A 58,081-nucleotide genomic window follows, 5' to 3' on the forward strand; every position below is an offset into this window, starting at 1 on the left:
GTGATGATTTCTTGTTAGTGTCAACGAACGATAACTCCAAGCTCACGTCCGAGTGGATCCTAGATTCGGGATGTTCTTTCCACATGTGTCCCAATAGAGAATGGTTCTCTACATACAGTTCGGTTGAAGGTGGAGTTGTGCCCAAGGGAAACGATTCATCTAGTAAGGTAATTGGTATTGGTACTGTTAAAATTAGGATACACGATGGGACGATTAGAACACTCTCAGATGTCAGGTATATACCTGATTTACGAAAGAATCTCATCTCCTTGAGTATTTTAGACTTGAAAGGATGTAGAATCAACATCGAGTCAAGCGGCATTAAAATATCTCGTAGAGCTCTCGTTTTGTTAAAAGGTAAAAGAACTGGCGGTCTTTATATTCTGGAAGGTTCTACAGTGACCGGTGAAATCGGACGTCCCTCGTCCGTTACAGAGTCGAAGTCAACTCGTTTGGAGCGAAGGCAACTTGGTTATAGAAGGAAAAAATGTATGACCGTTTCGTTGAAGAGAGGTTCTCTTTTGGATGCAGGTTTTGAAAAGTTAAGACACTATGTTCGTGAAAATCAGACCCGGGTTAGTTTTGATTTGGCAGTGTACAAGTCGAAGGCTAGAAGTCTTCCAGTTTCTAAGCACAGATTCGACTCAGTTAATTCCCTGCATAGTTCAAGATAAGCTCGTGGCGGGCTTTGGCAAAGATGGCGTTGTAGAAATATGAGTCAAGGTGAAGATTTGTTAAGTATGACTCCTATTTTTAGTCAAATTTGAAAAAATAATCTTTTAGTTAAACTTTATTTATTTATTTCAGTCAAACACTGATTAGTTTAGATTATTTTATTATTATTTGATATATAAATTTAACCTGTAAATAGGCTCTTTTACAACCTTAGAAAAAACACCCATTAGATATTAGAACTCATAACACATTTAGAGAATTCTGTGTTTACGTTTTGAGGGTTCTTTGTTTTCGAGTTTTTGGGGTTTAGTTTTATCTCCATCTTTTGTACTCTTCGTTCTTTTGCCATTATAGTACAATTATCTTTGCCCGTGGTTTTTTATCCTCTTTGGAGGAGTTTTTCCACGTTAAATTTGTGTGTTCAATTTCTCAATTTATTCCGCTATTTTTACTTGTTGCTTAATCGGGACGATCCCTAACAACATCTTTTAGGTATGTACTCTTTCCACCAATCGAGGCGCTCTTACTCGGTGAATCTTTGGGGCACTCCGTGGAGTCGAGAAACAAAACTCGAGTCCTGGGGCAATACATACGATTGTTGAGGATCTAATCAACTGCCCAACAGATGATACTTCAAGGACTTCTCCCGAAATAGTCGAGCCCTCTCAACAAATATATTAAATATAATTTTTTTTAAATTAGTAACTCAATCCTTAGGATATACGTAGCTAAGCAAAACATATATATACTTTTAACATAGATTGGTGAAAGATTGACGTGCATTTATATCATAGCCACCTTTAGCCAAATGTTTTATACTCTCGAAAAAGAAGGGGAAGAAAGAATATTTGGTGGTGAACTTTACTTGCAATGGGAGGAAGGATCGGTTGTATGCACCAAAGTGCACGCCACAAAAGGGATAATAGTTAATCGTGTCATCTGTGGAGGTCATTTGCTTTTCCCCAATCTCTAAAATTTCCAACGCTGATTTTTTTTTTTTTTGTATGTGCTTTCCACCTAAAGTTATGCATGTGGCCTTTAAGCCGTCTAAAGAAGTTTGGAAAAACAAGTTACTATGGTTATTTTTTGGTTATTTAATATTAGACTTAACAAAGAAATTATTTATGTACCAAAAGAAAGTTGTTTTAGGGTTTGGGTAGTAGGATAGTGTTAAAATCTTGATAAATTTAAAATTTTAGATTCGAGTTTTGTAAATGTGTGAGATCTTGATGTTTATTCAATTTAATTGTTTAATTTAATATTTATAATAATTAATTCTATTGAAATAGTTATAAGGTAAAGTTACTACTGATTTTATTAAAACTCTTATTCAAGATTAAGTATGGCCTTCTAAACCAAGTGAGGCATTATGGTTACAGTATCAGTATTTTATTTATATGTTTAAGTTTTGTTGGATATTTTAGATTTTTGTTGACCTTTGTTTAATACAATGTATACTTTTATCTGTAATCTCTAATCTTTGAATGGAAGAAAATTGCATTTAAGTTTCTTTTTATTAACTTTTAAATATAGATAAGTGTATATTTTCTAAAATATTTATTGTTTATATTAAAATTACATAATAAAAGTAATATAATTGAAAAAGAGAGGGCAAAATAGCTTAGCTCGTAATTGCTGGATATGTTTTCTCATTTCTATTATTTATTTATTTTTATCAAATTCCTTTCAAATTTGTGATAAACTTTCTGATTTCAATAGGCAGATTAGGTTATGAAGAACCATTTAATTTGAATTTGTTTTTAAAGAATCAGTGAAAACTTGTCAAGAGGATATATTAAAAGGTAATCAATTGGTTTACTTTGTCTATCTTAACATTACTTTATCCTTTAAACTAGAAATTAAATCATAATATTTAAATTAATTACTTTGAATACTGCTAAAAGTAGAAATTTTATTTAATATTTATCATATTTAATTTTGAAAAAATTAAAATGTACATTTATCAAACACTATATCATATCCAAAAACTTAATTTTTTAGTAAATAACAATCAGCTTTTATAATTCTACTTCAATAATTATTGAATTTAATCTTATACCAAAAAAATTTAAATAATGAATTTTTAAATATAACTTTTCGACATATATTTTTAATTAAATATTTTATTTATTAGTGAATAATTTAAAACCTAAAATTTAAAAATCTCTTACTGGAAATGTGACCTTCAAACCCGTTTAAATCCCTAGCCTCTAAGTTGCAACCCACGCACCCAAGGCGAGTCCTGGTGCGCTCTTAGTCGAAAGACCAAAATTGAAATGGGGTCAACCCCTGTTCCACACGTGTCACTCGCACGTGCCGCATAACCTTCCCCACATCACCGTCCTTGATTTCTTCACCACCGTTACTCCCCCAACTCTTCTTTCTTTCCTCGCCGCTACCCATTTTCATTTCTTTTCCCCCAACTCGGCTCTCCCGAGTCGTTCACCATGAACTCAGCTATCTCCGAGCGAGTCGAACTCGCCAAACTCTGCAGCTCTCGTGACTGGTCCAAGGCAATACGAGTCCTGGACTCGCTCCTCTCTCAGTCTTGCGCAATCCAAGACATCTGGTCCTTTAAAACTCTTTCCTGATTTGTATTCCGTTCGATCTTCAAATTTTTTTACCCTTTTTCATTTCGCTGATCGATGTTTTTTCTGATTACAGCAATAGAGCGTTTTGTTATAGTCAATTGGAGCTTCACAAGCACGTGGTTAAAGACTGTGATAAGGCGCTTCAGCTTGACCCTACGGTTCTTCAAGCTTATATCCTTAAAGGCATCTTTTGGTTTTCTTTGATCCTCCTATATCTAAGTGTTTTCTTTCATTTTACTTGTTAATTGCATCATTTTGGAACTTGATTTTATGCATTTTTTAATCAATATAGTTTGTTAATTGAATTTAGATTAATCGAAGAGTATTTTCATGATTCGGTATACCTTTTCGGTCTAAGATTCGAGTTTTAGGGATGTGATTTTATTTTACTGACGTAATCCTTCAAAACTGTTGATTTTTCTCGAAGTTAGAGAATTTGAGTTCTATTAATTTAAGTTTATATTTGCTTCCGACTCACACAATGCACATTTTTATCGAACAGCATAACGAAGTGATGCATGTGACTCTTGAAATTTAGTATGCTATCATAGAGCGGAGTGAATATGATAATATATTCTCTCTGCCATCAGTTAAATGGTATGCTATGTATCCGTAGAATCTTAGCTGTACCTTGATGGTAGTTAAAGTACTAATTAACGGCAATTTACGAGTGCTGAATATAGTCAAGAACATAGATCAAGCTTTAGATGGTATGCTATGTATCGTAGAATCTTAGCTGTAGCTTGATGGTAGTTAAAGTACTAATTAACGGAAGGTGCAATTTACGAGTGATAATATAGTCAAGAACATAGATCAAGCTTTAAATGGTATGCTATGTATCCGTAGAATCTTAGCTGTAGCTTGATGGCAGTTAAAGTACTAATTAACGGAAGGTGCAATTTATGAGTGATAATATAGTCAAGAACATAGATCAAGCTCCCTCCCTCAAATTTTAAATGTCAATTGTGGTTTTCCATCATCAGTTTGGACTTCAAAACTGTTAAGATAATATTGTAATGATAAAATTAACTGATTTAATTTAGAATTTGTAATCAAAGTGATCTTTCACATATCTTCAGTTTTTCTGGACAATTTCATGTGTGCTTTGTGCAACTGGATGATGTGTTGTTATGTATCTCTTTGGTACATCCTTGATGCTTTTTTAAACCATCACTGTTTATTTGACTGTAGACGGCAAAGTCTATTGTCTTGTGTTTGGGGCAGGCTGCTCAAACTCAATGTTTTTATTTTCCTTATGTAGGCCGTGCATTTTCTGCACTGGGAAGGAAAGAGGATGCTATTGCTGTTTGGGAGAGAGGGTATGAACATGCTTTACGACAGTCTGCTGATCTGAAGCAATTGCTGGAACTGGAAGAGCTTTTGACAGTAGCGAAACCAGGCAAACAAGACATAAGTTTCATTAGTGACAACCATGTGGCTGACTCTAAGTTATCTACCCCTGTGTCCTTATCAACACCTTATGTTGATGGGAAATTAAATGAAACTCTCAAGTACCAAAACGAATACAATACCTCTAGATTATTCCAAGAGCGTAGGGATGTATCGAAGTTCTGCAACATGTCTAATGACAAAATTGACCCACGCAATAGAACTAATGATGAAGAGAGGAGTCAGTCATCATTGTCTTCATCTGAGTTAGCATCTGACACCAATGAAAAATCACGTGAAAGTTTCAAAAATCTCACTGTGTTAAGTGATGGATCTAAGTTAAGTGTGGAATCTGCTGATGCTTCTGAGAACAGCAGCATCTGTGGTGATAATTGTAATGGAGGATTAAGTGATCTGACCAGTACAAATCAGATGCCTCATGGCCTTACAAATGGAACTCATAATAATTTTGACACACCAAGTAATTCTTCTGATTCAGGTACTGCTCTAAGTGAGAAATCAGAACCGTGCAGTAAATCCTCTGCCATTTCCAGTAACTCAAGTGATATAACTGAAGGTCACTGCTTGCCAAATAACTCCTCTGGCTCACATAATGAAATCAGTGATGAAGCCAAGAGGAGTAAGAAGTTCTGTGTTGCTAAGATTTCAAAGACCAAGTCAATCAGTGTAGATTTTCGCTTATCAAGGGGGATTGCTCAGGTATGTTCTAATTTTTAACTCATTTTTTGGTTTTGAGCTTGGTGCAATTACCAATTGTACCGTGAAAACCTTGAACCATGATTTTTTGACATGCATTTTTTTCTTCTTTTTGTAGGTTAACGAAGGAAATTATGCTTATGCCATATCTATATTTGACCAGGTATTTTTATTATAGAAAAACCTTTTCTTGTCATAGTAGTTTTCTCTTGTGTCATTCTGGCTTTTGTGGGTTTTCCCCCTGTTTTCTTTATCATATAAAAATTTTAAAAATATGTGCAGATACTGAAAGAGGATCCAACATATCCTGAGGCACTAATAGGAAGAGGAACTGCATATGCATTCCAACGAGAGCTTGAAGCTGCTATTGGTGATTTTACTAAGGTACATAAATCCTCATGATTCATCTGTCTAAACAAAGTGGCAACCATTTTCTATGCTCCATTTGATCAATTTGATTTAGGCTATTCAATCAAAACCATCGGCTGGTGAGGCTTGGAAAAGGAGAGGCCAAGCTCGGGCTGCCTTAGGAGAATCTATTGAGGTTAGTGTCTTTTACAATTTCATTCTCATACTGTCTTTGTTGCCAAACGAGAACTTCTTCCCATTACAATTTCATTCTCATACTGTCTTTGTTGCCAAACGAGAACTTCTTCCCAGTCTCTTTCCATAATTGCATTCGTATGTGATCTTTAGCTTGGGTACATTGCATTGGTTAACCAGGACATTAAGGTTCACTTAAAACCTTTAAATTATAGGCTGGTTTCCATTCCTGTGCGCGTTATTTGTCTTCTCAAAATTAGATTTTGCAAAGAGAAGCGACAGATGAAAAATATCACTTTCTGAGTGTTATTTATGACCTGAATGATGGAAAGTTTTAGGCTTTGCTTGGTAGAGTGGAAAGAAAATTGGAAAGATGGAAAATTGAAAGGGTAGAAAAATAGAAAGATAGAAAATGAAATTTTTTTCCGTGGGTGTGCTTGGTAGGCAAGATGGAAAAATTGAAAGAAATAGTAATTTTCTTTTCATCCATTGCTTGGTAGTGTTGAAAAATGAGAGGAAAGAAAATGAACTTTTTGAAAAATGCATAATTTTGATCCAGCTTTCAATCTTTCATCCCTCTCTCATTTTCTCTCCTCTTATCATTCCAATTTATAAAAATTGCTTTTTATGCATTAAGATGGTCCTCTCTATTATTTTCTTTCCTCTCATTTTCCTTTCATTCCAAGCACGTTCAAAATTTATCTTCTTTCCACTTTTTCACTCCCTCTTTCTATCCTTCCACTTTTCCACTCAACCAAGCACACTCTCAGTGCCTATTGCTACACTATATTTCTGGTATATAATTTGTGAAGCCAATAAGATAGCTTAGTTTTTGTCATAACTGAAATTTGACATCTGCAATTACACCTATATGCCAGGCAATTGAAGACCTGACCAAAGCATTGGAGTTCGATCCGGATTCAGCTGATATATTACATGAAAGAGGTAGCTTGCTTAATCCAGCTCTTTCATAGTTTAGTTTCCTTTCATTCCTGTTGGTAGTTGACTTGCTTAAGTACTGAAAATTCTTGTTTACATTTTCATGTCCACTTTTTTTTTGCTCAATATAAATGTTGAAAGTAGTTATGGAATATTTGTGTCTTAATTATTCAAATATGCTCTTTCCTTCTGTCCAGTAATTTCAGTTATAATTCTTCATATACCCATTGAAACACTGTTCATCATGGGGAATGTTTGTAGGATCGTTCATATACTTCAGTTTTATCACAAAAGACTGTTATTTCTTGAAAATGATAAACACTATGTGGCTAGGAAGTGATATATATGGAGTTTGTACAGGAATAGTGAATTTCAAGTTCAAGGATTTTGATGCTGCTGTTGAAGATCTGTCTGCTTGTGTGAAGCTTGATAAGACTAACAAGTCTGCATATACATATTTGGTTAGTATTAAACATATCTACCTTGCTGATTCTGGAGGAACCTGATATTTTCGGACTTTTGTATTAATAGCTGGTGTTCTCTTGTAGGGAATGGCATTATCTTCAATCGGTGAACATAAAAGGGCAGAGGATGCACATTTGAAATCAATCCAACTTGACCGAAGTTTTGTTGAGGCCTGGGCTCATCTTACCCAGGTAAACTATATCTGATTATTGTGCTTTATTGAGAGAAATTTTATTAGCATATTATTTTGTTCTCAAAGTTAAACTTCCATGATTGTTCATAAAAAGATGTGTCAAAATATCCAAAATGCCATTTTTTTACAAGTCTACCTTGGTTGTGCCTTTGTTAGAAACTATTATTTTGTCCAGTAAAACTAGTATTCTCCACCAGTCTACTTAAAACGTGTTGCTACATGACTAAGTGATATCCTTGGCAGTTTTGAAGTGGATGACAGGGTACGGTAGTGAGTGATAATATGTGTACATCTTGAGAAAAATGTTATTTGCTATAAACTAGTTTCTGTGCTAAGCTGCTTTAAATTTCTTGTGGCATAACTTATGTGATTTCCTGGCAGTTCTATCAAGATCTAGCAAACTCTAAAAAGGCTTTTGATTGCCTTCAACAAGTTATACAAATTGATCCAAGGTAAATTCGTCTTTGTCTTATCTGTCGAATCCCTCCTTAAATAGTATGATTAGTTTCCCGACTTCATAAATTATTTAATTGACCTTCTTTCTAAACTTGATGTTACTAATGTTCTTTATGATAGGTATGCTAAAGCATATCACTTACGTGGGTTACTACTTCATGGGATGGGGGAGCACAGGTGTGTTCTATCAGCTTTGTTTTTCTGAATGGTTACTTTTCTCTGGTTTAGTATCATGTACTTAATCTTTCAAGTGATGATATGAGCCATCTGTAATTAATTTTTATCTGAAGTGCAACCATAACTGAAGCACTTTCTAAATGGTTAGTTGTGGTTGTCAAGGTCAACCATCAATATTAGTTTTTATCCTAATCTTTTATTACTTGATTTGCTTAGTTTAGGTTTTTCATTAGCACTATTATTTCTTGTCTGTGCATAATTGACCCAACTTTAATTTCTTATCTTTTATTACTTGATCTGTTAACTTGATTTTATTCTTTACTAGCACCTATTTTTCTCGTATGGGCTCAAGTAAACCAACTTGGATATTGCAGGAAGGCTATTAAGGATTTATCAGTTGGATTGAGCATTGAAAACTCGAATATTGAGTGCTTATACTTACGAGCTTCATGCTATCATGCTATTGGAGAATATGCAGATGCGGTAACTAAGAATTATAAATTAAGACACTGCATTTGGTTAATTTATGACACTGCATTGATAGCGCTTCTGCATTACTTTACTGTGCTAAAATTTAACTTTCACAGGTCAAGGACTATGATGCTGCCCTAGATGTTGAACTTGACTCGATGGAAAAGTTTGTGCTTCAATGTTTGGCCTTCTATCAGGTTTGCATTTGTGCAGAATAGTGATTTTTGCATGAAAGTCGCATCTTGAGTATTTTTAACTGAAAAAACTCAAGAGGAAAAATATTCTATTATTTCTACTGCTTTAGTTTACAGATTATAAAGAGAGGAATAATCATTTTAAAGGAAACAATTCCTAATTTCCTAAGAATCAGTATCTGATATTAGTTTCTATTTACAAGGGAACTACTAGTAATAAGGGAAGGTTTCTATCCTTAATTATAGGGATTCCAACACTCCCCCTCAAGCTGGAGTCTAGATGTTAATCAAACCCAGCTTGCCAATAAGTTCTTCAAACATGTTTCTGTTCAAACTTTTAGTTAACATGTCTGCAACTTGTTGTCTAGTAGGTGGGTAGGTGATGCATACTTCTTCTGAGTGTATTTTTTCTTTTATAAAGTGATGATCTATTTCCACGTGCTTGGTCCGATCATGATGCACAGGATTATGTGCTATGCTGACAGCAGCCTGGTTGTCACAGTACATCTTCATAGGTCTGGTATAAGGCACTTTTAGTTCTCCCATAAGTCTTTGTATCCAAATCCCTTCGCATATACCATGAGATAGTGCTCGATACTCCGCCTCTGACCGCTGCGTGCTACCACAGACTGTTTTTTGCTCCTCCACGTCATGAGATTACCCCAAACATAACTACAATAGCCGCTTGTAGAGTGTCTATCATTAATGTAACCCGCCTTGATCGCATCGATGTAGACTTCCTCACTTGGTTGATGACCTTCTTGAAGTACAGTGCCTTTACCAGAGTTCCTTTTAGATATCTTAGTATTCTATATGCGACTTCCAAGTGCTTCTCCTTGGGGCATGCATATACTGACTAATAGCACTCACACTGAAGGCTATGTCTGGACGGGTGTGAGATAGGTAGATGAGCCTTCCTACTAGACGTTGATATCTCCACCTGTCGATTTCTTCTCCATCCTCATTAGTTCCCAATTTAAGGTTAAACTCCATAGGAGTTTTGGCTGGTTTGCTGCCCATCAAACCAACTTCCGACAGTAGATCAAGAACATATTTCTTTTGAGAAATGAAGATACCTTTTTTCGACCTTGCTACCTCCATACCAAGAAAATATTTAAGACTCCCCAAGTTTTTAAGTTCAAACTCTGTACCAAGAAATTCTTTCAATTTCAAAATTTTGCTCGAGTCATTTCCTGTTAATATTATATCGTCGACATAAACGATAAGGATGCAACATTTGCCCTTTTCCGAGTGCTTGTAGAACATGGTGTGGTCTGCCTGTCCTTGAATGTAATTTTTGCTAGTCATAGCTTTTGCAAATTGGCTGAACCACGCTCGTGGAGATTGTTTCAGCCCATACAAGGACTTCTTCAACTTACACACTTGGTCCTTGTTTTCTTCAAACCCGGGTGGGAAATCCATGTACACCTCATTTAATTTCCCGTTGAGAAAAGCATTTTTTACATCCAATTGAGTCAAGTGCCAATCAAGGTTGGCAGCAAGAGATAGCAAAACCCGAACGGTGTTTAGCTTGGCTACCGGTGCAAACGTCTCATTGTAGTCAAGACCATAAGTTCAGGTGAATCCGTTAGCCACAAGTTGAACTTTGTACCGGTCAATACAGCCATCGGGTTTAAATTTCGTAGTGAAAATCCATTTTCACCCTACGGTTTTTTTCCTTTTAGGTAGATCCGAGACTTCCCATGTTTCATTGTTTTTGAGGGTCTTCATTTCTTCCATCACGGCTTGTTTCCACTCAGCTGATTCAAGAGCCTTTTTTATATTTTTTGGAGTTTTTACAGAATCAACATTAGTCACAAAAGCTTTGTAAGACTTAGATAAATTTCCATAGGATACAAACCGAGAAATAGGATGTTGAGTGCAGCTCCTTGTACCCTTTTGAACTGTAATTGGAAGATAGATGGATGGTGACGGAGGTGGGACTTCTGTTTCAGAATAGTCCTCAGATGGAGATGTAATTAACCTTCGCCAGTCGGTTTCAGGAGAACGATTCCGTCGGGAGTAAACTCAGATTCTTTGTTTTCCTTGATCAGGTGGCTGTTGTACTTCGGTGGAGGTATTGTTATCGGGAAGGACGGTGTTAAATTCTTGCTGCACAGGGGAAATAACAACTAAATCTGGGATAGGTTTGTGATAGCAGTAGTAGGATCAGGGGGTATAATGATGAGAGTATTTAAGGGTCTCATCTTCATTAAAAATCTCCCCTTAAAGATGAGATGCTGCAAAGTATGGTTCATTTTCAAAGAATGTAATATCCCGAGAGACGAACATTCGGCGCAATGTTGGTGAGTAACACTTATAGCCTTTTTGTGTAGGGGAATATCCAATGAAGATGCACGTGTGGGCTCGAGGATCAAGTTTGGATTGATTTGGTTGATGGTTATAGACAAAAACTTTACAGCCGAATATTTTGGCTGGAAGATTAGGAACATGAAATAGAGGGAAGACCTTTAAAAGAGTATTTAGAGGTGTTTGGAAATTGAGGATCTTTGATGGCATTCGGTTTATGAGATAACAGGCAGTGAGGACAGCTTCTCCCCACAAGTATTTTGGAACATTGATGGTGAACATTATGGCTCGAGCCACATTAAGGAGATGACGATTTTTTCTCTTAGAGATCCCGTTTTGTTCAGGAGTGTCAAGACAAGAGCTTTGGTGTATAATGCCTTGGTCAGAAAGGTATGGACTTAAGACAGAGTTAAAGTATTCTCTCCCATTGTCAGTACGGAGAGTATGTATGGTAGAGTTGAATTGGATTCGAATCATTGAGTGAAAATTTTGGAATACTTTGGGTGTTTCAGATTTTTCTTTGAGTAGATAGACGTAACAGACCCTAGTATGATCATCAATGAAGGTTATAAACCATCTAGCCCCTGTAATATTTTTCACTCGGCTGGCTCCCCATAGGTCATTGTGGATTAACGAAAAAGGTTGGGACTGAATATGTGGTTTTAATGGGTATGACACACGGGTATGTTTAGATAATTGGCAAATTTCACACTTCAAGGAATTAATACTTTTATTTGAAATAACAATGGAAGATGTTTTTCAAATACACGCTTTGATGTCCTAACCTCTGATTGCCATAACATAATAGTGTCCTCTTTTGAAGTGGATAGAGCCAATCCCCTTGTGTACTGCTTTTTATTCCAAATATATAGTCCAACTTTAGCAGTGCCAATCATCCTCCCCGATTTCTGTTCCTGTATCACACAACCAGTTGCAGAAAATTCAGCAAGAACTTTTTCATCCTTAGTAAGTTTACTAATTGAAAGTAAATTACACGACAAGTTTGGGACATGTAGGACTTTATCAAGAGAAAAACTCTTTGCCATTTGTACTTCTCCTATTTCAGCCACAGGTGAGTAAGAACCGTCAGCTATGCGGATTCGGGATTTGTTATGACAAGGAGTGTAGGTGTGAAACGTGGAGTCACCTGTCATGTGATCGGAGGCACCCGAATCGAGTATCCAAGGAGATTGATTATTAGATTCAAAAGTAATGTTGAGGGCAGTACCTTGAGTGGCTAGAGATCCATGAGTAGTGGGAGTACCAAGTATCTTATGGGGAGTCTCAAGCTGTGTTTTGGTTAAGCGAACATCAAGAACATCATCTGCAGTAGTGGAGGATAACATGACAGTCTTATTATCCTTCGGTTTTTTTTCAGGATAGCCATAGAGTTTGAAGCATTTTTCTTTTGTATGACCAACACGATTGCAGTGACTACACCATGGTCTTGTTGATCCAGAATCATTTCCAGCACGTTTTTGTGGCTGTGGACCTTTGGAGATGAGAGCAGAGGATTCAGTAGGACGGTTAGAAATCGGGGTCATAGGTTTGGGTTCCTTTGAATCTCCCATTATGACAAGACGACGCTTTTCTTCTCTTCTAACTTCTACAAATGCTTCACCGATCGTTGGAAGAGGTGATCGCGAAATTCAAACCACGGACCTCATCTAACTCACGGTTCGATCTGCTAAAAACTCATAAAGGCGTTCATTGTTGAGATGGGTCATAAACCTGTTGTGTTCTAAGCCTTCACCCCGATCTGCCTCATAGTACATATCCAGTTCTTGCCACAATTTTCAGATTGTTGTAGTAGTAAGTTACCTCGAGTGTTCCTTGTCGGATATCCTTTAACTTAAGCTTGATCTCAAATACTTGGGAGGCGTTTCCAAAATCTGAGTAGTTTTCTTTGACTGCATCCCACGTCTTTTGCAGTTTTGGAAAAAAAGATAGGTGTGGCTTATATAGCCTTCCATCGAATTGATTAGCCAAGCCATTAAAATTGAATTGTTGAATTCCCAAGTGGCATAAGTAGGATCAACTATGGTTGGTCGTGGAATTTCTCCATTGATGTATCCTAATTTGCCACGACCACGAATCACCATAAGAACCAATTGAGACCATTGCAGGAAGTTCTTCCCATTTAGCCGATGATTGGTGATTATAAGGGAGGAATTAATTTCACCTTGAGTGATTCTCTGATTGATATTCTGAGTTATTTGTGATGTTTCAGTTTCAGAGAAATTTTCACTGATATCACCCATTGGAGGACTAAACCGAAGGAATTTTTAGGAAGGGAAATTAGAGAAAAAAATAGGATCGAATGTATCCTAAAGCTCTGATACCATGAAAAAACTCGGAGGAAAAATATTCTATTATTTCTACTGCTTTAGTTTACAGGTTATAAAGAGAGGAATAATCATTTTAAAGGAAACAATTCCTAATTCCCTAAGAATCAGTAACTGAGATTAGTTTCTATTTACAAGGGAACTACTAGTAATAAGATAAGGTTTCTATCCTTAATTATAGGGATTCCAACATTAACCATATATTTGTTTTCAGTGACGCAATTGTTAACATGTTACTCTCACATCCATTTCTTTCATTTGTTCACTTGTCACTGGTACTATCTTTCAGCTAATATGGTTTCACCTCAAACTTGATCCTAGATCTCTGTTGAACCTAGATGTCTTGTTACTTGAAGATTAAAAAAATGTGGCATTTGCATAGATTTTTTGGGATTGATTTGCTCTATATATTTTGCAGATGGCTTTTATTGTCCCAAGTTCTTTTCCTCTCTAGACTTTTTGGATGTTTTAGTTTTTATGCTTGTGGTGTGTGTCTAGGCCCAAAGATTTTGGTGTAATGCAGAAAAAGATACTGTCTGCCTCTCAATTTGAGGTGGCTAGATTAGGGTGTACGCCTTTTGCTCCCAAGTGCATTCCATGGTTACATGTCCTTCAATTTAAGGCATACGCAGGTTTTCGTTTCATTTTACGAACTGTCATTCCATATGCATGCTACTTTTCACATTTGTTTTGAGTGAAATTATTTCATGATATTACCATTTTGTGTTTGATAATATTCAAAAATGGAATTACATCTCTCTTAAAATGTGCTTTTGGAAATCTTGTTCTTCTTGTGGTTTGGGCTTGTGATACATATTATTTTGAATATGCTCAACAAAGCATAATTCATAGTTTCTTGGGCTGTCTTATTGGTCATCTTGTTAGGCAATAGTCATCTGATAGGGTCTCTGAATTCAAAATTCTTCATTTGCAGAAAGAGATTGCTTTATATACAGCTTCCAAAGTCAACAGTGAGTTTTCTTGGTTTGATATTGATGGAGATATAGATCCACTGTTCAAGGTAATAATTCCTAGTTATAATCATATTAAACTTGAAGCTACCTATTGTGTGTGTGCATTTGTTGTTTGTGTTCTCTTTTGGTTTTATAGGTGTATCTCTTTTGCTGCAAGATCGTGCTTTTTCTTTTTCGTTTTAACATGCAAGTAAAATTTATATTTTTCTCTTCAATGCCTTCAGTTTCCCATCATTTGAGATTTTATGGTAGTTTTGTGAAACAAATTAGTTTTCCATGCTAAAGATATAATAAAGCAAATTGTTTTCTTGGTGCATTTTTTCGTCTTTTGGCCTTTTTGTTTCTTATATTCATTCTTACGTAGGAGTACTGGTGCAAAAGATTGCACCCCAAGAATGTATGTGAGAAGGTTTTCAGACAGCCTCCATTGCGTGATTCTCTGAAGAAGGGAAAGCTTAGAAAGCAAGATATTGCTATTACAAAGCATAAGACTGCTCTTCTACTAGCTGCTGACCTAATTGGCAAGAAAATCCAATATGACTGTCCTGGTTTCTTACCCAATAGGCGCCAGGTGCTTACTCTTGAGAATAATTAGACCATTTTCAATGATTGCCCTTTGTTAAATCCTCGTTTTTCTCCCTGCATCTTTGTTTATCAATCTTCTTTTCATCACGTGTTATGTGCCAGCACCGTATGGCTGGATTAGCGGCCATTGAAATTGCACAGAAGGTGTCAAAAACATGGCGTTCTTTGCAAGTGGATTGGAAGCATTCTAATAGAAGCTCAAAAAGTGGTAAGAGGCACCGAAGAAAGGAAAGAATCAGTTTGGCTAGCCAGAACAGAGGTGGTGCTGGTTGTAGTACAAGCAGTTCCTCAGAAACACCAGCTTCATATGGCAGTGGGGAAGACAGATCTTCTAGTCGCCCTATGATGTCATGGCAAGATGTTTATTCTTTGGCTGTCAAATGGAGACAAATTTCTGAGCCTTGTGATCCAGTTGTGTGGGTTAACAAGTTGAGGTCTGCTATCTTTAACCTTATTAGCTACACTATTACCAAGATGTTTTAAATATTTAATGGTTACCTTATTATTTGTTGACATGTCTTGTATTATCTATCTATATGGATTTGAACCTAACATCTACAAATTTCTCAACTATCTCGTTTAGGTTTCTTTCCTTTTTGGATAAAATCTTAAGGTCTGCTTTATATTGGTGCTTCAAGTGTGTTTTTTTGATTGTTCCATTATTTTATGTTGGTTTTCATCCCAACTGAGTACAATAAGTCTCACTAGGTCATACAATTATTGTAAGTGTAACTGAATTCTTCATTTATTGCTGAATAGGTTGGATTCAATTTGGAGAAATGTCGTAGATCTACTCATAGGATTATAGATTTCAAATTCTCTATATAAACCTTCTAAAGATATCATGTGATGTCGGAGACCCTGGAACATCTAGGATGAATCAGATCAGCATTTTGAATAGTTTCAATTTTCCCGAGGACTTTAACACTAATATATATGATTGTTTACTGAACTTCTGTTCCCTTATTTTTTTGTTCAGTGAAGAGTTCAACTCTGGGTTTGGTTCTCACACTCCAATGGTCCTTGGAGAAGCAAAAGTTGTCCGCTATTTCCCAAATTATGAAAGGTAAATATCTATTTGATTTGTTAACAACAGGACTTCTACAAATTCACATTATTTTTGTGATATTGCAGAACATTAGATATAGCAAAGATGATAATGAGGGATAAACTTTTTGTGCACAATAAGTCTGATGAACCTATTGATCTATCCAAAGAGGGGAAGTTGGAAAATGTAAGTTCTATGAGTGCTTAGACCTTGTATAACATTTTGCCTTCACCTTTTGCAGTACATAACATTTCATGCAATTTCAGTAATGATCTGTTTTACCTGGAACAATCTAAATTTTAATACAAAAGGCAGACAGATTTACAGTTTGTAATGTTCAGTCCTTGACGGTGGATAAAGAAGCAAAAATTAAAGAAATAAAAATGTATACTTGTGATTAATGATATTCTCAGTAGTAATCTTATTCAGGTCTTTTAAATGTCCTGTTCCTCAAAATTTGAGTAAACCAATCGAAGCCTAAGAATTCTTCGAAATTCTTTTGACATTTTTTTTTTCTGATGGAGTCCAATGTTTTGCACGGTATGAGTTTTAGGCTTTGCTTGGTATGGAGGATTGAAAAAGCTTAGGGTGAAAAGGTGTTCTAGTCTCATGATTAAGCTTACAAATAGGGAAGTGGTTATGAAGAGTATCCATTGTTAGATTTGATGTCTTTTTTCCATCCTTGTCTAGTTCTATCCTTAGTCATACCAATCAAAACCTGAAGTCATGTTCTGTCTGATTTTGAAGTGGAAATAGTTTATGAAATATCTGCCTTTGTATGTGAAAACTTCATGTACGTAGAAATATTAACCTGCAATTTTCAGATTGAGCATGCCAAATCTTGTGATGATCTTTACGAACTTGTGGGTGAGGATTTCTGGTTGGCTACCTGGTGCAACAGCACAGCTTTTGAGGGGTACAACTTCCAAGAACTAAGAAGGATGATCTCTTTGTAGCTAATGTTTCTTTTCATGACCTAGTTTTTACATAATGCTGGCTTATTCCTTATTTCAGGAAGCAGCTTGAAGGGACTAGAATTACCTTGGTGAAAATGTAAGTTTGAGTCAAATTCTTTCTTTTTTCTAAAAAGAAAAACAAATATTAATTAGAGCTTCTTTTTCTTTTCCAAGTGACTATTGTGGTTGAAAAACATTCAATTATTCTGACAGGGCACAACAGCCTGGATATGACTTTGCAATCAGAACACCTTGCACACCTTCCAGATGGGAGGAATTTGATGCTGAAATGACAATGGCATGGGAAGTAAGTTGCTCTTATTTCAAACATGAGTCAATTGTCAACAATTATTTGCCAGGCTTAGTCTGTCAATGCTCTTCTTTGCCTAAAATGCCGTTCCTCTTCCATGTTTGCTCTGACTATCTGAGATAATTTCTTTCTGGCTTCCAATTTTAGCATAAATACAAATGCACCTGAATATACTACAACTCGCTGTTGAATTGCATGAAAATGAGTTGCAGTATCTTCTGGGTTCTTATTTGCTGTTTAGATTAATCTTTTTTTCTTAATGCTGTGAAATTTAGATAAAATGCTGGAACCAGCAAATTCTACTTAGCTTCTGACTCCTTTTTTTATCAACAGCCCTTGCCTGTCTTATTATATACTTTTTAACTATTATATTTTCTTTATCTTCTGTTTTCTGATTGATTGTGACATTTGAATTTACTAACTTGTGGATTTGCAGGCCATTTGCAATGCTTATTGCGGAGAAACTTATGGGTCCACTGATTTCAATGCCCTCGAAAGTGTGAGAGAAGCTATTTTAAGACTGACATATTACTGGTATGACGTGGTATCAGACTGCACATGTTTGAACGAATTCAAGATTTTCCGTGCAAATAATACTTGATTGCTTTTCAGGTACAATTTTATGCCACTCACAAGGGGCACTGCAGTGGTTGGCTTTGTTGTTTTGATTGGATTGTTTCTAGCTGCTAATATGGAGTTCACGGGCAACATTCCGAAAGGTGTGCAGGTTGATTGGGAAGCCATTCTCAACTTCGATCCTAACTCCTTCACGGATTCCGTTAAGAGTTGGCTGTATCCATCCCTAAAGATTTCGTCATCGTGGAAAGATTTTCCTGATGTAACCTCAACTTTTGCAACAACGGGATCAGTTGTTGCCGCTCTCAGCTCATATGATGATTGAATTATTCTTCTTAACGTAAACAGGTGGGTCACATCTCTCAAGTAGTTGAAAATGTATAATTTTTGCCCTGTTCTCTTGTCATTTTGGCATCCCCTAAATCTTTATCTTCTTCAATGGCAGATTTAAAAAGCCTTGATTGTTTTATTTAGTGTGGAATCATGAGCTTAGACAAGTGTAGTTCAATAATTTGGAGTGAATATCATTCTATAATTGTGCACTTGAAATTAACTTTGATTTGACAGGTAGGTAACACACCATGGCTACCATTGTCCTGTTATATGTATATAAATTCATCTCATGTTGGTATATATTTTTTTCATTTTTTCCTTATGCTGTATAATTGTACGCATTGTTCTTACCAGCTCTCTTCAATCGTAAACTAACTTTTCCAATATAAACTTTGTTACAGAATTACTGCCAGCGCAAATGTAATATCTGCAGTTGCTATTTTATTGGAGTGGATTTTTTTCCCTGCATGTCGTGGTCGGCTGTGATCAGTTCGAAGGCCAGATTTCTTTGTTTTCTACACTGTCTTGAGCTGTTGTAAACTCAACCATGTGTTGTATATTTGATGTGTTGTACAGCATTATATAATAATGCAATTATCCAGTTCTTTTGATCAAACAAACTTGGCTTTTCTTACATGTTGGATAGGCATATTTATGAAACAAAAATTGGTTCGAAACAATTATTTAATTTTCTAGTTCCTTGCCAACTTTTCCTCAGAAAACAAACAGATTATTTTTATTATTATTTCCCGAGCTTTTACGTCTAAAGTTCCCTATGATTAGGTCTTCTTGTTTGTTTCATCTTCTCTGAATCTATAAATAGATTTAGTACCTAATAAACAATAATTTCAATGCTTTGAAAAGGTAAATAATTATTGGCTGCTGGTCATTCTTTCTAGGTGATTCTCCACGGGATAGTGGTTCTGCTGTTTTGTCAACCCCGATTTTGTTTTAGATCCTTGCTAATGTGGTTTACAAACCATGTTCTACTTTTTGGTAGGTGTCCTTGAATTTCAGCAATATTTTACTTGCAATTAGTTAATTAAATATCATAAATTAGATTAGTGGGTTAGGTAGGATATCTCACTCATCGAATCTAGATTTGTTAATACCAAAGATTTTTCTCAAGTTTTCTTTTAATTAAGATTTGTCAATGCCAAAGAATTTCCTTAGATGTTATTTTAAAATATATTTTGTATTAGTAAGACTTACCCGGCCTTAATCTGCCATGTCAAATCCCTCTTTTGCATATTATTCTTTTACGGTGGGTAATAGCTGGATTAATTGGCAGTCTCTAAAGAGAAATACAATATCAAGTTATGGCTTAGCCAATTTATCATCTAACGCATTCACTTTTCTATCTTTTTCCTTGTCTTTACACATGTATCAATTATTTATAGTTTCTCTTTGAAATTTTATATAAATAGTGTTTTTTCCCCCAAATGATGCGGTTTTGAGATTACTTCTCTAAATATGTTTTCTTCTGGGTATACGATATTTATGGATGTCGAGATCTTTGTATTTTTAATTCTCATACAAAATATATGTCCCTCAAAGTACACTTGGCTGACCTTAACATCCATGAGTATCAATGTCAGACAAAAATATTAATTCAGTATTTGATAATCTATAAGCCTAACCACTTGAATTTAATTAAAAGGAATTTTATACCTAGAATTAACTTTAATAGTTTAAACCTACACATTCTACAAAACCCCCTCCTCTTCTTTTACTTCTACACTAGAACCTAATCTTAATTTCTCTCCTCCCTTAAATATCCTAAACCTCAAACTCTCTACCTTATCACTAAGCACTAGACCCAAAATTCTATCGACAGTAAAATGGCACTATTGAGCCTACAAGATCACTTGACATGTTATATAAACATGATATTTTTTTATTATTAAATTTTAGTATTATATTGTTAAAAAGTAAATATTAGTTCCTTTCACAAATTATTAATAGGATAAATATCAAATTGTTTGGGTTCAACATAATTAGTTTCAAAGCCTCCCATAACACAATCGAATTATAGAATGCGTAAAGACAACTAATTTATATGTTGCATCTCAAATGCCAACTACCACTGCTTATGACCTTAGTTGAAAGAAGGAGGCCAGAGATGGATACTTTTTATTTTCCTTACAACAAAGTGATTATAATGCTAAAAAATGTAGTTATACTTATGGGCCTTCTAGTTGAAGAAAAAGCGGTAACGGAAATCTACATTTGATCTGTGGCCAGTTTTATAACATCGTTGGTAGAATTCTTGATAATGACAAAGATGTTGAAGGGTGTCAAGTGAAGTTGACATGGTTGATAACACTAATCGAGGAGTCACTGGCTACTAATGGAAATGCTGAAGATCTAGGTCAACATGTTAGAGCTTACATACTCTACATGATCAAAGAAATGTTGATGTCTAGCAAGTCTAGCTATTTTATGCATGGGATGTAACTCCATCTACTGACAAACTTTATTTAGTCAGGATATTCAATTAGGTCTATAGTTTTGTTTTTTCTCTATTGGCATTTTATAGGGCCTCACAAATAGAGATAGAAGAAATATATGACTATTGTCTAGTGTTTCAAACTTGGGTGTGGATGTTGTTTTTAGTGTCCATCTCTTCCCAATCATATAGTTTCTCATTGGTGAAAGGGTAAAACTAAAATCATATTTAAGATATTAAAGTATTTAAATTGTAAATATTTATAATGTCCCTTACATTTAATATTTGAATAGATTTGGGGTACCTTGGATCATACCAATTATAACAAGAACCTTACTTGATTCAACAGGAAATCAATTTATGTACATTCGAAAATATAACTTGCTAGTATTTTCTTATTTAATTAATATAATTATTATTGTAAATGAAAATATTTTTCTATTATAATTGTTCGTAGTATGTGTAGACATCGTGTTGAGATAATAATATTACTATTGTAGTACCAACATAAGTTTACGAGGGCACTAATATGAGGAGGGCATGTGTGCCACTAATATGCTTCCACATTATCAAGGGGGTAGCACTTTAATTGATGACATGAAAGTTCGGCTTGGTTCAAGAATTTTCAAAGGAGAGGGAGAACCTCAATTGGCTCCGTATGATTGATTTGAGAGGGTGCCAAGACAAGCTTTGACCCAAGACTCACGAAAAATATGTTCTGCTTTGGATAGGCATGGTGAGCATGTCACTGATAGTGAGTTCATCTAGTATAATAATCTCGAAGCATCATAGATATATGTTGAGTGGTTTAGGTGCAACGATTAATCACCTTTAAATGAGAAAAGATACTATCCTAACATTATGTAACTAGATGTTCCAACGAGCCATTGATGGTTACATTAGTGAGCATGTTCCCAAGCTGTTGAACTTGTTTAGCCTAACCCATCTGTCAGACTTGCTAAATTGATCAAATTTTCCTAACCCGATGAACCTACCTACTAACTCAACATTATATTAATTAGGCAATGGATCTAGTTCATCACACTTAGCTCGTCCTCGATGAGGATGCCAATTATAGAATGTCAAGTGCTAGGCCTAAGTTTACGTAGGTGTTAAAAGTTTCACTATTCGACTCCATGAGTCCTTACCTTATCCATTCAATCTAGTGCAATAATATTCATAGGGTGGTGAGTACTATTATTTTTCCACTAACGTCTAAAAGGAATGAAAATCGAAGTGAGGAGCAAGGTTCGATCTAGGCCCTACTACGAAAGAATCAAGCATGTAATTGACAACCACTAGTTTGTGGAACATATTCACCTTAACAATACTAATAATTGTATAGATTTTTAATTTTTTTATCTATTTGTTTATAAAAACTCTATGCAATTAATTTTAATTAGTTTTTATGTGTTTTTAATTAATTCAATTAACTTTTATTTTATATGATATAGTACTTGATTAGTTCACTCAAATTTAAAAAGAAAAATCACTTATTATATAATTCATTTACATTTAGTTTTATTTGATTTTAAGAATTAAGAAATGTCATTAAAAATTTTGTGAACTTGAAGAATTAAAATATCAGTTCGAACTAACTTAGATGTTTTATATCATTTATATAATATGTTGTATCAAACATTGGAAAAATTGTCCAACACATTAATCAATTACACTAAACTTTAAAATTGTTGTGGTTTAGGTTTCCTTTAGTAGCCACAAGATTAATGGGTGTCGAGATAGGTTTAAGGTTCCTTAGTTTAGGTTTAGGGTTTTTGGTCGGACCTCAACTACCATTGGTGTCGAGGTTCTAGTCAGTTTGGGCTATCAATATGGGCTGAACAGAAACATTAACCCATTTTCTTGAACCATAAATTTTAAATTGAAACTTTTGGTAAGCACGTGTCAGATTATTTTCCTTTAACCTGTTCAAGTTACAATCCCTTATTAAATTAAGGTATCTGACCAAACCTTAACTTTAAACGAAGGAACCTAACTCACATGATTTATATGATTTTTGTAACAATGGTTTGCCTTAAGTGTTGGATTATTATTCAACTATATTGTAAACCTTAAACCCTATTTAAGGTAGTACAAATTTTTTCATATTCAATGAATGTTCTAACACTTAAGGTCATACTCTCGAAAGGTATTCGAGTTAGGAGAATCAAGGTTGCCTTCAGTTGAACTTAAAGTTCAATCAAATCCTTGTCCCAACAAGGGATTGAAGCTTGAAAAGAAAAGAGAAAATAATTTAGTAGGTATTTATCAAATGTTTCAATTTAAGGTTTGGGTCAAGGATTAAAGTTTTGGTGTAAGGGTTTATGGTTAGCCTTTAAGGTTTAGGGAAATGAGTTCAGGTTTGTCTACAAGACAAAATGTTTCTCAATGTTTTGAAAAGGTATCAAGAACTAAGGTTGACAAAAAAACACCAAGATATAAAAAATCGATTCAAGAAGTGATGCTTGAACAACTTTTGAAATACAAGTTAAGAAACTACAGTTATCCGAACCGATTTGAATTTTATTTTATTGAAGTTATAATTAATTTTAATTTTTATGATGTAAAATTAAATATTTAATATGTAAAATAATGAAAATAACTTAAATTTTATATAAAAATTATATTTTAAAAAAGTACTATACTAGTATTATTGTTTTTTTATTTACTTGAAAATCAATTGCTTTGAGAAATATTTATGAAAAAGTCCTTAAAACTTTATCGATAATGTCCAAAAGGCTTAAAACAAAACTAATTTTGTCAAAATAAGTCCAAAATTCAAAACACAAAATTAGTATAAAAAAATAGAAGCAAATTGAAATATTATGGATGGTTTAAGAATCCAAAAACCCAACTTAATTGAACTGAACTCACCCTTAAGTGGAGTAAACAAAACAAAAATCACTTAAGGGTCTAGTGTCACGGGCCACAGATCAAAGCCTGTGACCATTGTGTACAGAATGTCCCATGGAGGTCAACTGATTAAATGAGGCTCATTTGACCTGATTGAATTGGCTTGATTCATGGAACATATGAAGAAGCACATCTACTTAAAGTCTTGGTGGCCTAGTGAAACACTCCAATAAAACTAGAGTTACTAGGGTAATTAGTGTAAATCCTAAGGGATAAATATGTATAGTGTTTAAATCCCTTAAGACTCTCATCTTGTAGATAGGCACAAATCTTGATTGTCAATGTAACTTAATCTGTACCATTGAATTTGGGGGAGCTCAACTAAAAATTAATGCTCTCCCCCTCATTTGTAATTACTCAATTGTAAATCTTCAAAGTAGTAGAATAATTTTGAGAGCATTTACTCAAACACTACACTTGGTGTGTGTTATTTTTCTTATGGATTTTCTATTTTTTGTATCTCTTTTGTTTCAAGTTTGCTTCCACTTTGCTTCGGTGCCTTAGAGAATTTCTGCTAAAATTCATATTCTTCAAGAGTAAGGTTGACTTAGGAAAATTTGAACTCAAGGAATCGTCTAAATTTGCGTCATTTCCAAAACTAAAGTTTTAACCTCATGATAGTTAGTATCAGAGTCAGTGTTCGAAGGCATCGATTGAGATGACGAAAGAAGGAGATAAACAAAATGCCCTTAATGGAGAGTCATGAGAGGTTCAGGAAAAATTACAAATCAAGGGATACCTTTCAACTTTAGAATGTTGGATGACCAATCTCGAAGAATCCATGGGTGGTGTGAAGGAAACAAGCAAGGATGTTGAGAGACGCACTGATGAGTTAAACTCGATAAGAGTGTTGCTGGATATGGTGCCTTTAGTGTAGTATATTCGTTTGTAAACTTGTAATTTTTTAAACAGATTGGTTAATAAAACAAATTCATTAACTACATTAATATACTTTGTATAATTTTCCTCACATGGTTTTTGCATACAAAGCAAATTGGAAGCAAATGTTGCTCATTGGTTGTCTAAATGTTTAACTAATACTAAGCGATATTATGTGGTAGAATCGTAGTAAGGAAAGACAACTTGTATTAATAGATGAACCTAAACATGTCCTTAGTCTAATTAGAAATGAGCAAACCGATTAAAAGACTAATATATCATCTATCTAGTCTAATTGGGAGATGCCTTGTCTTAGGCATTAGAGCGGATGACTCCCAGAAGATAGAGACATAAATGTGACTGAGTGGACTGACAGTACATTAGACATGACTCAACCAGATTAGATATTGAATCCATTTATGGATTTATTCACTTGTGATGTTCATAGTGTGGCATACCTAAATCCTTAGTGGATGGCGGACTATGTATGTGTGACTCGTACACTTTGATGTAAGTAAAAGCCTGAGTTCAAATAGATAAGGAACCGGAAGCTATTATGTTAAGTGTACGACTTATGTGGTATGTAGTGTCATCTAAAACAGTGGAATCCATAGCCCAAAACATGGGTAAATGATATCCTCTCATTGGCATTACAAGGTTGATGAAAAGTAAACATGGTCATGGGTCGTCCGTCTTTGTGATGGATGACTTAATCATTATTTGATAGTGATTGAATTTTCATGAACAAAGATGTAATGTTTACCATGAAATAAAATACAATCATATTGGGAGAACGAATATTATCCCAAAGAGATCAAGGATATCTTATGAGGGTTACACACTTATGACAATGTCATTGGACGAGCATTGAGTGATTGCTTTCGTAATGGTATGTTGTTGGGGAGAGCTCAGTTACATTACTATAGTGGAATGACTTTGTGACTAAATGAGTTTATAATTAATAGGTAAAAATCTAGAACTTAATTATAAATCATTTGAACCTCAACTACATATGTCCAATCGGTCCCTTTGCTAACTCGTTGAAACCAGAAATGAATTGCGTGTTTGAATAGAAATGAATGGAATGAATAGAAAAAAAATGGGAAACATTCAAAAATGATTATGGTTTTCTCCGAAATAGAGAAATGAAATAATTTGGAAATGAATGTAGGTTTCCAAAAATGGAAATAGAAATGAAAATGGAAATGATCCATTTGCAATCCTATATGGATTACATAAAAAATGATCGGAAGAATGAGTTTATGTTTTTAGATTATTTTGAAGCCTAAAAATGAAAATAAATCATTCGGTTATGGTGAACATGTTGAGTTCTGAAATATTGAACATATTTTTTCAAAATTTTTCTAGGGGCAAAATCGTCAAAATTTTACCAAGCGTAAAATTGTCAAAATTTTGTTGGCGCAAAATAAGGATGAGAAAATTATTTTATATATAAATATTAAATTTTATTTTGGGAAATAGAAAAACTTAATTGGGTTGGATCACATTATAGAGTACTAGGTAAAAAAACCGAAAAAGTACTCGTAATTGGACCGATGTGAGAGATGCCCAAAAACCCCTCATGGACATTAATGGGGTGACAACCCTAGTAGAAATATTAGGGTGTGTCGTCCACCCTAGTCCTATTCTAATTAGGATGTTGATTTTTTATTTGAAATAAGTCACTACAACTCAACAAGGGTTCTACCTTCTCTTCCTATAAGTAGATGGTAGCGATACAACTATTAACACAACTTTGAGTGATTGTTATTCTGCCAAAAAAAAGAGAATTTATTCTCAACTATTACATATATTTTTCTAGAATAACAATTCTACTAATTTCTATTAAGAAGAGAGAATTTTCATTTTCACCCCAAAAGAAGAAAACTTTTTCTAGTTTTGTGTTTCAGTTCAATTGGTTCGAGCCCCATACTCGAAGTAGTTTGTGGTATGATAATATCATAGAAGATCATTTGTTGAAAGTCGAGAATAACAATTGTCTGCTAAACTGAAAACACAGATACAAATTTAATTAAGGTTTATTGCTATAAATATCACAATTCGGGTCAGTTTTTAAAATTTTAATTTTTCGCTGTTCAAGAAAATCGTTTTCAAACCAGGATTTTTCCAACAAGTGTAGTTTAGGGACTATGTGGCGGAGGCTCTCAATTCCGACCGGGATGTGATGAGGGAGACCCTTAATATTGCCATGGATGATTAATTCAAGAAGTTGACAAAAAAGAATGATGCTCTCGAAGCCATGATAGCAGTTTTGAAGAAACAATTTGCGGAGCTAAAATGATAGCTCACTATCTATAAAGTTGCTCTGGGTAATGGGATGCTAGCTTTGACTCCTAAAAAACATAATATAGATGTTCCCAAACTGAAAGAGTTTAAGGGGATGAGGTTCATAAGAGATGTGGACAATTTTCTCTAAGGGATGGAATAGTACTTCAATGCGATAGGAATTGAGGATGATGGCACTAAGGACACTACTGCAGTTTATTTTACTGATGTCGCTCTCTTATGGTGACGCCGTAGGTCCACAGATTAAAAATGAGGTGGGACTGCTATTAGACCTTGGGAGGAGTTACAAAAGAAGCTGCAAAAACAATTTTACCCGCAGTGTGCCAAGAAAACGGCTTGGGCTAAGTTGCGTCGGCTTATGCAATAAGGCACTGTTCAAGAGTATATTTTAGACTTTAGTGATTTGATGCTTCAAATATCTGACTTGAGTGAGAAAGAAACTTTCTACTAGTTTGAAGACGAGTTGAAGCCTTGGGCTAAGTAAGAGTTGCGTCGACAAGGTATCACTAAGCTTACTATAGCCATGGTCGAGGAAAAATCCTTTATCAAGCTTGATCCGAGGAAATACAAGTTCAAGTCTTCCAAGCATAAAGAGACGGGCAATGGTGGTAGAGACCATGAGGAAAATAGAATTGACAACGGTGGCAGCAGTAAAAATGACGATAATGGGATACCACATAATGAGAAATAGAAACTCAACAATAAATGAAGGGGCCAGTAAAATGATTCATTTGTGATGATCTGCATATGGTGAGAGACTATCCAAAGAAATCTGTGCTTTCTACCATCGAAGGGGACGATGAGTCAAACAGAGCAACAATGAGGCTTGGTTCGATGTTGCGTTCTATTAAAGCCCAAAGAGTTAAAGTGATTGAGAATAAGCCAGTGAAGTGCTTCTTATGTTGTAGTCCGCATAGGATACAGGACTGTCCAGAACGATATAAGATGTCCACAGTCACTAAAGAAGATGAAGTGGAGCCAGAGAGTGAGGCTTTAAAATTGGGTCAGTGATAATCAATTTTGCGAAAGTAAAGAGGGATCACAACTAGAAAAGGGTTGATGTATGTGGACATCAGCACCGCAGGTCAAAAAATGAGTGCTTTTATTGATATGAGGGCATCAGACTTGTTCATATTGAAAAAACTCATGGGTATACTTGGTCTCTCGAATAAAAAATCAACCAAAAATATTAAGACGGTAAATTCCAATGAGGTCCCAACTATGGGAGTAGCACAATGAGTTGAGTTACAAATCGGTCACTGGAAAGGAAAAGAAGACTTTGAGGTAATTCACTTAGATGATTATGATTTTTTGTTTGGCTTGAATTGCCTTAACAAGATTAATGTTTTGTTGGTTCCTTTTGCTAATTATTTATACATCTTGGATACTTGACAACAACAATGCGTTGTGCGGTGAGTCGAGACTTGAGAGGTGGATCCAAGGTATTGCTGGCAATCCAACTAGCCAATGATGTTTCGTATGGTTGAAATATTAACTTGGTAGATCAGAGTGTTATAATGACCCCCTTGAAAAAGCTAGTGGGGCAGAATACAAGTATGAAGCTTATTGAATTATCAGTGGGGCTACCATCTACGAGAGAGGTATTAGACTTTGAGAGAAAAGTAGCGATACAAACTCGACAGTTAGGGAAGTAAATGCAATGAGCGAGGTATATTTCAAACACTTTTTTTAATGTTTTACATTTTGACTTACAGTTGGCTTGGCAAAGACACAGAGGCCCTTTTAGAGTTTTGAAGTGAGTAAGTCGAGGGGCTTGCAAACCAGAGTTAGCAGCAAGACTCAAGGTTAACCTATTGTTCAATGTGAATGTACCTAAGTCTTTTTGTACGGATTAAGAGGATCTTGATCGAGGCAAGTCACGATGGGGGCAAGTAAGAGCAGTGGTCTCTTATGATCAATATGTACAAAAGAGAGAAATAGTTCAAGTTAGGCATGATGGAGATATAAGCCAAGGTAAATGTTTCGAGAGGCGAAACTACCTGACAAAGAGACTAGTTGGGAATCACCTGAGGCATTGAGATAATTTCGAGATGAGCCAAACCAGTGTCTTCCTGAGGATGCGACAAGGGCGTCACAAGAATGGGTAAGGGTGAGTGTCACGGGACGTGGATCAAAGCCCGTGACCATTACACACAGAACATCCCATGAAGGTCAACTAATTAAATGAGGCTCATTTCACCTGCTTAAATTGGCCCGACTCGTGGAACATATGGAGAAACTCATCTACTTGAAGCCTTGGTGGCCTAATGAAACACTCTAGTAAAATTAAAGTTACTAGGGTAATTAATGTAAATCCTAAGTGATAAAGATGTATAAGCTTTAAATCTTTTAGGACTCTTATCTTGTAGATAGGTACAAATCTTGACCATCAATGTAACTCAATCTGTATAATTGAATTTGGAGGAGCTCAACTATAAATAGAGGTCTTCCCCTCATTTGCAATTATTCAATTGTAAATATTCAAGAGTAATAGAATACTCTTAAGAGCATTTACTTAAACACTTAGTGTATGCTATTTTTCTTGTGTCTTTTGTGTTTTTCGTTGCTCTTTCATTTCGAGTTTGCTTTTGCTTTGCTAAGGTGCCTTAAAAATTTTTTGCGAAAATTCTCATTCTTCGAGAGTAATACTGACTTAAGCAGATTTAAACCTAAGAAATCATCTAAGGTCGCGGTGTTTGCCAAACTAAAGTTTTAGTCCCGTGACACTAGAACTTACTTAATGCGAGATCTAGGGGTTTAGGGTTATGTTCAAGTGTGGGGATTAATAAAAAATTCCTAGTTGTGGTTTTTTGAACAATGTGGGTAAGATTTTTTATGGTTATGTTTGTTGTAGGGAAAAATGAAAGCAACTTAGTTTGAGGTAAGCCAATATACTATTGGCATGGATGATCGTGCTTTATGTTTGCTGCCCAAACCAACAAAAGCCACCTAGGGCATTGTTGTTTCTCTGTAAGCTACTTAAGATTCCAAGTCAAACATTTCATAAAGATTTAGCATGGAAGTATGGAAAGGGAACTTATAAGGTGTATGTAAGCGAATACTTTTGCAATAATCATTAGTCATTAGAGTTTAGAGAAACAAATTAGGGTTTCTTGGCGATAGAGACAGATAACTTGTGAGTGCTTATTTTGGAGGATTTATCGTTTCTTTGTAAGTTATTTGGGTAGATAACCATTTTCATTAAGATTTCAAGGTGCTTAATTAGCTCAATGGCCCATATTGCACCATTGAGATGATTATCTTCCACAATTAGCTTAATTTATTGTTTTTAAAATGTAATGTAATTTAAATGTGTTCGTAATAAAACATTGCAAACTTATTAGTCACTTTTTTCTAATGATATAACATATGTAAGTTAATCAATATTGAAATGTAATATTGATAAGTAAGTTATTTGATATAGATTTTTAATTTTTAGTTACATTTTTCTAACATTTGATTATGCATATCAAATAAAATAGAATTTAATTGAAAAAACAAAAAAAATATAATAAAAAATAATTACATGAAGTTTTTTTTCTAAATAAACAAATAAATATGTAAACATATATATAATCATTGGTGGCATTGGGATGAATGCATTCCATAGCCAGTGGTTGTTAGTTAGGATTGGATTCCATCGTTGTGGCACTTAGACAAATCTTCCTCCTTACCTCTATCTTTACTCCTTTTAGAAGCTAGTGGAAAAATAAAATAAAACTTACTACTACAGAAGCCTATTGATGATAATAATGTAATGGCTAGAAAGGATAAGGTGTGCATAAGCTAGTCATGAGGATAGAGGAACTTCAAATAGTTACGTAACCTCAAGCTCAATATTTTTCTTACCAAGCGGTAATGTCCTCACTGGGGAATGGGCCAAATGTGATAGATTGAATCCATCACTAAACTAATATGAGGAAGCAATCGTATGCAATTTTGACAAGTGTGGAAAATATAATCGATTCAGCATGTTCAACAGGTGGGTCAAGCTCAAGACATTCAGCAGATTGGGCACACAGTTGTTGATGTGCCCATTGATGGCTCATTGGTACGCGTTATTTCCTAGTTTTAACATGGTATTATCCTTTTGTATAAATACAACTATCCTTCAGCCTAAACTACTCCAATATGACTCTAATGACTAGATATTATTATTTTGAATAAACTAACCATCAACAACATGTTAAACATGATTGTCTCAATGGTGAATATGCTCTTGAGGAACATTTATCCAACAATTCTCGTGGTTAATATACCTTTTATGAGTATTGGACCACTCGATGATGTGGAAGCATATACTAATGCATGCACCTTTTATAGTTCATCGTGCTCATATTTGTCTCTCGATACAAGAAGGCTAATCTAGTCATTTCAATACGACTTATACACAGACTAAAAGCACTTAATTCATAATTCAATATGATATAACATGTTAATAATGATTATATTTTTACCTTAGAATAAGAGGAAAAGTGTTGAAAGAGATGGTCACTAACTATGGCAACCGTATACACACCTAAGTTTGTAGCAATAGACAACAATCTTTTGTTTGGTTGATGGAACACTAAATCACCCTATAGAGCACTCTGCAAAGGAATGTCAAAACTACGAACCCCTAACTAAATTTCTTGACCAAATTGAAGTTTGACAATAAATTGAGATATAAGTAATGCACTTTATTGCCATACTTGTTTGGTAGTAGCATTCTTCCAATCATGCATAGTATGTAAGCTCTAGCATGTTGGTTTATCTAAATGATACTTGCATTAGTAGGTGGGCACAAGTCGATTAGTTTTAGAACCATGTGAATTTTAGCTGACACCCATTGAAATCTTTCTCATATTCAGGAATTGCACCCAACAAATTGTAGAGTAATGTAACAACTTGATTGCACATTCTTTCATTATCACTTGTTTGTCGATTGAAAGGCTTATTATCAAAGCTACATATTCTAGCTTTATTGTCACTTTGTTGCTTGAGAAATGGAAAATATGTGTCTTCGTTCTCTATCTTTTAACTAAGGCAGCAAGCAATTCTGGCACTATTTTGAAGCATGTCATCTAAGATATCGTGCACAAACAAGCCCTCTTTAAGTAATCTTTGATTCGATTGTTTGGGCCATTAAAACTTAGATTATTGCAAGCTTGCATAACTAGATCTTCAAGCTATTTATAATTGTGAAAAATTAATATTTACTTTATTACAATCTAAATGAAATTAAAAAATAACAAAATTTCACTGTGTTTAAGCAAGACATTGCTATGTGATCTTTATGTCTCATAAAGTCATTTTATCATTGGTAAAAATCTAAGTTAAGGAGGAGAGTTTAAGATTCAGGGTAGCTAATGGAGGACTTTGACACCCATGATGTCAAGTCCCTTTGAATTAAATTGGGTGATTGAGCTTACGGACAATAATGATCGAATCAAATTGTTTGGCCTAACTATGATATCTATAGGTGGTAAAGCCAGATTGAACACATTGATTTGGGTAGTTGAGGAGCATTATTGATGTCAATAGACCTCAAAATTTATGGGTGTTGAAGTTATTTAAAGTGTACTTCTTCATACATCGAAGAAGCGTGGGATTTATATGGACTAAAAATCTAATTCCTCAAGACCTACAAATTTGGAGGTTGAAATAAAAACAAATTATAAGAAATAATCTAAAAGCAACAATATTTTGATAAAAATAAGAAAAATCACAATATTTATATAAAATTTAATTAATGATTGAGAGGGTAAGAATCAGCGGCCTATATAGTATTTATCCTTCTCATAAAAGGAGGTAGGCAAGGAAAGATAATATAATATAATATATGGATGGATAAAGAAGAACATAATTCAAAATGCATTATCTACTGATGATTTATATCTGGCCCCTATGTTTTACCGTTATTATTGGTTTAGGAAATAATGACAGAGGGATCCTATGGCTCTAAACCTAAAAACGGACAGAATTCAAGTTACTATTGTTGTAGCTTCCTCTCTACCGTTGTAAAAGCTGCCTGTAAACCACATAAATTCAGAAGAATACAAGTTTTACAATTGGCAAAGTTAACCATTTGGGGTTTTTCACATGTACCTGTTTTTTCTATAGGTTGACAAATTTACATCGACTCAAATCTTATTATTCAGAAGCTCTATGTAAAATTAAATCATACACCCTGTAAACAGTTGGTGTAATAGCTAAAATGTTTGGAAAGCTACACATGTCCTACTGATCACATTCCTCTCCCAAATTTCCCCATAGCTAGGCTGCATATCAATTGCAACCTTTCTAACAATCTTACCATCAATGCTTTGCTTAGAGTTCTGAGTGGTCAGTTTATTTTGATCATGTTATATCCCTTCCCTCTCTTACTGTGTGATCGACTGCATTTGATTATCTCTTACTCCAGCCCTGATATTGATATTGATGATGTCTTTTCTTCTCCCGCCTACTTTTTCTATCTTTTCTTCCATCTCTTTTCAACTTTAGCGTCTTCTACTATGGTTGGCATATCTAAATAAAGACAAGTGGAATTCGGGAGGGAAAAAAACATATATATCAAAAATCCATTCTTATTTCTTAGTCAAGCAAAAGGATTTATGGTAAAATCAAATAAATTCCCATTGCCTGTTATTTGATGGTTCATATCATAGGCTTACCTGGGAAACCCATGTTTTTAGCATCCATCATTTCCTGCAGCTGGTATTCTCCTTTGGATTCATATTCATCTACAGTTTTCTCCTTTTTGATGCAAAGTTTTGACTTGGCATTTGCAAATAGCCACGTGGCGTTCATCTGCTTGTTGATCATCCTTGCTGCGTAGTAGGGGATCCTGACACGTCTCGTGTGCTCTGACTTTATGCGGCTGTTGATGAACATTAAGCAGTCCATCAAGCTCTCTTTGGCCAATCCTTTCATGTCATAGGCTTGTGACCTTCTCCACAAGCTTTTACTGTGGGGACTCACTGTACCTGATAAGCACAAAGCTCTAGTTGTGTCACTAATGGCGGCTGCTGGGTTTTTCAGTAGCAGATAACACTGTGCTCTGTTACTGTAAAGAACGATTCTCTCTTTTCTAAAGTTTAATGGACACAATTCCAAGGCCTTGGAATAAATCTTGCAAGCTTTCTCAATTTTACCAGTCCAAAACTTTTGGTTGCCTTGTTTTTTCAACTTCCCTACAAGTACTTGTCTCTCTTTCATGTCTTGTTCAGACATCAGTTTGTCTCTTTTGATGTTCTCAACTCTCAATTCCCATAATTCTTCTAATGCTTTCTCAGCTTCCTGGCTCTTCAGCTTCAAAAACCCAAATTTGATTTTGTAGTAATCTTGCAACAATGTCTGACTTATTGTTTCCCCCACCATTTTGCTTTCTCCAAGGCTTCTAAGTTCAACTAAATCAACAAGAGACGATGCTGCAATGTCAATAACACCATATCTTGTCTCTGGGTCTTTGAGAAGCAACAAAAGACAATCAATGGCCATGTTTTGCCAGTCATCTGAAGATCTTGAAACATTGCAAATGCTCTCCATTACTTGTCTTGAATTTGCTACATTTTCCCTTCCTGTTTTTGAGGAACAAAGAGTTCTAAGTAATCCGATCCCTGCAGGAGATGTGAGGTTGACTAGTCCACCCCACATTCCACACAAATTGTGCAAAAACTCAGTGTTGCAGATCAGGTTGAGACATCTCTCTTTGCTTGCAAAGCAATTCAGCAGATAAAGTGACCAACACTGAAGCTGACTGGCCCATTCCTCAGCTTTCCTTGACTGCAACTCCAACTCTCCAACTCCTCTTGTAAGCAAATCACAATGGTATTTGGGTCTCTTCCTAGCTTTTATTCCAACAAACTCTTTGTATACTACTTCAAGGCAATTGCTAGCTATCTCCATTGCCAGACTTATGACCTCCACTTCATGTACAACAACAGCTTCGAAGGTTTTTTCATGGCTTGCCAAGTGACCCAGTGCTCTAACTGCAACTCTTTGTTCAACCCAACTCATCTTACCTCTCAAAAGCTCCATTAATGGCAAAATCACACCTGATTTAACAGCTTTTTCTGCAAATTGAGGATTGTCCATTGTATATGAACCAATAATATGAGCAGCATAGTAGGGGATGTAAATGTTCTGACCTCTAAGAAGCCAGTTTTGATCAATGATGCCTCTATGGATCAGTTTGGCCATGCATTCAAATATACCAAGTGCAGGAAACTCTGGATCATCAGGTTGTGCCATGGAAATGTTCCACAGCCCACTCAAGACCAACACGTGTTCTTGATCATCTCTGAGAGGCATCTCTTTGAAGCACTGGCTGAGTTTTGCTCTTCTTACAGAAGGTTCTGGCTCATTCATGGTGCAGAAGAAACAATTCAGCATGCTGCATGGTGGCTCTGAGTGCATCTTGGGTGGTGAAGAGATGAGTTTCAGGGTCGAATGGATTGATTGATAGATTGATAAGCCACAAAAAAGCTGCGCCACAATCAGTTTCTTGGAGCTCTCGGGTGGATGAAAAAAAGTAAAACAACTCGGGCAACTAGGCTGCTAATAAGACTACTAATATAAAGGACAGCAAAAAGTAGAGACACAGAGAACCCATAAAGAGAGGTTAAGCAATATTTTATCTGTGGAACAGTACCAATGGTTCGTGATTGTCTGAAATCTTAAGCTTAAAATTGCAAGTTTCATTGATTAAGACATGTATCCTTTTAAATATATATATATATATTCAATCAATGATGTATGTGCTTTGAGTTAGTGTCTAAGTTTTATATCAGAAGAGCAAAGAAATGGTCTTTAAAAAAGAAATCTGTAAGGCAATTAAAAGGGTGATAAGGCTCAGAATTGGATGCTGGCTATAAATTCAATTCATTTCATATTCTTATGGCTAGTGATCTGGTATGAACAAAAGTTGATGCATTCACCTAAAATGGAGGTTGGAAATGATTCAATCAAAGAGTTAAGAAGGCAGCTATCAACAATATAGACAATGGACCACACTCTTCTACCTAGCTTCTGGATAATACAAACACACTCTAACTTTGAAACGAAGCATTCAAATTTCAAACTGTTTTTTTATTTCATTTTTTATTAAAAAAGTTTCAGTTGCAAAAGCATACAAACTGAGTAATCATTTCTACATCTCATTCTCTTTAGAACAAAGTAATCAAATGTACTTCTTTTCATAAAAAACTGTTGAAGCTGGTCTGCATGCAGACAAGAAGCAGAGAAGCTGCCCAAGCCATGCAGTTGTAGCTGAAGTTCATGTTGCTGATTTATTTTGTTACTTCAAGTGTTTGTTTTGCTACTTAGTTGAAAATGAACTAAGTTGATATTGTTTTGATGTAATTAGGTGCTGATAGATTGATAAATCAGCATAGCTATCTGTGCAAGTTATGTTTAACTAGTTTCAAAACTACTTAGTGGTAGTAGGTAGTTGTTTAGGTGACATTTGCTTGTTTTGACCAGTTTATTGACTGGTATATGTATTGGCATTATGCCTCAATTCAAAGTTAATGAAAATTATTCAGAATTCTTCTTCATTTTTCTGGTTTTACGAAAGCAATTTGCTCAAAGGTCTCAGCTGATTTTCTAATTTGCTCAGCAAGACATCGAGCCTTCAAGCTCAAGTTTCTGTCAAACTTCATTCTTTTGTTTTCTTAGTTCCAACAAAAACAAAGGAGCTTTTTGTAGTTTTGTTTTTTCAACTCACAAAATTCTGCAAGCAAGTACAACTGGACTGGTCTCAAGAAAATGCGGCTTCCATATGCAACATGTTACCAATATGAAAACCCATGATTGTTAATTACTTCTTTGGTTTTTTTAATTGTTCATGTTGATGCTATTATATGCAACTTGTGACTACACATTGGAATGCATGGCATGATTAGCTCTAAAGACTTTATAGTTTAATATATTAATGAATGTGACTAAAAGAACTAATATGAATCTTTCCCAGGATGATGTTTAAGGATTATAATTGAGATTTGGGGAGTTTAGTTCATATCTTGACATGTGTCGATATTGAATAAAAAGATGCATGCTTAGCGTTGGTTTCCAGGCAGGCTTTAGCGTGGAAGCGAAAGCCAAACTTGAGTGAAAAAAGCTTTGTTAGAAAGGGAAAAGATTTTCACTTCGACATCAAAAGTTGTGAAATACATGTAGTATTTGAGAAATTTGCAATGACACTTTTTATTTTGATATTTTACAAGCACCTGTAATTAAACCCTAACCCCGTGTTTAGTATTTTACATCAGTGTTGGTGTTAAATCATATGTATTAGCCAATAAATGTAGGCAAAATGAAAGTTCAATTTTGGAGATTATATTATTATGAGGGACAATTACGAATTTTAAATATGGACTGTAAAACAAACATAAATGATAAAAATATGTATTATGTCTAAATTAGTTATTTAGTGTATTAATATAAAAAATTTAATTATTACATTAATATTAAATTAATTTGTGATGAACCTAAAAATAACTAGTATAAATTTAAATATGAAATTATAAGGAGGACTAACCACTAATAAAAAATAAGACTTCAGAATTTTTTTTAATCTTTCCTTTATTCAAAATAACCTAATGAGGTTAGATTGTTATTAACTCATGTATTAAGACAATACTCTTACAAAAATAGTATAAATTTTAAAATAATAAATGAAGAGGAGTTTGTTCTATGAAAATATTATATGTATCATTTAAAATATAAATATTATTTATAAATGTATTATCTTTCTTATAGAAGTTTAAAAAAATTTAATTTGTTTTGGTAAACCATACTCAAGATCACTTAATTATTAGATAGGGTTTGAAAAGTGATTTAATAGTTGGGCTTGGGTGAAAATGCTTATAATTACACAATGTCGGCATGTCTGGGTATCCATCATATTGGTGAATACTAGCAAATTGGGTGTAATTAAAGCATCCCAATTACACTTTTTAATTTTTAAAAGAGGTGAGAATTGAAATAATTAGAGAGGTAACAACTTACAAATTCAAATTTTTTAAAAAATATTATTTTTATACAAATTATATTATAAACATGAACACATACAAGCGTTTGAGATAGTTATGGTGAAAAAGTCTTATATTATAAATCCTAAAAAAATTATATTATAAAAACTTAAATATAAAATTGGTAACTGAATTTGTCTACTTCTTCTAAATTGGTACTTTGTTTTTATGTCCCAATTGATACTAAACTAAATGAAGCGAAATCGATGAAGGATTGTACTACAAATATTAATGAGATGAATTGGATCAATATTCATACTTTACTTTTTTTGTATTGTATATAATGTATACGAACAATAGAAATAAAATAGAAATAAAATATATAAATATAAAAATATATACAACTTTTTTCCGTCAAAGTTTGAAACAGTAATAGAATAAGACTATGACACGTGACATTAATGACATAATCATAATCCAAAAAATATTAAAATCAATAAAATATTTTAAAAATAAAAAAATTATAAATAAAATATATAATTTAAAAATCTTTAAAATAAAAAATCTTAAAAATACTATAATTATTAAAAATAAAAAAATGAAATATACATATATTAAAATTTAAAAATTACAAAAATAAAATAAGTATCTTTATCATCTCAACTCAACAAAATTCTTTTTCACGTTTCTCTCAATAAAATAACATCATTTGGGATCAACCCTTTGTTAAACATTTCTTCAAACAGTTCTCAACCTAAACCCTTCGTCTAAATTCATTGATTTACAATATCTGTTGAAAAAAGTATTGAAACTGACAATTGAAGCATTTAAACCTCTCCTTTCAATTTCATCAAACACCATTTGGACATCTTTAATTAGATCTTCTCGACACAATTTATTCATCAAAATATTAAAACTATACACGTTGGGTGGGAACCCATATTTCAAAATCTCCATATAAAATCCTAAACTCACAATCAGAGAACTTATCTTCATCATTCTATCAAGCAAATATTGACAACCCCGAAATGGTACTCCAAGTTTGTGATTCCTTACCAATCCAAAGCACTGAATAGCATCAGAAAAAAAAACCCAAATCTATATACGCAATCATTAAGGAATCAAAAACAAAATTACATTGATGGGTACCTTTGGTTTCGAGAACCAAAGCCCAAACCGAAGAAGCCGAGCCTTTCCCTTTGCGAGAGACTACAAAGTTGAGAAGAAATCGTGCTTGAGGGAACATATTATGGGCAATAAGGAAATGAGACATGGCGGAATAAGAATGAAACGTGTGGCGAAACATGGGTTAGGAAGAAATGAAGTTCAAAAAGGAGAAGAGAGAGACCGTTGATAGTGAGTAAGGTTTGAAGACGATGAGGTTGACGACATGAGAGGGAGTAAGGGAAGGAAGAAGTTTACTGAGAGAAATGTGAAGAGGCTTTATCGGAGAAATGCTAATTGTGTGAAAGAGGGTGGTGAGAATGGTGTCATGGTGGTGAGGCAATGGTGGAGAGTACCAGACAGAGGGAGAGTGAGATATGGTGGCAACGCAATGGCAGAGTTTATCGGGAGAAACGTGAAAAGGGTTTTATTTTTTAAAAAATATTTTTATTAATTTTTAATATATTTTTAGATTATGACATTATCATCATGATGTCATTAATGTCACCTGTCATAATCTTATTCTATTACTTATCCTGAATTTAACGACGTTACAAAAAATACTAATTTAATTGAACAAAATAAATTTGGGTATAAAGGGGAAACAAAAAATGCATGTTAGCAAGACTAATTTGCATATGGACATTCTTGAGTTCTTCTTTGTCTCTCATTGTTTTTTTCTTTTCTTGATTCCATCTGTTCTTCTTTGTTACTTCAATTGATTTCTGCTTGCTTATTAATGACTGCATTGTCTCTTGATTGGAGAAGTCTTTTTGATTCTTCTGGGGGTTAGTCACTTTTTTTTCCCTCCTCAGATCTGTGATAGGGAGGTTCTGGTGAAGTCGCCTGCAAAGGTTTTTGATGAAGGCATTCAACAGTGGAAGTACTCATTGGTTGGTCAATTTATTGAGGATGTTCTCAATTTTGGTGCTATGCAGAAGATCATCAACACTCTTTGGTATAAGTATGGTGAGATTTCTGTTCATATTGTTGGGAATAGTTTGTATATTTTTCAATTTTCTTCTTCTGAGGCATGTAGTTGGGTTCTTAAACATGGACCTTGGCATATTCAGAATAAACCTCTTATTCTCTGTCGATGGGAGTCGAATCTTAAGAAATTAGAGTTCAGTCTTGATTATATGCCTGTCTGTATTCATCTTTCGGCTATTCCTCTTGAGCTTTACACTCGTTCTGGGCTTAGTTATATTGCGAGCCCTATTGGAAATTCTTTGTACATGGATAGAATAATTGTTGACCGTACGCGCCATTCTTATGCAAAGCTTTGCATTGAGGTCTCTACTACGGTGGTTATTCTTCGTTTTGTCAATGTTGAGTTGTTGGATGGTTTAATTGTGTCCATTGTTATTTCTATGACTTGGCTTCTAGCTCATTGTATAGATTATTATTCCTTTGATCATTCTGTAAAGGTTTATCCTAAAAAGGCTTCCATTCTTGCAAAAGTATGGAACCCTAAGCAATCTGGTTTTATAGGTGCAACTGTTGTCATTACTAAGCCAGATAAAAGTTGTATTACTTCATTTGTTTAGTCTGGCATTGAAATAGGAAAGTTGTACTTGTTTCTTCTTCTCCCCCAAAGAAACATGTGCAATTTGCAAGTTCTAGTAATAAATTTGAAATTCTTAATGATGATCTACCTGAGTTGCCTTGTGATGATGGTGGTATTCTAGATTTTGATATTGGTGTTGTGGGTAGTGATGTTGGTGAAGTTCCAGTTGTTGCTGAAGTTGGTGTTGTGGAATCTGATGTTGGTGTTTCTACTTCTTCGGTTGTTGTTTGAGGTTTAGGGGTTGATGTTGCTACTTCTGTTGATGAGCCTGCGATTGCCAATGATGTTGATTATATTAGACACCCTCGAAAAGTTGTAAAGGGGGTAGGTATTTTGGTTAAGCCTTTAAAGGGTAAAAAGAAAGGTTTGTTGAAAAAAGGAAAGAAACTTGTGGCAAGCTCTGTTTCTGTTAGAGGTAAATCATTTTCCCCATCTCAATGACTATTGGTTTTTGGAATGTTAGGGGAATCAATAGTCTCAATAAGCTTAGACATGTTCTTAATAGGGTGAATAAGCTTAAATCGAATATTGTGTGTTTCCTTGAAACTGAAATTAAGGTGGATAAGTCTCATCATGTTATACAACAACTTAGTGCTCAATGGTTTGTTTTTTGCAACTATGATGCTATTGTTAATGGTCAAATTTGGGTGCTTTGCAAATCTGGTATAGTTTTATTCCTTTGAGTTTTACTGATCAATGTATTACTGGTAGGGTCAATTACTTTGGTAACTCTTTCTTTCTATCAGTTGTTTATGCTTCAAATTATGCTTCTATTCGGCGTCAACTTTGGTCTTATCTTGTTGAGGTTAGTCAAGTGGTTGGGGAGCTTGGGTGGATTACAGGAGGTGACTTCAATGTCACCCTTTCTCCTTTTGAAAATTCAAGCTTCAATGGTACTCAAGGTAGTTCTTCTGACATGAGGGAATTTCAAGATTTTGTTAATAGCCTTGATGTTGTGGATTTAGGGTATGTTGGACCTTTTTATACCTGATCAAATCTTCACCAACTTAATTTCATTACCAAGAAGCTTGACAGGGTCCTCATAAATCTAGATTGGTTGTTGGCTTATCTTTTTTCTCAAGAAGAATTCTTAGAGCTTGGGATTTCGGATCATTGCTTCTCTATTGCTTGGTTTGAAAAGTCTTTGTCTACGCCCCCAAAGCCTTATAGTTTTTTTAAATTTATGGATTCAGCATGAGGATTTTCTTTCTGTTGTTGTAGAGTTTTGGCAGGTTCCAATTTAGGGTGACCCCATGAGGTGCCTTTGTCTCAAATTGAAAAGGCTTAAGAATTGGCTAAGGGAATTTAATAAGGTTCATTTTGGTGCTATTTCTAGGAAAGTTCAGCATAAAAGAGCCGAGTTTGAATTACAATAGCTTCTCAGTCTTTTAGCTGACTGCCCCGTTGAGGTCCATCAAAAGGTTAAGGCTCTTTTAATTGAACTAAGGGTGGTTCAAGAGGCAGAGGCTAGCTTTTATAAACAAAAAGCTAGGATCTAGTGGCTCACTGAGGGTGACCAAAGTACTAGGTTTTTTTCATGTAGTTGTCACTATTAGGCAAAACAAGTTACCATTCGGCCTTTGCAAGATGCTACAGGTAACCAACTTACTTCCTTTGCTCAACACTCTAGTCAATTCATTTCATCATATTATCACATAACATATTCTATTCAGTTCAATTTAAGGTGAATTCCATAATTATTTTTCAATTTGCAATTCATCGTATTCAATTTAATCCTCTCAGTCACATTTTTGTACCGAATTGTAAAAAATTAAAATTTCAATTAAATATAATTACAATTATAGTTCTAAATACATAAAAATTTAACTCAAACATACAGCATGAACTTACTTGGTCAAGATAGCAAACAAACAACTCTCTAAGGATTAATTAACAATTTTGTCTTTTTCCGATTTTCTTCAATTTGGTCCAATTTCTAATCTATTCAATAATTCTATTCAATTTATCAATTCCAAACATCTTATATCACCCTATTATAAGTATATATTAATTTAATTTTATTATTTGAATACCCTAAACTTTTAATTTCATTCAATTTAGTCCTTAAAATCGAAACAAGTATAACTTTCACAATTGAGCTTCATTATTCAATTTGATTTCAATTATGTCCTTCTAAAACCCTTTAAAGCTTGAATTTACAGAAATATCATGGGAATTTCATCAAATTTTCATTTTAGTCCCTATATGCAAATTTAACAAAATTTACTTTATCAAATAGTCCTTAAACATTTCATATCTTCCAAATCTACCAATTTCTATCAAAAACATCTAAGATTCATCAATGGCAAGTTTTAAAATATTTAATAGTTTTAAAATCGGAGATATAAGTTAGCTAGACCTAGTCGCAACGATCTTAAAAACATAAAAATTACGAGAAACGAATTAAAATCAGCTTGCCAATTTGAAGGACAAGCTTGGCCGAAAGCTAGGTTTTCTCTCCAATGGAGAAATGGTGGAAAAGGTTAAAGATAATGAAATAAAAATCATCCATTTTTATTATTATTTTTAGGGTTAAATATAAAATTAGTACCTGAACCTGTCCACATCTCCCAGATTGATACTTATGGTTTTTTTTCCCCAGATTGGTACCTGAACTTTTTTTCTGTCAACTAGTTTGGTACTTTTTTTTAACACCATTAAGTCTGGGACAACGACACATGTTAGTAGTGACATCATGATGATGTCCTTTTTTTCCTTTAATTTTTCTTTTTTTTTTCTATTTTTTACCCTTCCACTTTTCCTTTCACATTTCTTCTAGTACCCTTTTACTTTTCTTATTCTCTTTCCTATTTTTTCTCTTTTTCTTACCTCATTGCCACTGTCGTTGTCGATATGAACCGCCATTCTCCAGCATGAGCAACTGCTTTCAAACTTTCATCCATGTTAGGAGGATAAGATTGTACAATCAGACTTTCTAGTATTATTTTGGGGAGCTTTTCCCTTTTTCAGTTTTTGAATTGTTTATGGAGGAACTCATGGGGCTGAGCATCGGTTGGAATAAATAGGTTTTAAAAAAATATATTTTTTATTTTATAAATTTGGGTTAGTTCCTAACAAAGGAAATTTCTGAACTAAAGCTCTAAATTTCACATATTGGACTAAGTGTTTTATAAAGAAATATTTTTTCTTTTGTTGCAAATTTGCTTCAGTATATAATAAAGAAAATTTCAAATTTTGGGGTTGGGTCCAGCACATGCATTCCATAACTATGGATTTAAGTTATTCTCTAATTCCTTTATTGATTTTTCGATCCAGCCTTTGAAATTAAAGAAGAAAAAAATACTAAAAAATTAGCTATGAATTGAAGCTTGAAAAAAACTCAAACTAGTTCACTATTTCATCCATGTCATGAGGATAAGATCATACAATAAGACTTCCTGGCATTATTTTGGGGAGCTTTTCCCTTCCTTTTTTGGACTATTGATGGAGGAACTCATGGGGTTGAGCATCGATTGGAAAGGATGAGTTTTTAACAAAGATATTTTTTATTTTACAGATTTGGGTTAGTTTCTAATAAAGGAAATTTCTGAACTAAAACTCTAAATTTTGCAGATTAGACTAAGTGTTTTACAAAGAAAATTTTTTCTTTTGTTGTAAATTTGCTTCAATGATTAATAAAGAAAATTTCAAATTTTGGGGTTGGGTCCAGCACATGCAACTGTGGATCTAAACTCTTCTCTAATTCCTTCATCTATTTTTCGATTCAGCCTTTGAAAACAAAGAAGAAGAAAAACCCCAAAAATTAGCTATGAATTTAAGCTTGAAAAAAACTAAAATCAGTTTATTAAAATTTTCTCACCTTTTCTCTCTGTTGTATCTTTATTTTCTTTCTCTTTCTCGTGTGAGATTAAACAAATTGAAGAAACAGGCTAAAGAGTGAACACAAAAAATAGTTGATGATGGATTTTCAATGGAGGAAAAAAATAATGGTGTCATCGTTGGTCGGAGAACTCATCGGAGGAGGTTAGATAGTGGCCTAGAAGTGGTGTAGATGTAGGAAGGCTACGATAGAAAAAAAAAAGAAAAAAGAAAGAGGGAAAAAGAAAAAGAAAAAGAAAAGGATATACAAAAGCTGTAACACCCCTAACCTGCATCCGTCGCTAGAATAGGGTTACAGAGCATTACCGAAAAATTTTAACTTTAAACATAATATTTCAACCATTTTATAAATCATGGCATAATTCAATCAAACTCATGCATAACGTCCTTTGTTCAAGCCCTCAAAGCTTTAGAAACACTTTAGAAACGATTCGGGACTAAATCGGAAACATTTTGAACTTCATGGAAAAAGATAGAATTTTTCACACTGTAGGGGTCACACAGCCGTGTGGGCAAGCCGTGTGACTCACACGACTAAGACATACGCTCATGTCTCAGGCCATGTGGACATTCGAAGTAGGGGCACATGGCCGTGTCCCACCTCGTGTCTGTGCCTATGTAACTCTCTGACTTGGGTCACACGGCCAAGCCACACGCCCGTGTGCCAGGCCATGTAACTCTTGAAATGACCTCACATGCCGGTGTGCCAGGCTGTGTGCTAGGTTATGTAACTGCCTAACTTGCAACCCCTTAAAACCTATAGGGGACACACGGTCGTGCCGTATGGCTGTGTGTCACACAAGGCTAAGACACACACCGGTGTCTTAGGTTGTGTGGACAAGAAATAGGCCATTTTCAGGCCATTTCTTTCAACGAAACCATGCTTACACCTACAAGCGATTTGCACATAATTTCAAGCTACAAAATATGCTTAAAACATGCATAATAAAGTTAGTTCAATATGGTATTTATCCATACAACCAATATGCAAAAAGGCACCTCAATCACATAGCATCAAATCTACCTAAACATAAACATAATTTTAGCCTTTCATCAACCAAAATTTTGTAACCTAATTTCATACCAAATCTTACCACAACGGCCACATACCAAAAGAGTCATTCAAAACATAACTTCACTTGATCATTTCAACACCAACCATCAAAGAGTTAAAATGCCAAAAGTTCATCAACCAAAACACCATATTTACAAGCCAAACTTAATGACCATTTCATCAAACACAATTCACCTATACATGCCATTATAAACATGACTCAAAAACATCAAAATCTATTGATATAGCCACTAGATAGTGTGATAGGTCTTCGACGAGCTTTCAAACTGATCGAGCTTATGATAATCTACAAAACATGGAAAAGAAACACAACGTAAGCATATAATGCTTAGTAAGTTCGTAAATCATGAACAATGCTTACCATTTCAATGCATAAGCTTAAACATAAACATGAATCAATCCAATATAGCTTGACACAAGCCTAAGCATCATCAACAACACAAGTTAGTCATTAAACACATAACTTAAGAATATCATCACATAACTTGACACATAACTTAACAATATCATCACATGGTAAGATAATTTCCATGAACATAATACATATGATTTCATGCTTCTCATGACATGGCTATATACAATTTGATCATCAATATATCATACATTTCCATAATTTCATAATGAAATCAATTGGAACCCTTACCGGTCATCCCTTTTCATGCTAGTTAAACCATTTAGAATAATATCGGATACACAGAAAGCTCACACATAATGTGCTAACACATGGTCAAAACCATTCATTTCCTTTTCCTTTACGTAAACGCTCCTACGAGACATATTTGGGCCTACTCACACAAGCTGGTGGTCGGAACGTAGCTACACGATGTTGCTCACACAAGCTAACGAGTATGCACAATAAATTTTGGAACTGAACCATCGGTAGGACGTTCAGGACCAACACCCGAAACATGGTAACCCTAATGACATGTCATTTGTATTCTATACATTCCTAAGGTTCAAACAGGGCTCAATAGTCGTCGTATCGTCGTTAGATTTTCTATCGTGAAATGGTATGACAAATCATATAATAGCATTTAAATCAAATACATTAAAACATTATTTAAACATATGAACTTACCTCGACCATAAAACAATGAAATAAGATTGACTAGTCCAACACTTTATCTTTCCCTCGATCCAAATCCGTACGAGGCTTAACTTGATCTAAATAATCAAATTTAGTCCATTCAATAATCATTCTATTCAATTTAATCCAAAAATCATATTTTTGTAAAATTAAACTTTTGCCCCTATTATTTTGATTTCTTTACAATTTAGTCCTTAAGCTCATCGAATTCAATATAGGTCCAAATCAACTCATACAATTCATTATTTCAAATTTTCACAATGAATATTTCACTTTTTCAATTAAATCCCTATTTGACATTTTTAACAAAAATCACTTTATAAAAGTTGTTTATTTATCAACAAGGATTTGTTTTCTCCATAAAGCATAAAAAACCACATGAATACTTTCATGGAAAAACCCTAACCTTTAAAAAATGGAAATTAGTCCCTGGGCTAGCTAGATGCTACAACGACTTTAAAAAACATAGAAATAATTAAAAACGAGATTAAAAATGCTTACATGCAAGAGGAAGAGATGACTGAATGCTTCAAAGCCCCAAATGTTCTTTATTTTTCTTCAATTTCGATGGTATTACCCAAGGTTGAAGATGATACATCTTTTACTATATTTTATTTTAAGTTATTTATTAAATTACAAGTTTAACCTTATTAATTAACCTTTGAATTCACATGTTTAATATCCATAATTATCCACTCATAATAAAAATGGTATAATTACCATATAAGTCCCTTAAATATTTAATATCATAGCCCTTTAGTACCTTTAGATTGTAAAATTCAAATTTTTCACCATTTGCAATTTAGTCCTTTTTACCAAATTAGGCATGCAAATGATAAAATTTTTTAACAAAATTTTTATACAACCTTGCTAATATTTCATAGACTCTAAAATGATGATAAAGTAAATATTTTCACATCAGATTTGTGGTCCCGAAACCATTGTTCCGATTTCACTAAAAGCGGGCTATTACAAAAGTAGTCTACGTGGCGCCACTTGAGTGGCCAGCCTTGCCATGTCAGCAAATTCTTAACGTCGTTGGGTTCAAGTACCAAAATAGTGGACAAAAAAAATTTTAAGTACCAATCTAGGACAAAAAAACCATAGGTATCAATCTAGGAGAAGTGGACAAGTTCGTGTACTAATTTTATATTTAAGCCTTATTATTATTACATATTAACCTCATTTTAATATAAATTAACATATTGTTTATTTTTCATCCATAAACCGTCCACTATACTTAGGTATGGCATAATTGCATTTTAAAACCATTCAATTATTCTTTTAGACCCATTTAGACTATCTAAACCAATAGTGATTAATTTTGACATATGTTATGATTTAGCCCTTTTTCCTTAATTAACTATCTAAACATTAAAATTTTTGGACCAAATTTCAATACACCTATATAAGAACTCCATAAATGTTTTACGGGTTTGGTTTACAGAAACAAAGTCCAATACCTCATTTTTCAAAACCACTTGACTTTAGGGACAAACCATTTATACTTAATTATTTGTTCAATTAGCAAAACTTATCAAATTACAATTTGATACAATACTATATTTGACTTGTAAATATTAAATAGTAATATTTATGGACTCACTCATCAAATTTGTGGTCCCAAAACCACTATTATCGACACTATTAAAAAACGGGTCATTACATAAATTATTTTCTCCCTCATTGGGTCTTCTATCTTGCTGTCACAACTGAATTATGGCTGCTCAAGACCTCAGAAAACTCTTTCTCAATAGGAAGAAAAAGGGCATGGGAGAGAGAAAAGGAAGCTTAAATGGAGAAGAAAAGAAAAAACAAAATGAAGAATGAATGGGCTACTTTGAAAGGAAAATAAGGTTGTTATTTATACTAGTTGGTGATGGATAAAAATAGCATTTAGGAGCCTTGAATTTCTCCTTCAAGTGGTCGGCCATGAATTGAGGAGAGAGAGGTTGATTGGTTTACTAAAATTAGCTTGAAAAGTGGAGGGGTTGGAATGGTAATAAAGAGAAGTTTAGGGGTTCTTTTCTAATTTTTGAAATCATCTTACAATAGCTTATTTGGGAAACAACTTGGAATGGTTTGGACTACTCTCCTCTTTGTGGATCAGTCCTCTCTTAATTAGATATTTGGGCCCTTTCTCTGCTTCAAGTTGTCCAAATTAATTGCCCCAATTTATAACTGGGTTAATTAAAATGTAGAGGTCCAAAATTAATTTTCTTGGGCGTCCATGGCTGTTGAATATTCAACTATCCTTGTGTGACAAATGCTTTTGAAAAATACTTCAGCAATTTGACCTTCTCAAAGTGCCTTCAAGGCTAATTTTGTCCCTATTTTGCAAAGCTACTCAAAATTGATAGAATTACATAAATTTATTATCAAAATGAATAAAATTAAATATGTATCTTAAATCATGTCCAATTTAATTATTTTATATTGTGAGCACAAAATTCAATAGAAAACACTTGGAATTTGCACGAATTAATGCTTAGAAAACACTAAAAAAGTTTATATATTTCAGTGTTTCCAACTGCCTAATTAAATTGTCATCACAAATGACTTAAGCAAGTATAACTTCAATGGTGATTAGGAAACATTAAGTTATTCAACTTACTCGTGATTCGAAACCAATGTACCCAAGTTATGATCGCAAATCAACTAACTCGGTAAAAATTGTTCATGATCGTAAAGCAATGAACTTAAGTTGTGATCGTAAATCAGCAAGCCTTAACAATATCAGTTGTGATCGTAAATCTGTGAGCTATTTGGAGTTGCGATCATAAATTAGATAATTCAAGGAAGATTGTTCATGATCGTAAAACAATAAACTCTGGCTGTGATCATAAATCAGCGAGCCTTAATAATATCAGCTGTGATCGTAAATCAGCGAGCTATTAGGAGTTGCGATCATAAATAAGCTAACTCAGGGAAGATTGTTCATGATCGTAAATCAGCTAACTTAGAAAGATTTTTCATAATTGCAAATCAATGAACTTAGGTTGTGATCGTAAATTAGCGAGTCTTAATAATATCAATTGTGATCATGAATCAACGAGCTATTTAAAGTTGCTATCGTAAACTAGAAAACTCAGAAATATTATTCATGATCATAAATCAATTAACTTAGGATGTTATTGTAAATCAGTGAGACTTAATAATATTAACTATGATCGTAAATCAATGAGCTGTTTGGAGTTGTGATCATATTAGCTAACTCAAAAAGATTATTTATAATTGTAAATAAATGAACTTAGGTTGTGATCGTAAATCAGCGAGTCTTAATAAGATCAGTTGTGATCATAAATTAATGAGCTGTTTGGAGTTACAATCATAAATCATCTAACTTAGAAAAGGTTATTCATGATTGTAAATCAGTAAGCCTTAATAATATCAGTCATGATCGTAAATTAGCGAGTTTTTTCACATGCTTCATTATTTCTTATTTAGACACATTAAATAACATTTGCAAAAAAATGTATCTTTATTGTAAAAGAGAGTAGAATGTTCATACATAGTATTTTTTTTCAGATGGTGAGCATTCCATATACAAAGTAGAACATGACCATCCATTTTTGCTATTCTATACTACAAGCTCCATAATCTATTTTCTCAGACAATTTTGTAGGGCCCTTCCCAATTGGGAGTCAATTTTCCTTTTTGCGATGTTGGGAAACTAGCTTCAGTATTTCTCAAGACTAGATCGTCCACTTCGAAATTGCTTATTTTTTACTCTAAAGTTGTAGTATCGAGCAACTTACTGAGCTCACGCAGCATTTCTGATTTTTGTTGTCTCTCTGATTTCATCAATAAGATCTAAATTAAGTTTGATGGCTTCTTGATTGGCATTTTTGAAATGAGACGTCCTGTGGGATCGTAGCCCTATCTTTGCAAGTTTTACAGCTTCTTCCCTATATACAAATGAGAGTGTTGTTTCCCAATTGATGTGTGAGGAGATATTCACAAGGCCCATATAATTCCTGGTAGCTCTTCTAACCAGATACCCTTAGCCTCATCAACCTTTTTCTTAATAAATGCTAAGATTTTCTTGTTCATTGCCTCTACTTGACTGTTCGTTTGGGGAATTTCACAGAGCTTTGAACGAGTGAAATCTGTAGGTCATTGCAAAAGCTCTTGAATTTCCCCTAGAATTGAGTTTCATTGTCTGTTATAATCAAACGTGGGATGTTGAACCTATAAACAATGGATTTCCAAACAAAAGATTTCATTTGCCTCTCTATTATTGTAGCTAAAGCTTCAGCTCTACTTAGTAACATAATCCGCAACAACAACTATGAATTTCTTCTGAGTTGTGGCCATTAAAAATAGACCCAAGATATTTATTCCCAAATTGCAAATGGCTAGGACCAGATATCATTTGAAGAGGCTCAACTAGTGATCGCTGCACTGGAGCATGTTTCTGGTAGAAATTACAAGTGCGAACCATGTCAAGAGTATCTTTTTGTATGGTTGGCCAATGATATCCCTGCTTGAGAACCTATTATGCTAAAAATCTCCCTCCAAGTGATCGCCACATATTCCCTCATGTATCTCCCTCATGACATATTCAACTTTAGTGGGAGTGAGGCATCTCAAAAGTGGTTGGGAGTAACCCCTTTTTATAAAGCCTCTATCATGATATATCTAAAGGTGATAGATTTAACATTTTTAATTTAAAGAAAGTTAAATAACTTGTATATATTAGGATGCATTAAATGCAAATAACAACATCATACTTTGCAGCTTCATGTTGCACTTTGGCCAACTTTTTTTTGTTCAGCTACTGACTTTCCCCTTGCAAGGCTTGTATTATAGGGGTTATTCATGTTTGTTCTTGATTTAGATCAAACACTTGTTGACTATCATAGCTTGGGGTGGCTCTATGTTCTAACAGAATTGTAACAGCCCGTTTTTTAGTAATGTCGAAAATAGTGGTTTCGGGGCCACCAAATCCGACTAGTAAATTCGTAAATATTATATTTAATATTTACGAGTAAAATATGGTTTTTAAAAGGTTTTTATATGATAATTTATGTTATATAAATGATTTATTAAGTTTAAGTGGTTTGACCCTAAGGTTCAATGGTTTTAGAAAATAAGGTATCGGGACTTCATTTCTATAAACTGAGTCGTCAATATTTTTATAAATATTTATGGAGTGTTATTAAGGTGGTATTAAAGTTTTGTTGAAAAATTGTAACGTTTCAATAGTTAATTACGATAAAAGGACCAAATTGAAAAGGTGAAAACTTATTAATTAATACATTTAGGTGATTAGATGGTTTAATTAATAAAAGAGGAAGGTCTTAAGTGATAATTAAGCCACAAATAATGAGTGGGACGACATAATGGTTGAAAATGAATTAAATAATATAAATTCAATGGTAATTTTGTAATTAAAGTGAAATTAAAATAAATTAAAGTGAAATTAAAACACTTTAATTTATTTCTTCTTATTCACTCCATCGAACACCATAGCTATGGAGAGGGTTTCGATTTTGGCTTATTTCCTTTACATGTGAGTATAATCAATCCCATTTCTTGTAATTTTTATGTTTTTGAGATCGTTGCAACTAGGTTCAACTAGCCCATACCTTTGATTTTGAAACTGTTAAAGATTTTGGATGTTTCTATTGATGAATCTTGTGATATTTGATGTCAAATGATGAATTTGAAATATTAGTTGGTATTTAAAAGTACTTTGTTAAGTCATTTGTGATGAATTTATCGATTAGGGACTAAATTGTTAAATTAATAAAATTACAAGGATTTGATGTGAAATTTTCATAAATCTAGGCTGTATTGGGAGCTAGAAACTTTTTCTAAGCTCAATTTTGGGTAAAAATGGTTAATTTGCATGTTTGGACTCAAGGACTAAATTGAATAAAAGTAAAACTTTAGGGTAATTTTATAAAAACGACAAAATTTCATGAAATGAACTTTTTTTATTGTCTAAATTAATATATTAAATGAAATTATTAATTTAGATCAAGATCAGGTGGAAAATCAAGAAAAGTGGAAAATTACCAAAATTCCCCTAAATATTTGTATTTCTATAATTTAGCCAGATAAGTTCATATGAACTTTATTTTGTATAATGTTAATTAAATTGAATGTTAATATGTTATTATATTGTGATTAAATCAATATATGCATGTTAGTATGCAATTTATTGTGTTATAAAACGAAGTAAATCCAAAGACGTACGATGATTACCGAGTCTCATTTGAACCTTAGGAATTCGTAGGATACAAATGACATGTCATTAGGGTTACTGATTCTCAGCTTGAAATAGCTTACTAATATTCATCTCGCATGAGCTTACCGATATTCAGCTCGTATGAGCTTACCGTTTACAGCTCATAAGAGCATACATGTACAGGAATTAACGGATTACAATTCATTACACCTCGTGTGTGCTACCCAAGTATCCAACGATACTCTATATGGTTCAATGGGCAATGTTCTGTTACGAGACGATATGAGTTTGATACGAACTAATACAGGTATATACATGAAATTCATGGAAATGATGGTACATGATATATTGATATGCATCATGACATGTACATATATGAATATCTTTGATATGTTGATTCATAGAAATTATGTAAGTTGAGACGAGTAATAAACTCAAGTGTGACATGTTGAGATAATAAGGTTATCGATGTTGAATTTATATGAAATATGTTCAAGTATGCTAACAAGTGTTGTTGTTTGATGCTTAGGCAAGTGCCAAGCTGTCAGTTGAATGGTAATATGTTTAATTATAAGTTGCATTGAAATGGTAAGTGCTCAAATGAAAATATGCTTGAGCTCATGAAAGAGTGGTAAGGTTTAAAGTTATTTAAAATCTTACTATGCTAGGGATGATATGCATAAGTGATGTTGTGGATTTATTCACCTTGTGAGTTGTTGAATATAGCTTCATAAATCCTGTGGTATCAATATTGGATTATCCTTGATATGTATAAATTTCATATTTGAAATGAATTGATATGATTAAAGTTTATACGAGCTTACTAAGCATTCATTGCTTACGTAGTTGTTTTCCTTTACTTTTTAGATTATCGGAAGCTCGATTGGGTTAGAAGCTTGTCGGAGCTATAGCACACTATCCATCGGTTCTATCGATACCTTTGGATGTTTTGATTTTAGTTATAATGGCATGTATAGGTTATTTTGGCTAAATGTTGGCTTATATGTGTTTTGTTGAGATAAGCCACTTATTTGGCTTGTGTTTTGGTATTTTGGTATGTGCATAATTTTCCTTATAATGTTGATGTGTGGAATGATTTGTGGTTGAATGATGAAAGGTAAAATATTAGTTGAATATGCATATGAGGTATGTTTTATAACTTGGTGTGATTTGGTACTATGCTCTAGTAAGTGTATATGTATTTGATGCTATTGAATAAGTGGTACAATTGGTACCAAATGGTAAGTTTTGGTAAATGATTTACACGTTGCGTATTAATGCGGTTATATATAAAAGTTGGTTAATTTCTTGGTTACATGGATTACTTGGTTAAACATGTTTATAATTGTCATTTGAGGTGCTTAAGGGCATATTGGTTGTATATGAATATACTATATGTTTAAGGCTTGATTTTTACTTGTTTTGGATGTCATAATATGGCTTGTTTATATGTACAATGTTAACTGTAGGTACATGCCTTGTTGGGAGAGAAAAATGACTTATAAAATAGCTTGTTTTTGTTCACATGGACAGAGACATGGGCGTGTCTCTCTGCCGTGTGTGACACACGGCCAGGGGAAATGGTCTTGTGTCCTCTGTATCTTTTAAAGAGTGCAAGTCAGTATACTCACATGGCCTAGCACACGGGCGTGTAGCTTGGCCGTGTGGCACAAGTCAGAGAGTTACACGGGTACGAACACGGACTAGGACACAACCATGTATCCTAATTCGAATGTCCACACGGCCTGAGACATGGGCGTGTCTCTTGACCGTGTGAGTCACACGGTCTGGCCACACGGCCATGTGGCCCATGCAGTGTTGAAAATTTTAAATGTTTTCGAAAAATTTTTTGAGTTCTTGATTTAGTCCCGATTTGTTTCTAATGCACAATTTAGGCCTCGAGGGCTCGTATAAGGGACAATATATATTATTTTTATTGGTTTTTGACATTAATTCTATATGATATGAAATGTTTTCATTTTCAATCTGTTTGATTTGTAAACTCTGGTAATGCTTCGTAACCCTGTTCCAGCGATGGATTCGGGTTAGGGGTGTTACAAAAATCTTCCCTCTTTACTCAATAGCTATAGAGGACACTAACTTAGATAAAATGTCAGCTTTGGTGTGCTTTGTCCTGGATAACTATCAGATTTCTGCCTTATCAAATTAAGTGAGCAGTTAGGAAACTATGGCATGGTACTTCTTTAGAATATGTTATTTTACTTCATATTGTCCATTCACTTGCTTCAATACCAACAAAGAATCAATGTATAATACCAACTCCTTCGCTCAAAATTGTCGAGCTAATTGTAGCCCAGAAATTAATGTTTCGTACTTTGTAGCGTTGTTAGATGCCTAGAAACCAAAGGAGAGTTTATATTGCCATTCATTATCATCAGGGTCTATAAGGGGAACGTTCGTTCCTTATCCCGTTTTCGCTATTGAGCCATCCACAAAAATTGTCTAGCATTTTGGCTTCACAGCTGGGCTAGTTTGTCCTTGTTATGAGCTAACTACAACATCTTGTATAATCAACAGAAAAATAATTAGAACCAAATCTATATTTGTAATGAAATATCATGAGACAAAGTGAGTATTTGTCAAATAAAATTTTAATAACCAATGTGACATACTGTTATATCATATATGTGAGTAGTAGTGTTTCAAATTAAAAAGTTACCTGTAGGGTCTGACGATCTATCAAAAGAACACTCTACCATGAAGTCAGTTAAGATTTGAGCTTTGATTGTTGTTATCGGGGCATACTCTATTCCAAATTTTGCTAGCTCAATTCCTCACTTGATCATTCGTCTAGAAATATCTACTCTAGATAATATGTCTTTGATGGGTTGGTTTTTCATGACTGTCACAGGATGGATGGGCTTGAAAATATGGTCACAACTTGCAAGTTGCCACTACTAAAACAAAAATGAGCTTCTCTATCTTTGAATAACTTTTTTCTCCATTCTACAACACTTTGGTAACATAACATACAAAAAACTAGCGAACCCCTTTTGTCCTGATCAAGATTGCTGCAACATTTCTTTAGATGTTGCCAAATAAAGAGAAAGAGTGTCCCCCACTCGCGGCAACATCATAAGTGGTGTAGACATTAAGTACGACTTAAGTTGTTCAAAATCAGCTTGACATTCCTCTGTCCAATTGAAGAAAGTCCTCAATGCTTTGAAGAAAGGAAAACATTTATATGTCATTCTAGAGATGAACTTATACAATGCGACCAGTTTCCTTGTTAGACGTTGAATATCTTTGATAGTCTTCAGGGGAGGCATATATAGAATAGCTCAAATCTTCTCAGGGTTCGCCTTTATACCTCTTTGTAAAACCATGAAGCCCAAAAATTTGTCTACTCTTACCCCAAAGGCACACTTCTGCATATTTAACTTCATGCTATAGGCTTGCAAAACAACGAAAGCTTTAGACAAATACTTAATATTCCTCTTCAAAGTAGTACTCTTTACTAACATATTATCTACATAAACCTCAATACTGTGACTAATCCATTCCTTAAAACTCTTATTAATTAGTCATTGATATGTTGCTCCTACATTCTTCAACCCAAAAGGCATAACCCAATAGCAGAAAAAACCCTTTTTTATAACAAAGGTCGTCTTATCCTGGTCCTTCAGAGCTATGGAAATTTGATTATACCCTAAGAATGCATCCATGAAACTTGTGAACTTGTGGCCTACCGAAGCATCCACTAACTTCTCGATTAGTAAAGGAAAACTATATTTTATGCAAGCCTTATTAAGACTAGTAAAATCAATGCACATTATCCATTTTTCATTAGTATTTTTCACCATAACAACATTTGATACCTAGTCAGGGTATGCCACTTCCCTAATAAATCCCCCTAAAAGTAATTTACCCACTTCTTGTCTAATGACCTCCACAATCTGTGTTGCGAACCTTCTCATTTTCTACTTGACCGACTTTACCTCGGGGGACACATTCAACTAATGCACAATCATTTAAGGATCCACACCAAGCATGTCCGCTTCTGACCAAACAAAAATGTCTGAATTCTCATTCAAACACTATACTAAGTCCTGTTTTTCTTCCTGTACTAATCCTAATGAAATCCTTACCAACCTCTCCATGTCATCATAAAATAATTACAGGGTTTCTATGACATTTTTTGATCCTAGCTTAAGAACTCTTTCCTCGCTTCCAACATCCAAACTATCCAATCTAAAACCTAACTAGCCATTTTTACCTACTGCGAACTCTGTCCTTATAACCCATGTTCGTAAGTCTGTTTAACTGACAACATATAACACTGTCTAGCTAACCGCTGGTTAGATTTCATGAAACCTATTCCCATCTTGGTAGGGAATTTGATCTTCATACAAAATGTGGCAATATCATTTTGGCCATCCTCATAATAGGATGCCCAAAAATGGCATTGTAAGCCATAAGATGGTCTACCACAAAGAAGTGAACACATTTTGTAGTAGTGTGCTCGCCATCCTTAAGGGTAACAGACAGAGTAATACATCATTTCACCTCAACTGGATGGTTAGTAAAGCCATACAAAGGTCTTGCTTTCTGCAAATCCTGCTCTTTCAGCCCTATCTTCTTATATGCGTCCCGAATTAAAACCTCTACGGCACTAACACTATCAACCAAAATTTTTTTAACCTCGAATCTTGCAATGGTTGCTGTCACGACCATAGGGTCATCATGTCCATCCTTATCACACACCGAATCCTCATCTTCCTCATTAAATTCCACCCTCCATTTCTTTTACTGACATAACCTTTTCGGTGAACTAACTAACATCACGCTCTTGAGATGGGCCTTTCTTTTCGTGTTAGAGGTCTCCCACTCTTCATTTGTACCAATTATGACATGTATTGTGCCTCTGACTTTCTATTTACCTTTATCAGCACCTCACGAGCTCTAACTTGATGGTGAGGCCTCATGAGATACAAAATCTTTTAACTCGTAATTTCTAACAGCCTCCTCTATAGCATCCTTCACATAGAAGAAATCTTCAATCTTGTGGCCCCTGTCATTGTGGAAACTATATTTGTCTCTTGAGTTAGATCTCAACTGACTGGATCGCGTAGGTGGACTCGGAATAATTCCCAAACTTCTGACCTACTTAAGAATATAGGTACGTGAAGCATTTAAATGAGTGTAAGCTTCAAATTTTCGATGGGGAACATACCTTCTTGTGTGCTCGCCTTGAGGCCTTTAGAATGCTATTGGTGATTCATTCTACGAGTAATTCCTCTGTTGTCCCCTACCTTTGACCCATAAACCCTAAGATGAAGGACCTTGTTGTCCTCGCACATTCTAACGACCCCTCAACTGTCTATCATTCCTCTGAAAGGTGTTGCAAGCTTCTTTTTTAATTTCCTCTGCCTCAGCAAATTTAT

The 58,081-nt window shown here is 34.3% G+C and overlaps 2 protein-coding genes across 4 annotated transcripts; one reads left to right on the forward strand and one right to left on the reverse strand.

The window, feature by feature from the left end:
• The first annotated feature begins 3,044 nt into the window (after positions 1 to 3,044).
• LOC105803994 (suppressor of RPS4-RLD 1) lies at positions 3,045 to 18,927 on the forward strand. Of its 2 annotated transcripts, XR_001136687.2 has the most exons (25): positions 3,045 to 3,244; positions 3,340 to 3,449; positions 4,528 to 5,375; positions 5,491 to 5,535; positions 5,655 to 5,756; positions 5,836 to 5,916; positions 6,794 to 6,860; positions 7,215 to 7,315; positions 7,403 to 7,510; positions 7,894 to 7,964; positions 8,089 to 8,145; positions 8,520 to 8,628; positions 8,733 to 8,813; positions 14,400 to 14,486; positions 14,804 to 15,010; positions 15,127 to 15,458; positions 16,004 to 16,090; positions 16,159 to 16,258; positions 16,897 to 16,988; positions 17,087 to 17,125; positions 17,242 to 17,335; positions 17,775 to 17,872; positions 17,951 to 18,262; positions 18,482 to 18,542; positions 18,649 to 18,927. XR_001136687.2 is itself a non-coding variant. In XM_012636469.2 (24 exons), exons 1-23 carry the CDS (start codon positions 3,123 to 3,125, stop codon positions 18,237 to 18,239), a joined length of 3,327 nt encoding a protein of 1,108 aa, XP_012491923.1. In that variant the 5' UTR covers positions 3,046 to 3,122; the 3' UTR covers positions 18,240 to 18,262; positions 18,649 to 18,927. The 2 variants fall into 2 exon arrangements, 1 of the variants encoding a protein (XP_012491923.1); XM_012636469.2 differs by lacking the exon at positions 18,482 to 18,542 and having other exon boundaries at positions 3,046 to 3,244.
• A 13,894-nt stretch (positions 18,928 to 32,821) lies between these two features.
• LOC105803992 (uncharacterized) lies at positions 32,822 to 35,564 on the reverse strand. 2 transcript variants are annotated; one of them, XM_052623084.1, is made up of 3 exons: positions 34,925 to 35,564; positions 33,449 to 34,849; positions 32,822 to 33,302 (listed from the first exon to the last, which is right to left on the reverse strand). In XM_052623084.1, the coding sequence occupies exons 1-3, from the start codon at positions 35,190 to 35,192 to the stop codon at positions 33,247 to 33,249; spliced, it is 1,725 nt and encodes a 574-aa protein (XP_052479044.1). In that variant the 5' UTR covers positions 35,193 to 35,564; the 3' UTR covers positions 32,822 to 33,246. The 2 variants fall into 2 exon arrangements, with proteins under 2 accessions (XP_052479044.1, XP_012491922.1); XM_012636468.2 differs by having other exon boundaries at positions 33,449 to 35,563.
• Between the last annotated feature and the right edge of the window lie 22,517 nt (positions 35,565 to 58,081).

This window comes from Gossypium raimondii, chromosome 11 (assembly GCF_025698545.1).
Source record: "Gossypium raimondii isolate GPD5lz chromosome 11, ASM2569854v1, whole genome shotgun sequence".
Taxonomy (NCBI): domain Eukaryota; kingdom Viridiplantae; phylum Streptophyta; class Magnoliopsida; order Malvales; family Malvaceae; genus Gossypium; species Gossypium raimondii.

Excerpts from the sequence above, each read along its gene's own strand:
- LOC105803994 (XM_012636469.2), top strand. The coding sequence starts at position 3,123 with ATGAACTCAGCTATCTCCGAGCGAGTCGAACTCGCCAAACTCTGCAGC. Across the intron at positions 3,450-4,527 it reads TCAAGCTTATATCCTTAAAG|GCCGTGCATTTTCTGCACTG; the intron begins GCATCTTTTGGT and ends TTCCTTATGTAG. Across the intron at positions 6,861-7,214 it reads TGATATATTACATGAAAGAG|GAATAGTGAATTTCAAGTTC; the intron begins GTAGCTTGCTTA and ends GAGTTTGTACAG.
- LOC105803992 (XM_012636468.2), bottom strand. The coding sequence starts at position 35,192 with ATGCACTCAGAGCCACCATGCAGCATGCTGAATTGTTTCTTCTGCACC. Across the intron at positions 33,303-33,448 it reads TAAAAACATGGGTTTCCCAG|ATATGCCAACCATAGTAGAA; the intron begins GTAAGCCTATGA and ends GTCTTTATTTAG.